This window comes from Lethenteron reissneri, chromosome 26, assembly GCF_015708825.2.
Source record: "Lethenteron reissneri isolate LAM-NWPU_2019-01 chromosome 26, ASM1570882v1, whole genome shotgun sequence".
NCBI lineage: Eukaryota > Metazoa > Chordata > Hyperoartia > Petromyzontiformes > Petromyzontidae > Lethenteron > Lethenteron reissneri.
Genome location: NC_083804.1, coordinates 16,647,675 through 16,719,763, shown reverse-complemented (window position 1 = coordinate 16,719,763; position 72,089 = coordinate 16,647,675). Strand labels below are relative to the sequence as shown.

Here is a 72,089-nt window from a genome sequence, read left to right as displayed (position 1 = left end):
ATCCTCGAGTCCCTGGGGGGCACCGGTGGTCCTAGTCAAGAAGTCAGACGGGTCACTGAGATTCTGCGTGGACTTCCGCCGCCTCAATGCCGTCACGCTTGCTGACGCATATCCCCTACCACGTATCGACGACTCGCTTGATGCACTGGCAGGAGCAAAACATTTTTGTATGCTGGAGTTATTGTTCAGTTTCTGGCAGGTCCCACTAGACACAGACTCCCGGCCTAAAACAGCATTCCGGACACCACAGGGCCTGTTCGAGTTCAATTGCCTGCCTATGGGCCTCCAAACTGCACTGGCGACGTTCCAACGCTTAATGGAGTTGGCCTTAGCAAGCCTCCAATGGGAAACGTGCCTCATCTACTTGGACGACGTCATTGTCTTCAGCCGATCATTCAATGAACACATTGGCCGATTACATCAGGTATTCCTGTGGTTCCAGAATGCGAACTTGAAACTCAAGCTGTCGAAGTGCCACCTTGTGCAGTCGTCGGTATGCTACTTGGGCCACGTCGTCAGTGAGTCTGGAGTGGCTACAGACCCGTAAAAGATGACCTGCGTGAGGGCCTGGGCTGTTCTCACGACGGTTCCAGAGGTATGCAGGTTTGTGGGCTTCGTGTCTTACTACTGCTGGTTCGTACCCAAATTTGCAACCATTGCAGAGCCCTTGCACGTGTTGACGGCAAAGAACCAGAGGTTTTATTGGGGCCCTCTGGAGGAGGAGGCATTCCAGCAGCTGCGCTCGTGTCTGACAGATGCACCACCATTGGCCTTTCTGGATTTTGGCCTCCCCTTTATCATGGACACAGACGCCTTCGATGTGGGCATCGGCAGCGTCTTGTCACAAATCCAGCAGGGTCGGGAGGTGGTTATCGCCTACGGTAGTCGTGTGCTTTCATCAGCAGAGCAGCGCTACTGCATCACACATAGGGAACTCTTAGTGGTCATCCACTTCGTGCAGCAATTTCGACCCTACCTGTATGGTAGCAAATTTACGGTCCGCACTGACCACGCGGCCTTGCAGTATTCGCTCCGCATCGACCAGCCTTCAGGCCAGCTGGCCAGGTGGATAGAGCGCCTGCAAGAGTACAGGTACCAAATGGTGCATCGCAAGGGGACCAGACATCAGACATGCCAACGCGGACGCATTGTCCCGGCTGGCGCCCCAGGGCCCTTGTGCATGCACCACAGGCATGGCACGCTGCAAGGAGGCGAGGCCGGAGGGAAAGGTCATCGCTCCCGTACACATGGCAGAGGGCGCACAGGGTGAGGTCCAGCTGACCAACCATGACCTGGTGCTGACCTTGTACGATTGGAGACGTCTACAGCTGGAGGAGGCCCCCTTGTGAGCGCTACGCGCCTCAGCGGAAGCAAGGGGTGAGGAGTACATCATATGGGAGGACCTCCTCATTCGATGGGACCTGGCAGGACGCCAGCGATGCCTGGTGGTTCCGGAGTCGCTGCGTCGACAATTGGTCATGGACGTGCACTGGCGCCAGCTGCTACACCTGGCGGGGCGGAAGACACTGTCCACATTACAGGGTCGGTACTTCTGGCCAGGCATGACCGCTGACGTGCACCGATGGGTCGCTACCTGCGTCGAATGCGCGCGGCGGAAGCCACCATCCCGGGTAACCCAGGCGCCCCTGCAGCCCATCACAGTGACCAGGGTCAACGAATTGGTTGTGTTGGACATCCTGGGACCACTGGCAGTCATGCCACGGGGAAATAAACATCTTTTGGTTGGAGTCGAGTACTGCACAAGGTGGCCGATGGCGTGGGTCCTCCCGGACCAAATGGCACAGACCATTGCCGATGCCTTCTTGGGGGGCTATGTTCTTGATAAGGGGGCACCTGAGCGGTTGCTCACGGATCAAGGCAGGAATTTTTTCTCCCAGCTATTGAAGGATATCTGCTCTATCCTAGGCACTAAGAAGGTCCGAACATCTCCGTATTATCTCCAGACCGATGGGATGGTGGAGCAGCTTAACCGCACCATAGCGGCCATGCTGTCCCAAGTGGTGGACGAAAACCACTCCGACTGAGACCTCCACATCCCATCGGTCTTAGCGACGTACAGGGTGGCCCCACATGCAGCAACAGGGTTCCTGTCGCTTTTCCTGATGTACGGACGAGATCCCGTTCCGCCTATTGAGGTGCAGCTGACGGACATTCCCGCGAGAGCCGACGCGTGGCCACAGGCACTAAAGGCCTCCCTCATTTATTTGAGGGAGGCCCACCAAGCAGCCGAGGCCGCATCGGCCACGAGCCAAGGGAGCAATGTACGGATGCGGGAGAGGACAGTGACAGCCAAGCCCTTTAAAGTCGGGGAACAGGCATGGCTACACTGTCCTCAGGTGCCGGTCGGCCTTCCACCAAAGCTGCACCAACCCTGGAAAGGGCCGGTCAAGGTCGTTAAAGCACTCCGACCGCAGTGCTTCCAGGTCCAACTGGGTAAGCGACGATGGTTTGTGCACCCCACCCGCCTTAAGCCATACATCTCTCCACCAGCATCTCCACCATCATCACCGCCATTGTCACCGCCATCATCACCGCCATCATCATCACGCCTACCCGGGCCAAGGTCGCCGACCACCACTCACCGACTGGCATGGGGTTCGGTGCCCTGTGTTTTCTTGTCACCTACAGCACCCCATGTGAGGCCTGATGGAGAGGCGGCACGACCGGGGGTCGCCGGGGCTGGAGAGACAGCGGCACCAGACAAGGCGACACCGGCGCCACCAAACCGGGGACTGCAACGAGAGGGCTTCTAACGGAGGGGGCCGCCACGGTCATCTGCAGCCTGTGGATGTCTGGGCTGTTACGGGGCTCTGGCTGGAGACCCGGGCAGACGGTTCAATTGATGTTGTTGAGTTATATTGAATTGTATGGTTGCAGGGGGGTTAAGGGCGGTCATCACTGTCAGTGGGGGGAGGCTCATGTGGAGACTTAAATGGTCCATGGGGTAGGCAGAACCGCGGACGTTTTTTTTTTCCCGGAGGGGGGGGGGGTGATGTAAGGGATGTCAAGGGAAGAATTCCCACCAAAAGAAGGGGGAGTGGGACGGTGACAGGGGAAGGGGGAGGAGCAAGAGAGGAGATATAAGACAGAGAACAGGCGGGAAGAGGGGGAGCTTAGCGGGAACGAGATTGAGACAGCTGGGGACAGGTGTGGACTGGAGAAAGGAATAAAAGACGAACCCCCTGCAACCTTGTGTCGGCTCTCCTTTACACAAGGATGAGAACTTAAAATATATTAACTGCTTCCAACATGTATTTATTAAAATGTTTTAATTGAAATAGAACAATCAAACATAGAACAATTGTTAAGTTAAATAAATAAAGTTATAATAATAAAAACAATTCCAATAAGAAAGTAATAGGACTTTTCAAATCGCAGTTTTGCGATTTGCTAATTGCATTTGTTTAAAATTGCAATTTCGATTTGAAATCGATTACCTGTACTCGTTCAGTCCTACTTCATATGTTCTAGATTTGAAGCTTTCGTGGCTGCAAGGATTCATATTCTTGTTTTTTTTCGGCAAAATCACGTGACTTTACCGAAAAAACCCAAAGAACTACTTCATAGGTGCTCGCTCGCAGGACTTGCCCCAAATCTGTTAAAGGCTACACGGGAGCTGTATTCCTTTGTCGATGCGTGTATGAATGTTCATGTAAGTGATCGCATCCGTGTGTCAATAACTCGATGTTTGTTCGTACGTACTTATCTTTATATGTGTGCGTGTGCGTGCGCGCGCGTGTGTGTGCGCGTGCGTGTTTGCTTGTGGAATTGGTGTGTCCAGGTGTCGCCGTATCTCGTTGCTCTGCGCTTTCCGAGTTGCGACTCCGGGCCGAAGTCGCCGTCGTGAGATCGTAATCTCTCCCTAGCCCATGCAGGGCAGCAAGAGTGCAAATACCTCCCTCGCTGTTAATCTCGAGTCTTTCCTTTATTTGTCGCTGGGTGGGATACCGGCGTTCCTATCCCTTTTTCATATCGAGTGATAACATTGAACCACGTCTCCACAAAACACACACACAGCCCGTTTGTCAATCCACACTGCCCGTTGAGGTTCCTCCCCTCAGCACTCCGTGTCTGCCGTTGGGGGCTATTTGACCATACTTCACCACTCTGGTCAGTGCTAGTTTGGAGTATTCTACACACATCACATTGGATTTGTTTCGCTTATGATGCACGACACTCTGCAACCCACAACGCCAACTGCACCTTGCCTTCCTGCAGGGTGGGCCACTCGTCCCAAGCAATATCCAGGCGCGAACCTGCTTAGATTTCGAGGCCAAAAGTCTAACAAAAGTTGCTTTGCCTTTCATTAGATAAAAAATATTTTGGGAAAAATGGAGACGGACGGAAAAACTAATTTGTATATACCTCCGTTATTTTTTATTTATTTACAAATCATTACCCAATATATATGTGTGGTGAATTTTATTGACAAATGTATGTACGGCGTAGTGGATTAGAATGCCGTTTACCTATTCTGTATATGTTTATGCATTTTTTTTATTGGGTGCAATTGTGAACGACAGCCATATCAGACATTACTATATCTAATCGACATACTCATTGGTTCACTGCAGCTCAAAGACTCAGTCCGGGCAAGGCGCGTGGTGAAGTTAGGAGATGTCTACGCGCTCGACATTTGAACTACCTGGAGACCAGAATCGGCGATTTCGCCGACAATGTGTTCAGGGAGGCAGTTCCATATCCGAGCAGCAGAGGGAGGAAGTTGGGAGCGTCTGTCCAGGGAGCGATGTTCTCGCAACTGGGGGGCAAGGGCGTGACTTGGCACCGAACGCATTGAGAAGCGCTGCCACGCTGGGTAATTCATTGTTCTATGAACTCGGCCACCAGAGTTCATTTCCCAGTCACGACCAACATCAGTGGCGATTGATATCTGAAGCGGTTCTGAAGGGACCCCGTCCCCCGCCCCCGTATCCCACCCCCGCGTCCCCTCTGCCAAAGTTAACCAACCTGCAATCACCCATGACCGACACGGATTGGTCAGGTCTTCATCCAGTAGTGTACTGTATTTACAAAGGACTCTGTTAATGAACCTATCCAGATTCTGATCTGGAATCACCATGATCGCCTCGACTCATCGCTGTATCCCTCTAAATCAGCGGCTCTTCACCTGGGGTTACCGCACTCCGTGAGTGCAACTCCAGGGGGTGCGAGACACCCTTTGTAGGGGTGCGAGACATGCCAGACTTTTTTCGAAGGTAAATCATTGAAACACAAATTAAGCACGGGCACGTAAGTACAACTACGTTGTCTCATCAAACCCTCTGTGTGTATTTATGAACACATTCCTGCGGAGGGAGCTGGTAGGAACGTTGGGTTGCTCGGTCAATGGCCAGGGTCAACGGCGGCGTGGTGTATTCCGCAAATATGGCCGACTGTGAGGGCGGACGGACACAATAATCCCCTGTGGGCTGGTGCAACCAGGAGGTTCCTACCAGTAACACTGTACATTGTTTACGATTGAGAACCAAAGGGGTCCAAGGCTGCAGTAAAGGTTAAGAACCGCTTCTCTAAATCTTCCTTTCTCGTCTCTCTCGCGTCCTCGAACTCTCCTTGGATTGCTCTCTGTGTTTTGTTCACTGTGATCTTTGTTTCTGTATTTGTTTGCATACGCCACCCTCTCTCTTGATCGCCATCGTATCTCTCCTGCGAAATTAACTGGGGTAACTTGGCAGGAGCCTCATGAAAATTAGTCTTGAGACTCAGTGAGGCTTTCTGAACAACAACAAAAACCTAAACCACCCTACTCGTTTTTCTCCATCCTCTCTCACCGACTCCCCCCCCCCCATCTCTCCACCCCTCTTTCTTTCAGTCGTTGCTCTCTCTCTCTCTCACTCGAGCTGTCACTTTACCAATTGTCTCATCACGCCATCTCCCATTTCAGTTCAACTCATCTCTCTCTCATTCTGTGATGTTTCTCTCCCTCCCTCTCTCACGCTCTGTTGTCGTTACTGAAATGCATTATTTATGACAGCATAATGTTATACCACAGACTGAAAACGCCCTAAATTAAACTATGTAGCCTTCCGGCGCATGCCCGTGGTGGAAGGTTTGCCAGGTCACACAGAGAATTGTGGGAAACTCCCGAAACCCTTGGCTTGCGGGAGGCAGCCAATCGAGGGTTGGTTCATGTCCCATCTGTGCGGACCTTTGAGCGCTATCCCCTTCCTTTGCGTGGTGGGTTTTACCCAGGTGCAATACACAAGGCAAAATGCTCCACGGGGAAATGTAATCGGCCAAACACACGATGTGCCAGTACAGGACCCGTGTGAAATTAGCGCCTTGAGACTCAGCCAGGAGGGGTTTGTCGGGGAGGTGAGCATGAGCGCCACAATGCGAACAGACCCGACCTTTTACCGGACCTCAGCCCCGGGATATCTTGCGTGCTGAAATTAGGCCCCGGTGATGAAGTAAGGCTCTTTTGAATGTGGAGGTTTTTTGTTTCTCAATACGAAACGTTTATTTGTTAGTCTTGAAGGCAACACACACACACACACATGTTGCGTATAAGCGGGCACAAACGACTGCAGGCGTGGAGTGAGTGTTTGTGCGCGTGTGCGTGAACGTCTGTGACTTTTTCACAGTGATGAATGAGCGTGTGTGAATATAATGCACCCGTCTGTTGTGTGTCTGCGTTCTGTATGTGTGTGGGAAGTGGTGGCGCAGCGGTTAGCATGCTTGCGCTGCAAACCCAGAGACACGAGTTGGATCCCCACTCACGACCATCCCTGCTGCGATGTGAGCATTGCCACTCGGGAGACAAAAGGCGGCCGGGCGTGGTGTTGGCCATCCCACCCCCTCGTGTGCCGTGCCAGCCTTCATAGGTGCTCGCTGACAGCACTTGCCCCAACAGTATGTTTAGGCTATACAGGGGCTCTTTGTCTTTGTGTACACGTAGATGTTAAAATAGCCGGGAAACTGGCTAAACGGGATCGTCCGTGTAAATAATAAAATACATTCACACTCAATGTACTCTCTCGTGTCCAGGTGCGTACGTGCGCGTCTCTGCAAGTGCGTGGGCCCTAAAGATGCTTACTACGTGACTTTACTGAAAGAACTAAGAGTATGAATCCTTGCAGTCACGAAAGCTTCAAATCTAGAACCTAAAGCTGCTTTCCACGTGTGCAAATATGTACACTGGCAATAAATTCGCGTGCAATTGTGCACGCGTATTATTGCTCTGGGCTTGTCTGTATCATCGGTCGATGTGTGTGTGTATATATAGTAGCGTCCATGCGAGAACTGCATATATTTGTGCGAATTAATGTGCGCCAGTGTGTATGTAGGATATATTACAGTGTGCGTGTGTGTATGTATGTGCTAGTGTCTCTATTTGTGTACGTGTGTATAATATCGTTAGTGCGCACGCGTGAAAGCATGCGTATTGCGTGAGCTTATGTATTTTGCGCGTGTCGGTGTTGCGTGTGTGTGCACGTGTGTACGAGTGCACGTGGTTGTGTGGGGAGTGGTAGTGTCGTGTAGTGGTTAGCGCGCTGCGCTACGAACCCGGCCACCCGAGTTCGATTCCCGCTCACGGTCAACACCAGTGACGATTTTCTGAACTGGTCCAGGGCCTCCCCTAGATCGACTTAGCCTTATATACGTACCTGGTGCGGTTGGTAAACATCGCCACTAGGGAGACAAAGGCGGCCGGGCGTGGTGCTGGCCAACTACCCCCTGATGTGCCGTGCCAGCCTTCATAGGTGCTCTCTTACAGCACTTTCCCCAGCAGTCTGTGAAGGCTATACGGGGGATCTTTGCTCTTCATGTGTGTGAACGTCTGCGTGTGTGATCACTTGTGTGTGTACACGTGTGTGTGTATGCGGTGCACGCGACGTCACTCCTCTCCACGTGTCCGCATTGTTCTGGTCTCCTGGGTTCACTTTCCAGTCATGTAAGCCACGAACTCTACAACAACAACAGCAGCAACATGAGCAACAATGCCGTATAAGCATAACGATTGATAGGGGGGCGTCCACGCATCATTCTCGTCTCGACGAATATGGCCAATACCGGCCAGTTTTCTGAAAAAATTGCTTGACAGCTCAGTCAGCCTTATCTGGTAAAATAAATAAATAAATATAATTTCCTTCCTAACACATATACAGAGAAGCAATTCAACATCTTAATGTCACAGTGTATCGTGACGAATACGTTGAGGGCGTTTTGTTAGTCTTGCATGTTGCCCCACTGCAACACTCAACACAACATTGGAGTCACCTGACTCCCCTGTTCTCCACAATTTCGCACGCCGATTATAGCCTCCCCCACCCACCACCCACTCTAATCCCCACACCCCTCACCAAATTCAAATCCTGCCCTAAAGGAACATGGCCACGCGAAACTAGAGTGTCGCCTGGAGCTGGTGAAGTCGTTCCCGCAGCATCTTCGGCTGAGTTAACGCCAAAGACAAGACAAAGATCTCCCGTATAGCCTTGCCAGACTGTTGGGGCAAGTGCTGTGAGCGACCAACCATGAAGGCCGGCGCGACACATGAGGGGGTGGGTGGCCATCAATAAACCCGGCCGCCTTCGTCTCCCTGGTGTGTGATGTTTGCACAGGTGGAGTCGACCTGGGAGAGGCTGAGGACCGGTCCAGACAATCGTCACTGGTGGTGTTGTCAGCAGGCTGATCCCAGCCACCGTGTACATGTCTACGAGACTGCGAGTGTGATCTTACCACAAGAGGTATTGGTGGATCACGCAGGTTCCCCTATATGCTGCACTACCACAATCACTACAGTTTTCCTTGCGCTCTCGATTGAGGCATTTTAATGTCCCTTCCTCATCCAGCAGTGGACTGACAAAACTCGCTGTACGTGTGCACTCGTTTCGAATGTTCGTGATTGTTCGATTAGGGTACGGCTGGTTGGGTGTGGTGTGGGTGGAGGAATGCGTGTGGATGGAGGCGTGGGTGCGGTCGATGGGTGTGGACGGGGGCTTGGCAACGTGGAGGGTGTCGTGCCGTGATTGGCAGGTGTGGTATGTGTGGTGTGCTGCGCGATTGGTAGGCTTGCAGGTAAAGAATGGTGTTGTGGTGAGCGTGGTACGAGCACTATATGTTATGTGGTATGGTAAGAGTGGTGGTGTGGTATGGGTAGAGGTGGTTGTGTGAGTGGCGGTGGTCTGGTGAGTCTGGTGGTGTGGTGTGCTGCATCGGTGGTAGAGGTGGCTGTGCGAGTGGTGGTGTGGTGGTGGTGGACTGGTGAGTGTGGTGGTGTGGTATGGGTAGAGGTGGTTGTGTGAGTGGTGGTGGTTTGGTGAGTGTGGTGGTGTGGTGTGCTGCATCGGTGGTAGAGGTGGCTGTGCGAGTGGTGGTGGTATGGTAAGAGTGGTGGTGGTCTGGTGAGTGTGGTGGTGTGGTGCGCTGCATGAGCGGTAGAGTTGGCCATGTGAGTGGTCGTGCGTTGAGAGTGGTTGTGGGGATGCGTGTACTTGGAGTGGCTTGGCTGTGAGCACTCCTCCACACGAACCCTTGATGTCGATTTTGCCATCAGCGGATTTGTCCGCCGAACGCATGAAGTCCTCGAGTTTGTCCTCGGCCACGCCAAGGGTCTTCGCTCCGGCCTGGAGTTCGTTCATCGTCAGATAACCCGAGCCATCCTGCACGATCGGGGGGGGGGGGGGGGGGGGGTTAGGGCGCGGGACGAGAGGGGTGGGTGAAGAGGGGTGCATGGGATACAGGAGGGATGGACAGAGGGAGACATCCATCATCATCAGTCATGGTAAATCCACTGCCGGATGAAGGCCTCCCCAAGATCGCATTCATTAAAACACGAAGCGCTTGCCACAAATGAACCGCAATACCTCGCTCATCTCGTCAAGGAGCTCAAACCATCACGTGAACTCCGGTCATCCTCGCAGCGGCTTTTTGGCGAACCATCGAACAAAGACGAGCACTGCATTGCTTGCTCTCATATGCATTTCTGCGGACGTCTGCAACGCCTTTTCCTCCGATATTAGAAAGCCACTAGAACTATGTACTTTCTAATCTACATTGAAAGTTACTCTCTTTAGGACTGCGCGGATGGCTACGTACGGTGCGAAATAAATTATCCAAACACACGTCTCCCACGATCATGTGATGTAGTAATCCACCTAGCACCTGCGCGCGAGCTGATTTCTTCACTCCATCCACTCGGTGGACGTCCTCTCGGACGCGTTCCATTCCTTGGCTGCCACTCCGTTATTATTCTTGACCATCGACAGACACAGCCGTATTTGGACACACATTTGAGCGCGCGCTGTGTGCATTTTGAGAGCGCAATTTGAGAACGGGGATGGGTGTGTGAGAGAGGCAGAGTTGGAACGTTTGAAGATTATTTTGTTTAACCAGGGGAGAATTTAAAAGATCAGCAAAGTCTAATTTGCAAGAGTGATCTGGGGCATTTTTCTTCCAGTAGGGGGCGATGGTTGCTGCGTGTACTCCCATTTGAGTAATTTGCGGTGCCATTTTAGAATATGGCAAAAAATGTTGACCCTGACGCCAGGCACCCATTGTCCTCTACTCTTGCCAATGACATCAGGGGATCTTTAACTTCTACTGTGAAGCCAATGGCGTGCAGGGTTAAGGTGGCTATTACACCCGCTGCGTTCCAGCCGTGAACCTCTGCAACAAGCGGCGTGTGTGTGTGTGTGTGAAATGGCCCCATGTAGTATGTATCCACGTGTGAGAGGACACTTGAGTGCGTGTGTGTGTGATAGAGGAGATACATAGACACGTGTGGGAGAGACTCAGAAAGTTTGTGTGTGAGCAAGAGAACTAAACACTCAATCTTAATTTTGGAGCTTTCGTGATTGCAGGAATTATTCTTTGGTTCTTTCGGTTAAGTCACGTCTAAAAATAAAATAATAAATTAAAATAATAGCATATTACGACGTTTCGATTGCAACACAAGTAATCGTCATCAGGCATAAAAGAAATAGCAACAAAAATTCTAACTAGAAAACTATAGACAGACATACAAGCATGTTTTCTAGTTAGATTTTTTGTTGCTATTTCTTTTATGCCTGATGATGATTGCTTGTGTTGCAATCGAAACGTCGTAATATGCTATTATTTTAATTTATTATTATATCTTTAGACGTGACTTAACCGAAAGAACCAAAGAACGAAACACTCGTTAGGCGAGTTGTGTGCGTGGGTGTGTGGGCGATCGTGGAGCGGTTAGCGCGCTGCGCTGCGAACCCGGCGACCCGAGTTCGACTTCCCGCTCACGGCCAACACCAGTGGTGATTACCTGAACCGGCCCTGCGCCTCCACTAGGTTGACTCAGCCTCAAAGGAGTACCTGGTGTAGCGTGTAAACATCGCCTCTCGGGAGACAAAGGCGGCCGGGCGTGGTGCTGACCACCAACCCTCTCGTGTTCCGTGCCGGCCTTCATAGGTGCTCGCTAACAGCACTTGCCCCTACAGACTGTGAAGGCGATACGGGGGATCTTTGTCTTTGTATGTAGGGTTGTACATACAAACAGTCTGTTAACTGTTGTTTGATACACGCAGTACATGCGGTTGTTGTAGTGGGACAAGTTCATTGTGACATCTATGGGTGTGAGAGGGTGTGTGAGAGAGACGGCGAGGTGCAGACAGCCGGGCTGGGTGTGTGTGAGAGCGAGGTAGGACCCTCCTCCCCCCCGTTCTGGCTATTAATTTCAAGGTTTTAGAAATCCTTTGGTTTCCTCGGCATGCCCCGGGGATATTACAGGGCGTGGTGGCTAATCATCGTGTGCAGGGTCATGTGAGTTGCGGTGCAGGGCGTGCTCTGATGTGCAGGGGGAAGGGCGAATGTGTTGCGGCAATGCCCCAACACAGTTGAGATAGATCAACGTCAATAGCTGATTGATGAGACGTAGCCACCCCCCCCCCGCCCCCCCCAGTTATTGCTGGGGTTATGGGTCCTCGAAATAACTCTAGATTTGAAGCTTTCGTGACTGCAAGGATTCATACTCTTAGTTCTTTCGGTAAAGTCACGTAGGTAAAAAATGAAATTAAAATTAATAAAAATAATAAAATCACGATGTTTCGGAGGCAACACAAGTGTCCGTCATCAGGTGGGACCGTCACAGCCAGATTAGCTGCATAAAGTGAGGCAAGGATTCAAGATGCAAGCCCTTAAATACAAGTTGAGGGGGGAGGAGAGGGGGGGGCTTATCAGAATGTGGTAGCCAATGAATGGAACGTATCGGGAGGGGGGGGGGCTAAAAGAAGGCACGAAGTGCTACGTAGGCGTCGGCGACGTGGACCTGGTTGTGTGCAAGTAACTATTGTTGCACATGCTAACGTATTGGACGAGGAGGGGGGGGGGCTAAAAGAGAGTACGGGGTGCAAGTGTACGTGGACATGTATATGTACAAGCACCTGTTGATACACATGATAGAAAAGAACAAAAATGCCCATGTTATTACCAGTGTTGGCTGACAATAGAGTACTGTTAAACACTGGGGATGTTACCACTCGGTAAAGTAAAGTAACATAGTGCCTGTCAGATAAGATGGTCCAAAAATGTGTAATTAAATCTTTTTTGCATGGTTGATAACATCTTTCCAATGATTACTAAGTTTGTACCCATCATCACGGTTGATATTATGTCTGTGTTTGTATATCTGAATGGCTTCGTGTACAAACCTTTGATGGTAGCCAGAGGGTTTGCAGAGCAGCTTAGTCTCGGAGAAAACAATATCATGAGAGCCCACCGCGTTGTAGCAATGATCGGCAACGGCGGAAGACTCAATTTTGCCGTGTTTCAAATCTGACTTGTGCTCGCGGACACGATCAGAGACACGACGTTTCGTTTCCCCAATGTAACAGTCACCACAGCTGCAACTCAGTTTATTGACTCCAGGGTATTGCAAGTCAGGGATGACATCCTTCACAGATGGAATTAGATCACGGATTTTATGTACTGTACTGAATCGGACTTGGATCTTATGTTTGTTTAGAATTTTGGAGATCTTTTTGGTCACGCCTGCTATGTATGGTAACGTGACAGTTTTGATCGGAGTTTCAAGTGGCTGTTTCTGTATGGTGGTAGAAACAGCTTGGCGGATGGTGCGTTCAGAGTATCTGTTCATCCTGAGGGCCCGATGTACATGTCTCAATTCACTGGCCAGGTGGTGTTGGTCAGAAATGCCATGAGCTCTGTGGTATAGGGTTTTGATGCGCACAAACACGTCCACGTCGCCGACGCCTCCGTAGCACTTCGTGCCTTCTTTTAGCCCCGCCCCCCCCTCCCGATACGTTCTATTCATTGGCTACCACATTCTGATAAGCCCCCCCTCTCCTCCCCCCTCAACTTGTATTTAAGGGCTTGCATCTTAAATTCCTGCCTCACTTGATGCAGCTAATCTGGCTGTGACGATCCCACCTGATGACGGAGACTTGTGTTGCCTCTGAAACATCGTGATTTTTATTATTTTTATTAATTTTAATTTCATTTTTTACCTACGTGGCTTTAACGAAAGAACTAAGAGTATGAATCCTCGAAATAACATTGCTACATAGGTTTAAGGGCAAGCAGTCATGGTTAGTATTGCCCGTCTCAAACTCACCCCGAATGCTGCTCGATATCGTTTACGTTGCCATCAGAGGGCAATGCAGTAACATCGACTGTTGCACGGTACTATGCCCCAGCGTCTATGCTCCCGAACTTCGCCAACCGGCACTGACCAGCATGGTGAAGCATCGACAAATAACCCCCATGACCCGCACTGCATGGCGAGGCCCTCATCCAGCAGTGGATTGACAACAAGGTTCCACGCGAATATGCAAAATATGTGCAAATTATTTGCTTATGCAGCGATAATGGTTAGGGGGTGTGTTGGCAAAGTTGTTAGCGCCCTCCGCTCCGAACTTGGATTCCCGAGTTCGATTCCCGCCCACAACCAATGTTTGAAGATCTGGTGGATCTCCCCCCCCCCCCCCCCCCCACAGGTCGATTCAGCCTTGAATGAGCACCACGTGCGGTGTGTAAGTATCATAAATAGGATGACAAAGACGGCCGGGAGTGGTGCTGTCTACCCACCTTCTTGCGGATATGCTCGCCTCGCTAACTGCACTTGCCCCGACAGCGTGTTAAAGGCTATATATGGGGATCTATGTATGAGTAGATGAGCATGTGTATGTCTACGCGCATGTATATATAGGGTCGTGTGTATGCGTGTGCGTAGATCTAACGTGGGTTGCATGTGTACTTGTCTTTGTCCACCTGGCAGTGTGTTCCTACGTGTGTGTGTGTGACACCTCTGCGCCTACACGCCTGTACGCACGTGCGTTGCGTACACGGGGCTCAGCGGTGGCGAGCACATCGTGCTATGAACCTGGTGCTGTGACGATGACCTAGGATTCTATTCCCCAACATCAGTGGCAAGCGGCAGCTGAACCGATCCACGTGCCCCCCCCCCCCCCAGGTCGACCCAACCATTCATGAGGACCTGGGGCGGTGAGATTCAGAATTGGGGAGACAAAAGGGAGTCGTGATGAACCGCTCCAGCCCGCTCGTGTACGCCTTGGCGAACTTGGGGTGTCCACTCGACACCGCGTGCGTGTCTAATGGGGGTCAGAGGGGAGGATGCGCGTGCTGCCATGGTACTCTGTGAACCCGTTCGGACAACACGCTGTCTTTCCTAAGGGTCTTGACCTGGAACGTTAGTCTATTGTATACGATTTGTCACGAGGCATTGTTGACGATGGCAGTCACGCCTCGCTGATTGTTTTGTTGTTGTCTGCGATGGTGACCGACGGGTTCAATTCCTGGCCACGGTGCGACAATGCCAGCGGAAATTGGTATCTGAGCGAGGGTTTTATTTTTTGCTTGCTTTTAGGTTCACTCAACCATAAATGAGTTGCGTGGCGCGCCACACGCAACGTCCGAAACCACTGGACAAAGGCGGCCTGGCCTGCGTGCTGTTGGCCGAACACTCCGCCGTGTGTCTATCCCAACCTTATTAGGCGCTCGCGAACGGAAATTTACCCCGGGTCTATGAGGCTGCACCGGGTATCTGTGTGTGCATGTACACGCGGGCACGTGTGTGTGTTGTGAGTGTGAGACGGTGTGTGGTGTGGGGAGCGGTAGTGTAGCGGTCAGCACGATGCGCTATGAACACGGCTACCCGATTCCCGCTCACGGCCAACACCAGTGACGATTATTTGAACCGGTCATGGGCCTCCCCTAGGTCGACTCAGCCTCAAATGAGTACCTGGTGCGGTGTGTAAACATCGCCACTGGGGAGACAAAGGCGATCGGGCGTGGTGCTGGCCGTCCACCTCCTCGTGTACCGTTCCGGCCTTCATAGGTGCTGGCTAACAGCACTTGCCACTACAGTCTGTTAGGCTATACGGGGGATCTTTGTCCTTGACGGTGTGTGGTGCAGCTGGTAGGGTAGTGGTCAGCGCGCTGCGCTACGAACCTGGCGACCCGAGTTCCATACCCGCTCACGGCCAACACCAATGACGATTATCTGAACCGGTCCTGGGCCTCCCCTTGGTCGACTCGGCCTCAAATGAGTACGTAGTGCCTTTGTCGTGGTGTTGGCCACCCATCCCCTCGTGTGCAACCGGAGTTTGACTCCCGGTCGCGCCTGGACATCAGTGAAGTGAGTAATATCTGAATCGGTCCCGAGTCTCCTGTAGGTCTACTTAGCCTTAAACGAACACCTGCTATAAACATTAGCCGAGCACTGGTGGAGACAAAGGCTGCCGGGCGTCGTGTTAATCACAAGGTGTGTCGTTCCCCCAACATTTATCAAAGGTGATATTTGTGTGCACCTAAACTTGAATATGCCGCCGTCACTGAGTGACGAATGGCAGCTCTTGTTGTTGTTGTATGTGTGTGTGTGCCTGTGTGGCCCTGGTTCATCCCTAGGTCGACTCAGCCTTAAATGAGTACTGTTCCTGCGGTGTGTTAAAACATCAGCACCATATGTGCTCGATAACAGCACTTGCCCCGACAGTCTGTTGAGGGATCTTTGTCTTTGCAGTATTAATGAATGCATACACACACGCGTGCGCACGCGTTATTTTTGATAGCAAGTATCCATTTCGCAGGTGACAACACCGATCAACCTGCCCTCTCGCCTGCCACTCAAGTCACTCACCATCGATGCAGAGGAGCGATCGCAGGCAATCAAAGTACGATGGTTTATTTCGCATCAAGGCATATATTCGCACGGTATACATATATTAAATCGCCGAAACTTTATTGCACACGTAAAAAACATTGTTCTATATCCGTTTGTCAATCCACTGCGGGGTGAGGAACTCCCCCACGCGCCTGCGGGTACCTGAGAGTTGAATGACCATACTTCACCATGCTGGTCAGTGCGGGTTGGTGAAGGTGAGGATGACACAGAACATCAGATCTCGCTGCACTGCTGCCCTCTTGCTGCCCACGTGTTTTATTCGCAGTGGTGGCCACCCATCCAAGCACTCTCGAGGCTGAATCCCTGCTTAAGCTTCTGACATCATTGGGGGGGGGGGTCGGGATCCATGTAATTATATTGCGTATGCTGCATGATGTTTTTTTTAACTATCACGGCGCTAATATGGAAATTGATTCGATAATTATTCGATAGTCACGCGCCCATCGTCGATTTTGACAGCCCTTGGGGGTGTTGCGGTGGTGCAGTGTTTGGCACGAAGTGCCGTGAACCCGGTTGCCTGAGTTCGATTCCCCATCTCTTAATTGTGATTCTGCAATCTATTATTGTTCGTGAAGGTTAGCAACACTTGGTCTGTGCTCTCCACTTGGCTGGGTGAAAAGTGGGGCTAGCTTTGCCCAATCCTGGCCCAGCTGGCTCAGAAACGTAATGAATGGAATTACAACAGCTACCATCAGTGTAGAGTGATCGCTTCCCCCCACACCCCCCTCCCCACCTCCCCCACCCCCTTCATCGAACCGCGCTCAACGGCGTGGTTGAAGTATGGTCAAACGACGCCCAAAACCAATGTTTTGTGGAGAGGCCTTCATCCAGCAATGGACTGACAAAGGAGTGTTCATTACAATACGATTTGAAACACCCGAGGCTCATAGAGGCAGGCCGAGATGCCGTGTTACAATTCTTAGAGGTGAGCGCTGTTGTCTGAGACTCATAGAGGCAGACAGAATATCGCATAGCGCATCCTTAGAATTCTGAGGTTTTAATATTGAGGCTCATGAAACCAGACTAAGGTAGTGTGGCTCTATTTTCGATATTAATGCATGAGACTCAGCCAGCCAGTCAAAGTCAACGTAGGAGTGCATGATTAATTAACGAGGCTCATATAGCCAGACAACGTTACCATTATTATTCATATTTAATGACTGAGAATCATAGATCCACACCAAGGTACCCCTTGAGTTAATTGTTAATGCGTTGGACTCATATTGTCAAATTAAGACACTTTCTGATTCATCGTTAACACCTGAAGCTCACAGTCTAAAGGACCACAAGCGTTAAAGTGGCAATTCCTAAGGCTCATAGAGCCAGTATAAGGGACTTAGAAGAATCATTAATCAGTTTAAACGACCTAACGAGGCACTTTAAGCAACCATTTTGAATCCCTCTTAAGTTGTGAAGATTGTAACTTTGATCATTATCCATGTTTCGATAGTTCAATGTTAACGTGACATTCTATCGAGGGACTGCGTGCTAACTAGGTGTGGTCTGGGACTGTTTTGTTAATGGTTTTTCCGCCTTGCCCAAGCTTGATATTTCGGACTCATAATTTCTGTTTAACTACTCGGTGACTTGCTTACCACGTTCTCTATTTTGCACTACTATTGTTTGTATTTATATTTGTTTGCAGTTGTCGCTTGCTGACCAGCCCCATACTGGGCATCTGTGAAAAAGAGTTTCCTAGCCCATCGGATTTCTCCTGCAGTCTAAATTATGATTTGGACTTTGATTCGCAGAGCTGGAATAAGGCACCATACAGAGTTGGGGGAGGTGAATGAGCGAAGGTTATGGAGCCAGGCTCAAGCATCATAGGGGGTTAATTGTTAAAGGCTGAGGCTTAATAGAGCTAGACTAAGGCACGGATGCAGGATGATTGCGTGGGGTCTACTGAAACTATAAGCTCAAACATGTTTTATTTGATCAGGTAAGGCCCCCTGATTTCTATCTATTTTTCAGGAGCGACCTGGTCACAATTGATAGTTCAACGTAGTGGCTTATCATGTGGAATGTATAGTAACCAGATACTCTAAATGCATGTTTATAACTGTGGAGGGAAACCGCGGAGGACCTTGGAGAAAACTCCACGCGACCACGGGGAGAACGTGCAAACTCCAAAAATACAGGCGTCAGGGTCAAAATCGAACCCACAGCCTCCTACATAGCAGGCGAGGGAGTTAACAAGCTATCATTTGTGGCCAGGTTGCTTCTGAACAAAAGAGCTATGTAGCTCAGCGGGCTTTACCCGGTATAATAAAATGATTTGAAGCTTTCGTGACTGCAAGGATTCATATTCTTAGGTTTTTTCGGTAAAGTCACGTAGGTAAAATGTTTTAAATTAATAAAAGTAAAATAAAACAAAATAAAAAATTCACGACGTTTCGGAAGCAACGCAAGCCTCCGTCTTCAGGTGGAACCGTCAGCTGTCGTGGCTGTGACGAAAGAAAGAACCAACAATATAAGTATAAATTGTTTTATTTTTATTTTATGACGACAAAGGTGAGTGATAACGCACCTGAACGCTACTTGATCTCAAATTGCTTTGTAAATGCATCGGTGTGTATGAATAGTTGAAACAAGGCTGTAAACAATGAAGTACATTTTTGTGTAATGTGTACCCTGCGACTTCATCTCCTAACACCACCGCTGTACCCTAGGATATCTCCTGGATAAATAAATAAACATACACCCAAGCGAATGTTGACCGAGAGTCGGTAATGGAGACGTATTAGCAGCGGTCTCCTATACACAGCTGATTCGCAAACATTCATCTTCGACACGACGGTTGTCAACGTCAAAAGCGAACCAAGCGAGAAGGCGGCGCAGGGCGCAGCGTGAGGGTTGGGTCTTGGGCTCGCGGCATGGCTCGGAAAAACTCGCGGCTCCAGAGCCGCGTGTGGCTCTTTAAGGACTGCTTATCGACACCATTTGCATGCATTACGGCCCCAGAAATATTGATAAGTTGTGTCATCTTGGTTGGCGACCCCCGGGGCTGGGGTTAGAGGCAGGGCGCTCCGGACAAACGAACGCTCAGGGACCCAAGCAACTCAAGAGACTCCAAATTCATCAGCAATCAGTTTCAAAGACAATGCATATATTATCAAAGTATGTTTTTGTTTGCATTCTGACCACAAGCATTGTGGTTAATGCAGACATGACTTCTTGTAAAAGGTTTCAGTTCGGTGTTTTAACATCTTAACACCTGTTTTGTTGCCAGAAAAAAGGGGGAAAACCTATTATCAAACTCAAACAAATCAGAGGAACACCAAATGAACTGAGTTCCTGGTCCAAAACGATCCAGTGACGCTGCTGTATACGCAGTGACGCACAATAAGAAACAACAAAAACGAAAGACATTCGTTAATGATAACCCTGCCCTGCTTCATAGCACGTAACTGATGCATATAAAGCTCATCATTCAAATGCCACGTCTAAAGCAGTCGCAATTGTCTTGATTTACTTTACGAAGCTGATTTAATTGGTGTCGCTTGTCCGTCATAATTTTGATCTTAACTCGAATGTTTAACACCGTAGGTGATGCTTGACGCGGTTGCAAGCGACACGACGCATATCTAATACGCTTGGCTGGGAGAACTCTTCGACTCAACTCTTCAACTCAACAGTTGCAAGCGACATGTCGCCTATCTAATTTGCTTGGCTGGGAGAACTCTTCGACTCAACTCTTCAACTCAACAGTTGCAAGCGACATGTCGCCTATCTAATTTTCTTGGTTGGGAGAACTCTTCGACTCAACTCTTCAACTCAACAGTTGCAAGCGACATGTCGCCTATCTAATTTGCTTGGCTGGGAGAACTCTTCGACTCAACTCTTCAACTCAACAGTTGCAAGCGACATGTCGCCTATCTAATTTTCTTGGTTGGGAGAACTCTTCGACTCAACTCTTCAACTCAACAGTTGCAAGCGACATGTCGCCTATCTAATTTGCTTGGCTGGGAGAACTCTTCGACTCAACTCTTCAACTCAACAGTTGCAAGCGACATGTCGCCTATCTAATTTGCTTGGCTGGGAGAACTCTTCGACTCAACTCTTCAACTCAACAGTTGCAAGCGACATGTCGCCTTTCTAATTTGCTTGGCTGGGAGAACTATTCAACTCAACTTGCGGGGTGGAGCTGACACAATGGCGTTTGGCGCGGTAAACGCGCGACAGATTGATTCGTGTGGCTCTGCCAGGGTGGTGAAGGAGTTAAACGCAACAATGTGGTCGGATCATGACGTGGGCAAACCCAAAAAACAATTTAAATTGTGATGTTTATAGTCGCGTGACGAGACATACACCAAGCCTCCACAGAAGCTACTGAACGGCTTCACCGACTGGTTCTCAACCTTGCTTGGCTTCTGTACCCTTTGTTGAGTTTTATTTCAGCCGAGTACCACTTGCGTGACCGAATGAACGTATTATTAATGAACATCGATATTTTAACCAATTGTCCATTTTGTGAGGTATCCTAACTAGCGAGTAACTTGCAAGCGAATAAACGCAAATTCAACTCTTGTAAACCACATTGTTTACGATCAATGGATTTTATATGGTTCTAGATCACCGTATGGATTTAATTTTATCGTAGTTATTTTATATTGGCAGATTCATACACGATTATTCACCAATGGACCTCATGTGCGATATAATTTAACACATTTAGAAATCACCTCACCTACCCCCCGGGACATTTGCCACGTACCCCCCGGGGTCCGCGTGTCCTCCGTTGAGAACCACTGGCTTAAACAACTTTGTAAGCCACGTGTGACGTTGCTAATGACTTCACCTCGCCATACGGCAGATGATGAAGAAGTCACGTGACTTTATTTTTATGGCTTTTTTATTTTTTACGGTTCCGAGGCAACCCAGAGACGTATTAACATAAAGGGCTTTAGCTCCTCGTATCGTGTAGCACAGTGTTCTTCTTCATTACAGGGCCCGCGGGGCCTTTACTGCGGCCCCTGACGTGTGGCCTAATACCCAAGTGTCAAAACACCCCCAATGTGCTGTCAAACCCAAAGTGGTATCAAATGTGTGGCGGTCCTCACACTGATGCTGTCTTATCGGCGAAAGTGTCCCCCCTCTGAAAATGAGTGAAGGACAGTGGTGTAGGCCCTCCCTTAGGCCATCCATTCCACGTTGAAGTAACAGCTGAGCGACGGTAGCGTGGCCATCGGAGGTTTTTTTGGTTTTTGAATTACGATGACATCATTCTAGACTTTGGCACAGCTAATGCTCGGATGACAAATATTTGAAGAAATTCGTGCAGTGAGTGAATTGTGTTTGGTGAATTTAACTTGAGTCGAATTAATCTGTTAATTTTACATATGCAAATAAGTGTTTTATAACTTTATTTATTTTGCAATATTTACCGTAATACATAGGTCCTTCCTACCTATTAGCCTGTAATCCGGTTCTGGGCCCACCGCAGTTTGTCTTCAGACAACATGCCTCACTGCTGCGGTCACAGCACGCATTTCTTTTGATGGTGATCTGAGCGCCACAATGCACTTCTTCAGGAAAATCTGCTGGATTCGTATTAGTATTGTATAATGCACAGGTGATGTGTGTGTGTGCTTTTTTTACACGTGTTTGCGTCTTGATTGAAAACGGGTGGATTTGTATTTTCATTAGGGTCCGGGCAGCAGATGGTGGCTGACTTTAAGCAAACACTCTAAAATACTCTTTCATCTTACCAACTCCAACTCCATTATGAATACAGTCCGTAGAGGAAAAGGGCGAGAGGAAAGAGAGAGAGAGAGAATGAAAGAAAGAAGGGACCTTTCATGAACTCCATAATGAAAGGAGTTCACAGTGGCCAAGTGTGTTTTTTCATATTGCTCTGAATTTTCTAAGGCTCGCATGTGTTTGCATTCGGTTATTGGATAGAGAACGCGCGCACACAGACGCGCGCCCTCGCACGTGTGCATAGCTGCCTCGCGACCCACACACCACCAACTCGCGCGTGTGCATAGCTGCCTCGCGACCCACACACCACCAACTCGCACGTGTGCATAGCTTCCCCGCGACCCACACACCACCAACTCGCACGTGTGCATAGCTGTCTCGCGACCCACACACCACCAACTCGCGCGTGTGCATAGCTGCCTCGCGACCCACACACCACCAACTCGCACGTGTGCATAGCTGCCTCGCGACCCACACACTACCAACGCGCACGTGTGCATAGCTTCCCCGTGACCCACACACCACCAACTCGACCGTGTCGTGCATAGCTGCCTCGCGACCCACACACCACCAACTCGCACGTGTGCAGAGCTGCCTCGCGACCCACACACCACCAACGCGCACGTGTGCATAGCTGCCTCGCGACCCACACACCACCAACTCGCACGTGTGCATAGCTGCCTCGCGACCCACACACCACCAACGCGCACGTGTGCATAGCTGCCTCGCGACCCACACACCACCAACTCGCACGTGTGCAGAGCTGCCTCGCGACCCGCACACCACCAACTCGCACGTGTGCATAGCTTCGCCGCGACCCACACACCACCAACTCGACCGTGTCGTGCATAGGTGCTCGTCGACGCACCAGAGAACCGTGGGTCGTGTCGTCGTCGCGACCGTGCGGCGACGCGCCCTTGTGCTGCCTATACTGAGCTAGCACTGCATGCATAGAAGGTAAAGGTGCAGGCCTGCAATGTCATGCTCACGACGCTGCTGGCTTCCACTCGGCAGAGAGCACCTCTCGAGGGTACTTTGGCCTTCTCTTCCCCGCTTGCGCAGTGTGCATCGTGCGTGTTTGCTGCGTGGGAGATGTTGCGAGTGTTGTTTTTTGGGGAAGGGTGGGGGGAGGACGGGGATGAGGAGCAGGGTTAGGAGGAGGGTGATGCACACCTGGGCGGGGGTGTCAGCAACCTGACCTAAGGAGCGATTGTGAAGGGGGAGTGGGGTAGCTGGCGGGGGGGGGGGGGGGTCAGGTATCAGGGTGTTCCTGCCACTGGCGTCAACATGAAACAATTATTCTCGAGTTTAACAGACTGGGCTCTCGTGAAAGTTTAATGGGGACGGGCGAAATTAATCCATCATTTATTAATCCTAAGAGCATTAATACTTTGACTTTGTTTGTGGAAAGAAGAACGGGACAACCAGTCACTAAAGGGTGCGTCTAACGTAACACAAGCTACCCGAGCACTGTGTTGTCGTAACCAGCAGCACGATGTGCTTGTGTGTATGTTGGACTTCTTTCGCACCGCACGTAGCCAACGATGCCACCCATCGACACCCAGCACCAGAGGAGGCGTGCAGTACATGTGACGTCACCGCAATGCCTCACGATTCTATGCGGCCCAACATGAAGGTCGCATGCAACCGTAAACAATAAACACAAATCATAGCCCTAATCCCAACACTGGCCTTAGGACTAACCCTAGCCAATCCACGATTATTATATAACTCGGACACTAGCCTTAACACCAGGCCTTAACCCCAACTTACAGCCCTAACCCTTGACATAAACTTAATTGAATGACCCCAATTCTACCACGATCTCAATGCATAGCTCCATGCTGGACATCAGTCCATATTGCAAACCTAGCACCAGCCCTAAACCAAATTCACAACTATAATCCTACCACAAGCCTTAGCCCTCAACTTTTCAGATCTGGCAAGAGATCGGGCACATTCCAGGTGATCTGCTCACAGGCAAAATCTCATGTTATCGATCTTTATTTAGCCAGTCAAAAATACAACGAGACCCAGAATTATCTTTAAAAAATAACCCCTGCAATAATGTAAATACACAAGCGTTGGGAACAAAAATATATCTTTACAAAAACTAAGTACTGTATACTAAAGCAACAAACTGAAAATAAGTGAAAAACAGGAATAAAAGCACAGCTCATCTGTTTCATGGGGATACTAGCCTCGGTATAGGAAGGTGGAATTTCCAGACCATTAGCATACGACCACCAAATAGAGATTACCAATGCTCAGCTTCAGTTTGAGTTGTGAACTTAAACCATATAAATTACGTAAATCCGAACAGAGTGAGACCCATCGACACCTTTATACCACCAGATGCGAATCTCTCTTGCACACAGGAAGCGTGGGTTTGAAAATAAGAACATTAATGCGGGGGGTTGAAAGGAAAGAGAGAAGGCAGGGGAAGCAACGCTACAAATACTTTGAGCTCCCTGGGTGTTGATGGGTGGTGCTGGGTGTTGATGGGTGGTGCTGGGTGTTGATGGGTGGTGCTGGGTGTTGATGGGTGGTGCTGAGTGTTGATGGGTGGTGCTGAGTGTTGATGGGTGTTGATGGGTGGTGCTGGGTGTTGATGTGTCGGAGAGCCACTGATATGAAAATTGCAGGAGCTGACTATATTTTGCACATGGTGATCAAACGACATATTTTGGTCGAGTATGGTGCCGAGGCTCTTGAGATGCGAGTCGAAAACTGAATCCTGGACTCTGCGATCGCCACTCCAGGAAGGATTGGATGCGTCGCGACTTCGCACCGCTCCATTCCGCCCCCTGCCGGCTGCGCGCTGCAGTGCGACGCTGCTCAAATCGCTTCCCCCGTCACTCCTCTCAATCCTGAACGAGTAGCCCCCCCCCCCCACGCCACCCCCAAACCCCACATGTCCCCCCACAGGTTACGAAGGTACCACTAAACAGAGAGATGACATGTCCGTGTCTCTGGTCGACGAAGGGTTAGTAAGGCATTGGTGTGTTTTGTCGCAGCGACGTGCTTGTGGCGTTTTGCGTGCACAATCAAAATTAATCCTGCACGGTATCCATGCCGCAGCCTGCGCCACCACCGCTGCTGCTGCTGGTACTGATGATGATGATGCTTGGTGGTGATGGTAGTAGCTGCTAGCTGACGATGGTGAGAATGTTGTCACCGCTCTCTACTGCCAGTGGTGTGTCGTGGTTGGCATGGGCTCTGGTGTAAAGAATTAATCAGAATCAGAATCTGTTTTTATACTGGAGGAGTCCAATGAGCTATAAAGTGATCTTTCACAGATGTCCCGTCGGGGCGGGTCAGAACGTTACAACAAACAATACAAAAACGCGATTGCAGTGCAAAGTATTAGACATGTAAACAAATAATTTAAAATATAAAAATAAAAGTTAAATGTTTTTTTTATCTCACCAGGTAAAGCCCATTACCGTATGTGTGGCCACCTGGCCACACATAATAGCCACTTGCTGCTGCCGTTTGCGGAGCAATGACCGCCAGAGGGCGACGTCCTCCAAATCTTTCTCGCAGCCGGGTTCGGGGCCATCCATCCAGTTCGTACACAAAAATCTGTCAAAACTTGACCCCTCCCCCCCCCCCATACGCACGCGTACTTTTTACACCCCCCCCCCCACATGCGTACGTACACTTGACCCCCCCCCCCCCCCCGAATCCTATAGAATGGACGATATTTAATCCACGTGTTTAAGCAAACAGATGATCCACCGCCGGACTATCTAACTAATTTGAAGGCCAATGTAGACGAATTATTATCGAGGCTTCACCCCCCCCCCCCCCCCGTTTCTTATGCGTACGTACATTATCAATAGACTCCCCATACGTAAGCGTACGCATTTGTGTTAACCCCCTCCATGCGTACGCACTAAATGGATGGCCCCTTACATCCAGGTCGCTCATTCTATTCATGCGCATGGTGGCAGCAGCAAGCAGCACGTTCAGGAAGCTCTATGCCCTCCCAGTCGAGGTCTGCTGCTCGTCACGACCAGATAAGGCTTCAGGAGAGAGAGAGAGAGACAGTCCCTGTCGTTTTACTCTCCCTCCTACGTTCAAGGAGCGCAGGCGAGAGTGGTTTACTATGCTATCCATAATACCTGTAAGGTCCATACTACAGTACGGTTCATGTTCTCTCAATTGAAGCTTGTGAGATGGCGCTCAGATTAGCGATCTCTTTTGCTGGGAAGATCTCAAGCACAACTTTCTTGGGGTAAAGTGTTCCAAATGTTTCATTCGCCCTCTTATAACGTTATGCAATAAAGAGGCGGACGAGAGCAGGTTTGGGGTGTTTCCGAAAAGCTCAGCCTGTCAATAAAAAGTGACGTACACCGATGTGCCTCATTTTTAAAGGTCCGCACAAGGTGGGTTCAGAAGCCCACTGTTTGTATTGCAAATTCTCGGCGACCTCACAACCCAGGCAGTTTTGGAGTGCCACAATTCTGGGATGAACAACCGTCATATAATTGACCCACCGTCATCTGCTTGACCCACGACCATCTGGTTGAACACCCATCGTCTGGTTGATGCACAATGATCTGGGTTGTCCGCCATCATGATCCGGGTGACCTACAATCATCGGGTTGACCCACAACCATCTGGTCGAATAACCATCATCTGGTTGACCCACAATTACCTGGGTGACCCCCTGTAATGGTTAGCACACTGGACGTGCAATATAGAGGTCGCAGGTTCGATTCGATCTCTCGGCGCGGCAGTTAAACCAATGATGCGTGTTATTTTTTCAATCACCCCCGCCTCTGTCCCCCAGCAGCATGGACAGTACGTGGGTATCTCCACATCTCTTCCAAGACGTCCGGGCCGCTTGGAGGAGTAGGTCAACTCGAGGTTCTTTATCAAGCTCCCTCAAGTGGCGGCCCGTCCGCCAGCAGTGTCGTCAGCCAAGCAATTGCAGGGCTGAACCCTTACCATTCCACCACCAACATTATGGAAGCAAAGCTGAACGTCATTGCAACATTGCAATTATCAAGCCTCATCGGGGCTTTCCTCCATACAGAGCCAATGGAGAATTATCAAAGCCTATCACGTGGTGTAAATACATCCCCACGCTGGGTTACGCGCGTCATTCCCGTAACGTGAGCGCGGCACCACGTGTCTCCGTGCGCGCGTGTGCATCTCTAAAATAGGAGGCGCTCCCAACCACCGTTCCCCTCCTCCCCCCTCCCCCGCAACCCCAAGACCTACCGTGACCCCCACATCCTCCACCACCACCAACAACAACAACATGCATTATCTATCCGCTGCTGGATGAAAGCCTCATCGTTATCATCACGATCCGGGCGCATGAATTCAGCCAGGAGCGGACGTTGATGGACATCTGTGATAAAAGAGCTTCATCGCTCATCGGATTCCTCCAGTCGAAAGATTCTGATTTTGTTTCAGCTGGTGAGGCCCCATTGAGCTCAGCAGCTTTGTGACACGGATGGCCACAGCCCAAGTGGCGGCAGTTGCTTTAGGACATCGCAAGGAGGGAGCGTACAAACTAAAGACCAAAAAACCCAACATTATATACACGAAACTCATGGCAGAACTTACTCCAAATGTTAGATCTTAGGCTGTATGGTGGAACCATATGACGCATGATCAAGGCACAATCACAACACTTGTTAAGGATGTTTACGAAGATCTCTGTCACGATAATCAAATCATGTACTGTACCCAGATGAGGATGATAACGATGTTACTACATTTGTCACGCAGGAAGACGTCCCTATCGTTTTAGCGGCCAGAATTTTTCAAAATGTTTGCATTGCTGAACAGACGCAACATCACCTTCAGGCACGCCGGTGTTACCGAGAATCTTATCGAGCTGGGACGGGCTAAACGGAAGTGTGGTGTAGACAGAAGCACGCACGGCAGCCTTTGATGTTCTCCAATGCTAATTTCAAAGCTGATTCGACCCTGAACTGGTTTAAATATCGCTCACCGCCACCCCCAGGTTTAATTTGACCTCGAAATGTGATTGGTGGAATAGGCCAACACTATTTGAACAAACTTCACTCCATAGGGAGTGTTTGCGTCAAACAGGGCACGGGAGTCTGCATCAGGTACATGGAACGCCGATTCTGAATTTGCGTTTATTGGATGAGGCCAGAGTTCTACGTCGAATGAGAGGAGGATTATGTTAGGAACGAGACATTAATTTCTGTGTTCGATGCGTCAAGGGTTCTCGATACATTCGCTTCATGTAATGAAACTATAACTTACACTTTGTACGATTTCGCGTATATGCGGCTAAACCTATTTATATCCATAATTCCCGAAATGTGTGGTGATGCATTCGGACGTGGGACCATGTTGGTGTGTAGTGTACTGCATGCGCTACTCGGCAGGCAGCTCTCTTGCGCGATTTCGCTTAGTGCGCCCTACCAGACAAAGCGAGGGAAGCCTGCATTGGATCAGACAAGAGCTCTTCGTATTGAATGGGGCCAAGGGTTCTATATGGGGTTATCTGTATTGAACAAGCATTCTGTTGGATATTCCGTATCACATTCATCTGAAGGTGTCAACATTGATCAAACTCACCTTGCTCTAATTTATATTTCTATCATTGGTGTAATTTATCTGATTTCTTATGCTTTTGTCATTTTGATAACCAATCTCACGCCAATTACACGTTCCCCATCTTTTGAGTTCTCGCCTTGTTATGAGAATAAAAGTGAAACTTTTGAATCTTGGAGGAAACTGTTCAACCAACCTCCAATCCCATCCAGGACTTAAACTCAACTTCTCCCAACTCCTGGTAGGGTTATTTTTAAGGTAGGAGAGTGATTTGATAGGGAAGGAGGGGCTGGGGGAAAGGAGGGGGGCAGGGAGCAGGTGGTCGGTGAATGGGTGAGGGGGGGAGGTGTCACATCTTCGTCTCCGATTGGTCCTCCCAGAATACCGTGGCCGCACGCCTCCGCCCAACACGGACGAGTATATATTTAGTGGCGGTCACTGACGTCAGCAGTGGGTATCACTGACGTCAGCAGATTATGAGCACGCGGCACCATCCGAGCAGTGGCACTCGTGCACAGAGCTGGCTCCTATCTTGGGGATTTAACATCGTCGTCATCACCACTATCAACAACAACAACGACATCGTCATCATTTCGTCAGGGAGCATAAACCAACACGTGAACTCCAGTCATCCTCGCACCGAGTTTTGGCTAACCATCGAACAAAGACGGTCACTGCATCGTGTGCTTTCAGATGCGCTTCTGTGGCCGTCTGGAACGCTCCTTCCGATATTAGGAATAGGGCTAAACGATTAATCGATTTCAAATCGAAATCGCAATTTGAAACAACGCGATTAGAACATCGCCAAGGCTGCGATTTTTTGCAATTTGAAAAGTCCTATTACTTTCTTATTGGAATTGTTTTCTTTTTTATTATTATAACTTTATTTATTTCACTTAACAATTGTTCTATGTTCGATTGTTCTATTTCAATTAAAATATTTTAATAAATACGCGTTGGAAGCAATTCATATATTTTAAGTTCTCCTCCTTGCATTAAAATATATAGATGGTATCATGTGGTAATGCTCCATCACATGTTTTAAATCTATTACACAGTGAATATTTAACTAAAGCTTGACATTAAAAAATGTAATCGCAAATGAAATCGCAATATCTGTCAGAAAAATCGCAATTAGATATTTTCCCCAAATCGTTCAGCCCTAGTTAGGAAGCCACTGGAGCGATGTACTTTAAAATCCAGATTTGAAAAGAATTTCGTTAAAACTGCTGTTTGTGTTTAGTTTGATGTCCTTCCCCCGCACCTTCGAATAGCACGGTTGGCTAAGTTCTACACAGATACATTCATCATTATAATAAACATCGAAATCATCAACATAAGGGGCCGTCCATAAATGACGTCACGCGATGTTGGACGACTTTGATCCCCCCCCCCCCCCTCTCGTCACACAGTGTCACAAAAAGTCAGACCCCCCCTCAAATATGACGTCACAAAGCTCTGCTTTAAATCGCTTTAAACTATTGTCATTGTAGTGCGTATTTAATGTGGCGCTGCACTCTGATGTTGTAGGAGAAAACAAATGTCTGACCCCCCCCCCTTCTAGGTGCGTGACGTCATTTATGGACGACCCCTAAGGATCAACACGAGTATCCATATGAGCATCACGATTCGCTTCGCTCTCCCCCACCGCCTCTGTCCACCAATCGGCTGGTGGATCGTCAGGTGGGGTAAAGTGTGAGTACCACAACAGTCTTCAAGACGCCTGGAAGAGTGGAAGAGTGGATCTACGTACCCTCTGGAGGTGTGCTCCACACTCGAGTCCTAACTGGTGGAGGCCCTGCTGCCAGCAGTTGCGTGAGAAAGCTATTGCAGGGCTGCGCATTTACCTCTATATTGTAAACAAGCAATGGGAAATGCATTACCAATGGCAATGAGCACTGTCCATACAATTCATTTTACGCGTATATTTGTTTTTATTCACGTATGTACACATCAAACTGGTGAACATTCTGTACAGCACCCAGTATGTATATATTTACACGCATATACACATTACACACAATTTACAACGGATATACAAAATTCCTCCGCTGACCGAAAACTGTTTGGCTAACCATTACAAGTTTCAGTCTTTTTATGGCCACATTTCTATCTTCGAAGAAACGGCCAAAACACGTGGTTTTGGCAACTTGGCACGCATCGGCACTTTTTTTCACAAGCAAAATATACTCATATAAACTTTCACTAAGATGATAATCTGGCCTTTAACGTGTTAAACGTAAGACAATCATAGCTGCTGGCATCAAACGCAGCGCAACCGCTTTTGGCTCCATCACAAATGTTGAGGGATTCGTTTAACATGATGGTGTAAGACACAATATTTCTCCTCTTTACTTTTAAACCAACTCCCGTCGCATCGTTTCCATAGCTACTATAACCTTCGCTCAATTCAAGAAACGCAATGGTTCTCATCGGCCGCATCATCGCGCAAAATAACAAAATAAACTTATCTTGCGTTGCGTACAATATTGACCAGCAGCGCATCACATTATTCTGATCTTAACAATTAAAAGCCAGATTGAAAATATAACACTTTAGAAGTTTAAAAAATATATATACGTTTTTAAGTGGCACGCAGTTTGCTGGGCAGCGAGTTCCAAGCCTTGGCCCCAGCGTATGAGAATGCGCCGCTCCCCAAATTTTATTTTGTACACGCGGGACGACGTAGTCAAGAGCTTGTCTGCAGAGCGAGGACCGGCCTGTGATACATGAGATTTTATATGGGTTGTGAGGGTTTTTTGGACAAGTAGACTGGACAGGTGTGTATATAGGCCATGTGCATTAATAGGCAGCAGAGTATATACTCGATGCAAAAGTGAACTGGGAGCCGGCGCAACTTTCGAAGAGCAGGTGTGACACGATTGTGGAAGGCGAGTCCCATAACGAGCCACACCGCTGTGCTCTGTTTGCAATGTAAGGGAGCGATTGTCGGATTTTGGTAAATGCTTGGTGACAGGTTTCAGTAACGGCGCACAAATTAAACTGTTCTTGGAGGGGGTGCGATCGTGCATTCACCGCAGGACTTATTTCATGCAGACTGCACACTGAGCAGCTCTTGGTTAAGATTGGCACAGAGCTGGTCTTGCAAAGTAGCCGCAAAACTCTGGGAAGAACGTATCGAGCACCGGACATGTTGCTAATGGTATTAGAAGTGCCGTTGGCATCCGTATGTGACATAACAAACAACATAACAGGTAGGCACGGGGTGATGAGATAGAGCTACAGCATCATGGCATACACTTGAATCAAGGCCGTAGCCATTGAGTCAACATTGGGGGGACCAAATCTTCCAGGGGGTCTAGGGGTCCCCCCCCCCCAGAAAAAAACGTCTCAATTTGAAACCTAAGTTCCTCTCTAAAATATAAAAAAAAACATTTACTAACACATTGGATGGACTTTTTATTTATTTTTTACCATAATGTCTAATAGTGTATTGTATTATATTGCTCTGTTTTTTTTATTTTTCACCTTTTCTTGTTTCATTGTATGTAACGGCAGAGATTAGGGATTAATAAAGTACAACTATAACCACAATAATATAGACAGAAATCAATTTTATAGCAATATATTGGGGGGACATTTTGAGTATATTTTTAATATTGGGGGGGATGTGTCCCCCCCAATATATATTATAATTACGGCCTTGACTTGAATAGTAAGGCTGTCTATTACCAGCTATTACAGTCTTCTTGCCACGAGCAGCCTTTGCACTGGATCTAACTGGTCGGCAATGTTCTCCCCTACAGCCACGTCTGTGGCAAAGACCACAAATATTGTGACTCGGAAGTCAGGAGGCTCCGAGGGCCTAAGAAACTTGACATCCGGCCGCGTGCGTTTCCACGAGCCACGTAACTCTGGAACGAACTCGAGTTGCTGCCGCTGTGTTTGTCCCTATTGTTGTCAACTCGAGTTAGCGTAAATATGCCACCAAACATGTCAATGAAAGATGTAGGCGGGTACATTTAATTGTACATCCGGTGCTAGTGAACGCCGCATTAGAATTCGTAGAAAACCTTTGCTCCTGCCGTTTGTGAATACCACGTGAGAAGTGACAGCCATAGAAGAAGAGACGGGACTGAATTTACCAGCAACTAACACAACAAGGAGAATCTTACCCTGACTTTACTTTCTCAAGGAAGACCTGCCAATCTCATGTGATAACTCGAGTAACTAGGAAAATCTTGAAAACGCCAATTTCAGTTTTATCTTTTTGTACCAACGAGGAGAAATCAGGCCAGCTCAGGCCAGCTCCAGTTTACTTGAGTTAACTGTGCCGTGGAAACAATGTATCAATCGCTGGCCGCTTTGCACTGTAGGCCCAAAATAGTCCTACAGCAGCCAACTGTGATAATAAAAAGAACACCAATGAAAGCCTGCTTGCTAGCCACCTCGGCTTCTCTGCACAGCATTTCCAACCAAATGTTTGTGTCAGCTGGATATGTATGGTATGCAGGCGGGGTTCTAAACGTGTCTGACGTCTTCCGTCTCCCTTCTCAGTCGTCCGTCTGTAGGGATGTAATAAGTCACACTCTCTACGATTCAAGGCGTTATCAAAATTCATAGATTCATTGTTTTCTCGAACCGATATTCTTTCTGCCATTCTGGTGAAACTAATTCCAAGATGGCATTCATCTGTGGAATCTTTAGTGGTATAAAAAGCATAAAATGACAATGATACTTGTATTTATATTGCACCTACAACGTAACAAAACCTCTCACTGCAGTTATATATATTTATTTCGCCTATTGAGCCCCCTATTGGCAGCTTGTCCCTGTGTGGCACAAGGTGAACAATCACCTGCCTGCAGGTGGGCATTAGTCTGCCAGCAAGGGGGCCATGTTCGCTATTAGTTGTTCCAGTTAGGTAATTTGCAAGTAATTTGGTTGCATTTGGCAGATTTGGACCATGACGCCGCCACACATGGCCTGTTTAGTTGCGACACTGAGCACCCACCAATAATTTTAAGTGCACGATGGAGGTTCGCGTGCAGTATCGTGAGAATACGAACCAATTTAAATTTGGGTCTCAGTGACTCGTTACATTTCTACCAATCTGCACTCACATAGTGGGCTTAGTTTTAAAATAGGAATACAAGGAGGCAACCAATACCTTTAAATACTCTCCGTTTAGTAAACATTCCGATGTGAGCAGCTGTTACATGCGGTGGCAACTACAAAAATATCTCCATAAACGATGATTTTGCATTCATAAGTTCTAGCAGTGCATGTTTCATGTGAGAGTTACGTGTCACATGGAGAGTGTTGCACCGCCAGGGTGTTGCAATGGATGCTTAATCAATTGTGTCATTTACGTCTGGTGGTGCCCTTGCACAAATGGATATTGGAAGGGGGTGTAAGGAGGAGTGAGATTCTTGGAAGCCGAGGCAGCAGTGCGGCGACGGCTGTACCAGTCGTGGCAAAATTCATAATATGCGTGGAACGACTACATTGAAACAAGAGGCCATTGCCTTCTCGTAGGCATCTGCTGAATCAGCGACAACAAAAGCAAATCCTATTTGTTTTCATTTTTGGCACCCAAAGGGTACATTATTGTCAGAAATAAAACCCGTCATGCATTATTGAATGCACTGTTCACACGATCCCCCTTTTAAAGTCCGATATGTTCCGCATTCCTCATTGCCTGACATCCGTAACAAACTCTCAACACGAGCTACATTGGCCGGAGTCGAGGCAACAACTGGGCTACACTTTCTGTCGTCATCGCAAAGACGTTTGTGTGCTTACTTCTGGGAATCCCACGGATGTCGTTTGCTCTGCACTTCCGCCAATTACAAGTTAATCCCACCGATATCATAAGATAGCATTTGTCTCAGGAGTCTTACACATCAATGTCTAAAATTACTGTGGATGTCAGGCGCAGGGGTAGGCTTACAAATGTCAGGAGTTTCCACAGGTGTTTCGTATTGTTGAGCGTCACTGAGCCTCCACAGACACTTGTTTTTCCATGAGAGCCCAGCTTTCAGATATTTGACCTTTTGAACATTGCATTACATCTGTGAGGAATCTGGGGTACTTGAAAAAAACCTAAGAAACATATGGGAAGATTGCATGCAAAAGTCCGCACATAACCCATTTGCTGAACCCACTTGTTGTACTGACCATCTCGAAGAAACCTCTCAGCATCAGTGCATTTGGGAGTCTCGAAAAAAAATCTGTTTATGATTCACCAGTCCTTACCCACTAAAGTGCTGAACTAAAGGCGTGGAATCGCCCTGCTATATATGCCTCAAACTTCAGTGGATGCCTGTCCGGGGGCTTCCACAGATGTCAAGAGCTTGCACAGAAGTTTGAAACGTTCACGAAAGTCTCTCCCGGTGCTTCCACAAGAAGTCTGGAACTTCCAATGAAGCCCATCTGGTGCCGCTACATGGACGCCTGTCTGGAACTTCCGTGGATATCGAGGCTAGATGCCATGGCGTACGGGCAGGGAATCGAGCATGGTGCTGCGTGCACGCTCCCCGCCGCGTAGGAGCTCCCTCAGGGCGCACGTGCGCAGGCTTGGTGGGGAGCGCCCCAGCGCACGCATCCACATCTCGGTGCCCAGCAGCGCGCACCACCGCTCGGGCGCGCGTTCCAGTAGGGCACGCGCAGACCCTGAGCTGGGGGGGCCGCGACCCCCGGACGGCGAGAAGAGGAGCAGCAGCTCCAGGCAGCGGGCACGTGCCAGGGCGTCGTGGGGGGCCCAGTCGTGGAGATCCTGGTGAGCCCGCTCGTTGAGGTTGCCACGGTTCCACTCGTGGAGGTCCTGGCAGGGCCGCTCATTGAGATTCCGGGCAACCCTCTCGTTAAGTTCACTGTGGGCCGTCTCGTGCCGGACCTGGGAGGCCCTCTGGTGGAGGTCCTGGTTGGTCAGTGAACTACGACGATGGGTGTGGATTTGGTGATGGTTATTATTAATTTGACAAGCCCTACACCCAGGGGGAACTGGTCCCCCATTTCCCTCTCGCTTGGACGACCCCAGGGGACCTTCCAGGGGCTCGAGCAGGGCGTCCAGCGGAAACTCACCCTGCATGTCCGCCACATCGGCCCGCGCCCCGTGCGCGAGAAGGATGCGCGTGCACTCGGACTTGGCGAGCTGGCACGCCAGGTGCAGCGGGGTCCTGCCGGCTCCAGGGCCCCACGTGGGCGTCACCTCGGCCGCGTTCACGTAGTCGGAGAGACGAAAGGAGTCGCAGTAGCGACGCGCCACTCGCAGCAGCAACAGCAGCAACTCCACGCGGTCGTAGCGTACAGCCGTGGCCAGGTGTGACGCGCCAAACGCGGGGCCCGGTGGGGCCAGGGCAGAAGGGGGGCTCAGCTTCTGCTGAAGCTTTTGGTGGGTTTGATAGTCCTGGTCTTGAGCCTCCTGTTGAATATTCGAAGCTACTTGCTGGTGTTCCATTGATCTCTCTTGGTTCTCGAGATCTCCCTGCCAGTTGAGCATCTGCTGACCCTGCGTCGCCGCGAGGCAGGGCCCGTCACCGAGGAGGTGTCGCGCGTAGGCGCGGTGGTCGTGAACGATGGCATAGAGCAGCGCCTCGCTGGGGGTGTAGGCGGCACGTGACGCATGCGGACCCCGCTCCCAGTGGAACACCCCCATCGTGCGCAGCTCCTCCAGGGCCCACGGCGGCCGGCGGTCGCGCACGGCGCGGTAGAAAATGAGCGACGAGTGGCGGCACTGGGCGTGGTAGCACTCGGCACGGCTCCACTCGCGCACACGGCTCGCGAAAGCCATCGCGTCGCCCTGCATGGCGCGGCCTTGCTCTGCGGGGTGCGGTGGAGGCGGAGTGCTGGGAGGGCTGGTGTGAGAAGTGGGGGGCCTGGGAGATGGAAGAGAGAGGAACGGACAGGTCCTGGGTGTGTGGTGGGTTTTGGGTGGGTGGGGAAGTTCGGTAGGTCTGTAAGTGAGCCTTAGATGGTGGCTCTCAGCAGGCTCTGTCTAGTGGAGGTGTGAGGGTCCTGCGTGGCAGGTGGAGGTTGGCAGGGTATTGGGCCAGCGGACTTTGGTTGGAAGAAGGATATCAATGGACAGTAGTTGGTGATCAGCGGACCTTGTAGAGCGACGGAGTTGATTGATCTCTCTGGAATTATCTGTGGTCTGGGGGACCTAGGTTTTCAGGCGGATGACGGCAGAATCTCTGGACCCCGGAACCTGCGGCACTTGGGGTGGAGTCTTCTCGCCCTGGGTCTCTGCATCAATTCGTTTTGCCAACTGCAGATGGAAAAATAATCATGGCAATAACATTAACACAGTATAAAGACGCCAGATGCGCAGACAGAAAATTATCATCGGGGCTTAATGTCTCATTCAATATTTTCCAGAACGTTACAAAGCTGGCTTGGAGCAGGGCTTATCGGTGTCAGCTGGCAATGCCACTAGAGTACAAGGTACATTTATCTATAAGAATCCTATACGTATTATTGTACCCTGCATTGCAATAATCCTATGACAAAAAATATGATGCAGTATCATGAGGACAAAAGACGGCGAGATGAATGTGGCACGCTGAAATAATTCCCGGAGCAGCATTCCCAGACCGTACCGGCCACAACTTTGCACTGATTATGAACATAACAATCAGTTAAACATCATACATGCGCCCAGACTGTATTGCAAAGCCTGTGGATGGGTCAGAGTTTAAAACGTTTGTTAAAATTGGTTTGTATTGGCCACTCAACTAAATTCAAACGTGTACTGCATTTGAAGAATGCCACGAGCTACATGACATGTGATTACACGTTATTTTAAAATACATATCATATATAATTGCTTGGACGCAATGTAACAAACATAATCATTCGGGTCATTACCTTCCAGGAAATTGAAAAACTTCCATCCAAACATTATAAATATTGTTTGTGTGCGTGTGTGTGTACTGGTTGTGGGAAGCGGTAGTGTAGCAGTTAGTGCGCTGCGCTTTGAACATCAGTGACGAATATCTGAACTGGTCCTGGGCCTCCCTAGGTCGACTTAGCCTGAAATTAGTACCTGGTACGGGGTGTAAACATCGCCACTGCGGAGACAAATGTGGTCGGGCGTGGTGCTGGCCACCCACCCCCTCGTGTGATGTGCTGGCCTTCATAGGTGCTCGCTCACACCACTTCCCTCAACATTCTGTTAAGGCTATACGGGGGATCTTAGCCTCTGTTTGGGGTTATGTGATTGACAGTACAAAGGTTCATACAAAGGTAAAAGTGCAGCGCTAAAAGTGCTTTCCGACGCAACTTTTGGCAGAAGGGTCTCTACTAGAGTGGGGCCCTAGAACGCGCCTCTATCCCGAGTAGTTTTGGCCGAATCTTCCTCGTTTGGCCAGAGACGTCTCGGAAGAAGTGGGATTCCCCAAACTTTACCGCAAACGACGCGCCCTGCCAATCGACGTAGTGTGGTGTAACTGTTTATATGCTGCAGCCGGTTCTCCTATAACGCGTGTGTTTTTATAAAGCGATCTGGATATAACGCGATTGAGTGGGCCGTAAGATCACACAACTCGGATTGTTGATCGATGCTTCCAGATGCTACCCACGTTCAGCCTGCATACGCATCTCACATGTTATCGGGGACTGCACTTTGCCTATATATATTAGAACGCGATTTTTCCATAACGCGGTGTTCTTCAGAAACGCAACTACTAACGCGTTATAGGAGAACAGACTTTATTGCTGAGTGACCAGGGGCGGGGAGATACAAAAAATGGGTCAATTATTTGCACCTCTCATTTGCAAGTCCAGTGTGCTAACAATTGCATCACGGAAACAACACCTTGCAAATACGTTACAGTATATACTGAACCTTGGTACGCCCGTGTCTACGTGCACTGAATGAATGTACACGTGTGAGTCACACGTTTCAGTATGACTCAGTTGGGACGACTATACACAGCAACCGTCGGCAACCCCCTACTTACTGGCAGCCAAGGTGCTGAATCACCTTGTGCTGCACAGGGCCAGTTTCCACTGGGGGTGCCCTGTCAAAACCACTCCGATCAACCCAGTTATCACGATTAAGCGTTGCACGTGCGAACGCGTGATCGTCAATGTATAGGGCATTACGTTCACAGAGGATTGGTATTATAATCATGTAATGTCGATGTGTATGTAACTTTTTTGCAAACATGTACTGAATGCATAGTAACTTAAAGTCCTGCATCTATATGTCGCTATACAGCAAACGTAATGTGGAGAGATATGTCACTGTGAATGTATATTAGGGTAATGGCAGAATGTGGGCATGTACTCTTGGAGTAGCGGTAGTGTGGCGGTCCACGAATGAAAGCAGCCACCACAGTTCGATTTCCACTCACAGCCACCAACAGCCACCAACACCAGTCGCGATTATTTGAACCGGCCCTGAGCATCCGCTAGGTTGACTCAGCCTCAAATAAGTACCTGGTGCGGTGCGTAAGCATCGCCACTCGGGAGACAAAGGCGGTCGGGCGTAGTGCTGGCCACCCCACCGCCTTGTGTGTCGTGCTGGCCTTTCAGAGGCGCTCGCTAACAGCACTTGCCCCAAAAGTATGTTAAAGCTATTCGGGGCTATCTTGTGTTCTATGCGTGCACTCTATAAATGTGTGTAGATGTTTATTGTAAATATACCAATGATTACCCCCCCCCCCCCCCGACATCTTAAGAAAGCCACACCAAGCCCAAAGGATACATTTCTCATTACAAAGCTGTGAGTCACACGTATTGCCACTGCCGCTGATGCCATACTATAATACATTCACGCCCCATACACATTTCCCGTCCTGTACATGGTCGTACACAACATGAACACGTTCCGTGTGCTGTACATTATGCCGTGAGCTATGCTGTGCGTGTGAGCCGACCGCAGTGTGAATATTAATTGCCAGTTACCTGTCCTTCTCTCTGTGGCCCTTGCCCAGTCGTTCGGTCGAAACAGCAACAATCAGATCAAGGGTCTCGGCACGTTTATAAAGGCTGGGCGGTGTGGGGGGTAAAGTGACCACCACCTCTTCCTCCTCCTCTTGCCACGCCCCTCCCCATGTGTCTCTCTCTGTCACATGGGGAGGGGGGTGGCAACAACCCCAGGATCGAGTTTCGCTTCCCTCGGAGTCATTATTAATGGGGTTTTTATTAATAGAGTCGCCTTTAGCCCGGGGGGGGGGGGGGTGTGCCCTGGTGGGTAAGGGTCTATTCCAAGGTTGCCACCACACTCTCTGTACGTGTTCTGTGAAGCTCCATCAACAGGAATGATTATGTTCGTGCTGTCCGTAAGTTGCGAAGCGTGTTTGTGTTTTTATTTATTTATGATCATTTGTTTTAGTTCAGGTTCAGCGAAGGCCCTCTAGAGAGGCCCTCTCCAGGGAGCGTTGGCCTACTCGTCCACGCTGGCCAAACGCATTGAAAGAGGCAGAAATAGCCCCACTTTACCCCAGCACACGCGATCTGCCGATCGACAAACTGTGCTGCGCCCATGTATTTTTACTGTGGGGTGGACAGTGGCGGAACGAAGAAACGTGCACTTTGTTTCAACTGCCGCGCTGGGAGATCGACCTCTGGCTTGGAAATGCAGTGTGCTGCCAACCACTTACACCACGGCAGATTCCGCCTATTATTAATATCGTACAGTACTGCATTAATTATATGCGAGAGGTATGTAATGACGACTGGCAAGCAAATTCCATTGCCTTCCACTCGGACTGAAACAATGATGATATTGAATAGGTTCCTATGGTATTTAACATTTCATCTCTTGATCCCATTAAATCCCCACAAAATAACGGGATTGCTTCGCTGATGGCATCACCACTGATTTGTGCGACATGGTACTGCGTTTATTGCTAAATACGAGGACAAACACATGTTGGAAAGCATGTCGGAACCCATGCATATGCATGATCTTCTTGATTTTCTTCCTCGTTTAAATGTAGCCTTAGGCGGTTTTACACGTTGGGAAAAAAGATAACGTAACAGTGTTTTTAGCATCCATGTTTCAGCAGTCATGCCTTGTTCTGTAATTATGTATCGGCGGTGTTCTTTGGCATGCATGCCAGAGGACGTATTCCGAGGAGATTGAGCGATAAAATCATGTCCTGTGCAGGTGCCAGGTGGATTATTACAACACATGATCGTGGAAGATAGATGGTGGCTTGGGGGGCCTTGATCCAGCAGTGGATTGACCATGGTTGATGATGGCTTTTGGCGACTTCTCACCACCATGGTCAGGTTAAAAACAGAATGATGGACGGACGTTTTTCAAAACATCAAGAGGTGTAGGATGATGATGATCATGAAAATCCACGTTTATTAAATTACAAAAAACTCAACATCCGTCAATAACCTAAAGGGAAAACAAATATGTAACGTTTCAGGCAATGGTCCTTCATAGCACATAAATGTATATATGTTGAACTTCTTTCGCACCGTACATAGACAACCATGCTAATCAGAGGTGCGGAATAATAAAAAGGGGCCAGAGAGACAGTACGTAAGGGTTGCACTTAAGAACAATTTTTTTTAGATTGTCCTGAATAGTTACCAAATTGTATCTGAGTAAAAGAAAAAAGCCTTCAATAACGCAGCATCACCAACATAATTAATTGTATTAATTATGACCGTATGAGTATAATGATTCCGTAGGAGTATGATATTTTAATTTAGATATCCGTCAATAGGAGTTTCTAGCGAGCAATCACAGGCAACAAATCACGCGATAAGACTTATTTTTCGCGCTCTGCAGATCAGGTCACGCCCTTTAAAAAAAACACTGGAATTTTTACAAAAGTACAGATTTTTCTCAGTGTTCATATTTTGCTCATTCTTATACTACCTTTGGTTCTCGACTTTTACGCAGAATGACAATGACACGTTTTAATGTAACTATAGTGGTTTGTTGATATCAGCACACCACAGGCAAGGTGGCTGTTGCTGGAATCGAACTGTGTCACTTGACTTAGTACTGACTCAGGAGCGAGCGAGCATAGCCACTGAGATTTCAATCTCCAATTGTTCCTCCAATAAGTACCGATTTCTGTTTTACACTACTGGATATCAGTACGAACGTTTAGGAATTCGATATGAATTATAAATATGTTGCAGTCATTAAAGATACATGCACTTAAATCCAGGATATATATGTACTACTAATTTACAGACCATTAATCCACCGCTGGATAACGACCTCCCCACACCGTCGCGGTAATGGGGGTCGCTGGACCGTACTTTGCCACGGGGCTGTGTGCAAACAAAAATCAGTGGCGAGTTATATTTCAACCGGCCCTGAGCCCACTCCACCCTCCCTTCACCAACCCACACTGACCAGCGTGAAATATATTTTTTTTAAATCTCCATGATCGACGTAACGTGGCGAGGTCTTCATGCAGCAGTGGATGAATAGAGGGGTTTACAATAGGCCTTACTTTATTCCCTACTTATATTTGAGAACCAAGTCAGACTCGCAGCATTGCATACAAAGTGTTTGCCACAAATGAACCACAATACCTTGCTGATCTCGTCAGGAGCATAAACCATCACGCAGACTCCAGTCATCCTCACACCGGGTTTTGGATAACCATCGAACAAAGACAGCCACTGCATCGCGTGCTTTCAGATGTGCTTCTACGGCCGTCTGGAACGCTCTTCCTTCCGATATTCGGAAGCCACTGGAGCTGTGCACTTTTACATCTAGATTTGAAAATCATTTCGTTAAAACTGCTGTTTTTTGTTTAGTTTTTGTCCTTCCCCCGCACCTCCGATTAGCACGTTTGGTTACGTACGGCGCAAAAGAAGTTCAACATACATACAATGGGGCCCGGCGCTAGGGGGGTTACTGGGATGGACACTACACCACCAAATGTCCTTTTGTCCCACCAAAGTTGACTCTCCTTCGTGATGAACCACCTTGTTATGGTGCCCCACATACAACAACAACAACAAACATCACTTACTGGCTCCACCATCCGAGAGGAGCTGGAGCCAGTATCTGGGTCCGAATGCTGGGGTGATAGAAGGGGCCGGTATGGGGGGCAGGGAAGGTGGGGGTGGATTGAGAGAGTGTTGAAGTGTGGCTGATGGGTGAGCTGTCATGACGTCACCGCGGTGCTTATTAAAGCGCAGGACAGGACAGTCTGAGCACGTGTGCGGATCAAGTTTCGCCGCTGACCTTCTGCGTGGGCGCTGGAGCGCAGCCCCGTTAGCAGCTCTCTGGGGTACCCGAGCCGGTGCCTCTGCTGGTCGAGTCGCTGCTGGCCTCGTCTCGGTGTCCCCGTCTCGTCTGAGCCAATCACATTTTATATTCGTCCGCGTGTTTTGGTCGTTGTGTTGTTTTGTGTCCCTGCCGGCGTGAGTCTCTCCTCTCTCTTTCTGCAGACGGGGTGTGAATGCGGTTGACACGTGAAGGGGGGGGGGCAGAAGGGTTTGCGAGTTCAAATCCAGGTCAGGTGGTTCAATGTGGCCCATCATCTCCACCGCGGTCAATTATAAAAGACTTCCACGTTGTGTGAAGCTGTCGATGGTTGTCTCGTAGGGTCAGACACGTCCCGGCCATATAAATGTGTAATTTCCACCTTACACTCTCTAGACCAGTGCAGGAGATGAGTACAGTATCGACCCGGCAGCCTGCGGCGATGTCCATCCACGGCTAACATCAGTGGCAAATGATAGCTGAAACGGCTTTGGCACCCACCATCAACGCGCACTGAACAGTATGGTGAAGTATGCTCAACCTCCATCACCGACACTGCGTGGGGAGTCCTTCATCCAGCAGTGAATTGACAAAACCTATAAATGATTTAATTATCAATACATTAATAAAGTTGATGTTGCAGTCAGAAACTACATGCGTGCTTCGAGTTTGAAGCATTCTAAAGGCATTCCAGACGGTCCATCACCATCATACTGCAAGAGGAACTTCCTTTTTTCACAGTAAATATGAACACTGCTTTGCGTTTGTTTAGTTATCTACGTGTGTTTAGGTGTATTTGTTACACGGATTATCCAGTTTAGCCAGTTTCCCGGGTATTTTACAAGGTAGATCTCATTGTGCGTGAGCACAGTAATAGCAACACAAATATGTCAATAATAGTTTTTTGGGTTAGATCGCGTAAATATATACATGTGTTGTTAAAACCCGCCACCACCCGACACAGCCAACTAGTAAGGGTTGTCACGTAAATAGAACATGCCAATTCGTCACCAGTACGGCACACCGGTGTGTTGGAGAGCCAAGCCACAACATTTGCAATGTGAGTACGAGTACCAATGGCGGAGCCAGGATTTTCAGGTAGGGGGGGGCAACCCCTCCAGCAATGAAAAATGATAGAGTAGTTCCTAAGTAAGGACTTGTCCCTTGCTTTTAATTCGATGCGTGTGCGGCGATGGTGCAGCCATCGATCGAGGGTCGAATTCGAACTGCGTTGTGTGATCGGCATACACGACGTCCCTGAATGTGTTTGCCTTCAGGGAAGTCGTGTGTACTGTATACGCAACTGCGACCGATTCTGTGAGTCACTTATAACTGCTTTGCCGTTACTTATTGCCAACAATTCCAATTATGGACTCAGACTATTGTCATATCATCTCATAGAGTCCCTGGCACATAATAACATGCTACACAGTGGCAGTGGGGGTCGCAAAATGGCGATTTATTACTAATAAACCCCAATGATTCCATCGAAATGAGGGATTTTGACCGAACCATTGAGGGGGGGGGGGGGCACGTGCCACCCCTACCCCCCACTGGCTCCGTCAGTGAGTACGCCGTTTCGCCAGGAATTACAACTAGCTTCATCAGGCGACAGCCAGATTCGTGAAGAAGTCTAACTGTTTCGTTCCTTATATAGAGGCGTAGATGTGGTGATCACGCAGCTGCGCTCTTGTGCCACATGGGGGGGGGGGGGGGGTTTACTGAGTCAACATGTGCATTATGCGAGCCCTTTAAACTTGTCCTTCCTGTCTATTGTGTGTATTAAAATAGCGTACCAACGATGATCCCTATTGAAGTAAGCTTCCATTTGTAAGCATGCATTTAAATAATGTATTATTTGATGATTCGCTTCCACGCAGCACTAAGGAGGTAGCTATCCGAACGGTTAAAGTTATTTTCATTTCTTTAAATTTCGATAGATTTTCTAATTGGTCTTGGCCAGTAGTAGCTAGTTTTGCACAGACCTTTAACATTATCAAAATCAATTGAGTTTCCTTGTTGGCACGCGTGTTCTGCAACTGTTGACAGTTGTATTTGCGAGAATTTAATATTTCTCTGATCTTTTAGTCTCGTGCTGATCATTCGTCCTGTTTGCCCAACATAACATTCACCACAACAAAAACACATATTCGGCAATAACACTGTGGCCTTAACAAGGATTAAAATATAAATAGCCGCAGTTTTTGGCAACTAAAAGTAACAGCGGGGTCGTCTCTTCCCTGTGACGAAACCATAGGTCAACTCATACGATTTACTCTTTGGTTCTTTCGGTAAAGTCACGTAGAAAATAAAATCAAATAATATGAGAATACGACGTTTCGGTTGCAACACAAGCAACCATCATCAGGTAAGAATGAATGATATAATACAGACACGGGGACAGCATAGACAGACACACATGCAGAGAGAGACACACAATACGATTTACCCTTATTCTTGTACAGGAAAATTGAGATTTCAGGTCCATACGGCATATAGCCGTTTTGATACGGGCAAAACAATTTTTTTGTCTATTTGTTTGTGTTTCTCCCTTGTGATGGGACTTTGTAGGATGAACGTTGAGATTTACAAGGGCACTGGGTGATCAAAAAGGTCTGAATTGGTCTGTAATAAGGTAGGGCACTGATAAGGGGTTGACAGGTATGTAGTGGTGAGTGTACTAGTGGTGAGTGTAGTAGTGGTGAATGTAGCAGTGGTGAGTGTATTAGTGGTGAGTGTACTGGTGGTGAGTGTAATAGTGGTGAGTATACTAGTGGTGAGTGTAGTGGTGAGTGTAGTGGTGAGTGTGTGTACTAGTGGTGAGTGTAATAGTGGTGAGTGTACTAGTGGTGAGTGTACTCGTGGTGAGTGTAGTGGTGAGTGTACTAGTGGTGAGTGTAGTAGTTGTGAGTGTAATAGTGGTGAGTGTACTAGTGGTGAGTGTAGTGGTGAGTGTAGTGGTGAGTGTGTGTACTAGTGGTGAGTGTGTGTAATAGTGGTGAGTGTACTAGTGGTGAGTGTAGTGGTGAGTGTAGTGGTGAGTGTACTAGTGGTGAGTGTAATAGTGGTGAGTGTACTAGTGGTGAGTGTAGTAGTGGTGAGTGTACTAGTGGTGAGTGTACTAGTGGTGAGTGTACTAGTGGTGAGTGTGTGTACTAATGGTGAGTGTGTGTAATAGTGGTGAGTGTACTAGTGGTGAGTGTAGTGGTGAGTGTACTAGTGGTGAGTGTGGTGGTGAGTGTACTAGTGGTGAGTGTAGTAGTGGTGAGTGTACTAGTGGTGAGTGTCGTGGTGAGTGTACTAGTGGTGAGTGTAGTGGTGAGTGTACTAGTGGTGAGTGTAGTGGTGGTGATTGTCAATTTGTTTGTGTTTCTCCCTTGTGATGGGAATTTGCAGGATGAACGTTGAGCTGTATAAGGGCACTGGGAGACATATAAGGGCACTGGGTGACCAATAAGGTCTGAATTGATCTGTAATAAGTAGGGCCACTGACAGCTTTGCGAAACGCAACGGTTGCTCTTACAATAACGGGGGGTTTATCTCAGAACGCGCCGGGTAAACGCGGTAGGTTTAAACTTTAAACGCACTGGGTTTAAACTTTAAACGCATTGGGTTTAAACTTTAAACGCGGTGGGCTTAAACTTTAAACGCGGTGGGGTTAAACTTTAAACGTGGTGGGTTTAAACTTTAAACGCGGTGGGGTTCAATTTTAAACGCACTGGGTTTAAACTTTAAACGCATTGGGTTTAAACTTTAAACGCGGTGGGCTTAAACTTTAAACGCGGTGGGGTTAAACTTTAAACGTGGTGGGTTTAAACTTTAAACGCGGTGGGGTTCAATTTTAAACGCACTGGGTTTAAACTTTAAACGCGGTGGGCTTAAACTTTAAACACGGTGGGGTTAAACTTTAAACGTGGTGGGTTTAAACTTTAAACGTGGTGGGCTTAAACTTTAAACACGGTGGGGTTTAAACTTTAAACGCGGTGGGCTTAAACTTTAAACGTGGTGGGCTTAAACTTTAAACACGGTGGGGTTTAAACTTTAAACGCACTGGGTTTAAACTTTAAACGTGGTGGGTTTAAACTTTAAACGCGGTGGGGTTCAATTTTAAACGCATTGGGTTTAAACTTCAAACGCGGTGGGTTTAAACTTCAAACGCATTGAGTTTAAACTTCAAACGCATTGGGTTTAAACTTCAAACGCATTGGGTTTAAACTTTAAACGTGGTGGGTTTAAACTTCAAACCCATTGGGTTTACACTTTAAACGTGGTGGGTTTAAACTTCAAACGCATTGCGTTTGAAGTTTAAACGTGGTGGGTTTAAACTTCAAACGCATTGGGTTTAAACTTTAAACGTGGAGGGTTTAAACTACAAACGCATTGCGTTTAAACTTTAAACGTGGTGGGTTTAAACTTCAAACGCATTGCGTTTAAACTTCAAACGTGGTGGGTTTAAACTTCAAACGCATTGGGTTTAAACTTTAAACGTGGTGGGTTTAAACTTCAAACGCATTGGGTTTAAACTTTAAACGTGGTGGGTTTAAACTTCAAACGCATTGGGTTTAAACTTTAAACGTGGTGGGTTTAAACTTTAAACGCATTGCGTTTGAAGTTTAAACGCGATGCGTTTAAACTTCAAACGCGGTGGGGTTTAACTTTAAACTTAAACCGCGCGCGCGACCAGCGCCTCCCCCTGGGTGGGACTCAGCCCCCCCACCCCCGACCCCGTCGAGTCGCACACAGAAGTGAATCTCTCGATTTCCTTCCAAGATAAAAAATATATATTAAAAAAAACCCATCAAATCTACCCTGCCTAAAGCTAGAGCGTGCGTGCATTTATTTATTTTAAAATGCACCTTTAATTTGTAATCAAGTTCAAAGTCATCTCTCTCTCGCTCGTCTCTTCTTCCCGCGGTGCGGGCCTCATCCTCGGCCTCTCCTGACCTCCGCCGCCGGGGTTCGCGCCGCTTTGCGGGCGGAAGAGCGACCACCTCGGCCCTCTACCCCGGGACTCCGTGGGAGTGAAACCCGCGGCCGCAGAGACCCGGCTCGGCGAGGGGGGGTCCACGGTCGCTCGGCGTTGTCAGACGCGGTCCAGGTGTGGTTGGTTGTAAACGTTCATCTGACGTTCATCTCACGTTCGTGCGTGAGATGAAGGTTGCATGCCGCCGGCTCCACGTGCAGTGGCGGGAAGTTGTTTGCTGTGCGCGGTTGATCGTCGTGTGCTTCGCCTGTTAATGTTCTTGTACACTTTAGATTGGTTGTGTTTGAGTGTATTGTCGTCTGGCTACATATATACACGCATGTATATCTCGTACGTGATCCGTGTGGTTAAATAATAGCATGGTGAGCGTGGTTATTAAGAGTAGTGGGTTTAACACGTCGGCTTTCGCGTCCAATATCCATAATGCAGAGTTGTGTTGGGTTAGATCGAACCCAAACAACCTGTATCATGAATAGAGGTTTTGTCGGTTCTTGGAGCCGTGCTTGATAGTGGACTGTAATATTTGTGGTGGCGAGTGTGTTTTATACTTCATCAGTGCATGGTGCGGCTGCTGTTGTTGTACTATATATATGCTGCTAGGTGTTGTACTGTAGATTGCATACCTGTCAAACCATATGGTTTACACCTATTCTTAAATAGAGTTTCAGGTCCATACGGCGTACAGCAGTTTCATGATGGCTATTTGAAGGATTAATGTTGAGATTTATAAGAGCACGGGGTTACCAATAAGGTCTGAATTGGGGTTGACAAGGTATTAGCTTGCCTGTATATATGTTTGATATGTCTGTTGGTCCAGTGGTGACACCGTACTTTGTGTGGTGGTTGTTGTGGGTGAAACTACAACTTGGCTGCGTGAGTTGGGACTGTGGTTCCTTGTGCTTGGTGGTAACCATTAGCACCGTTGCCCATTAGCTATTGTAGCGTGATGTGGTTGTACTGTAGATTGTGTTGTTGTGGTGTTTGGTGAGGTTGTTGTGTGGCGCCTATGATCAAATAACCCGGAATGCACCCTGCCTCATCAGATATCGGAAGCTAAGCAGGTTTTGAACCTGGAATGTTACCTTGTCAGCTCTTGCATCTCAGCTTCTAACCATCAACAAACCCGCACTGACCGGCATAGAGAATTAAGGTCAGATAACCGCAGCGTGACACACAAAAATGATTTGGTAAGGTTGGATTAATGTTATAGTTTGTGCTCGTGTCGGTAGTGGTCAGCATGGTGGTTGATGCGGTGGTTAGGGCCGTAGGTGTGTATTATTGGTGTGTGATTTCATAAAGGTTGTATCGTGGAGTAATGGATGGTGTGTAGTAGTGTGGTTCATTTAGTGGTGTCTAGTTGGTATGGTGTTGTTATTGCTGGTGTAGATACGAATATGGTTTACGTGGTTCGTGTGGCTATCTGTGCTCTGGTTAATTGGGTTAACGTGATAGCTTGTGGTTTGGTGGAGTGGTTATTTGGTGGTTGGTGTTCTAGTTGATTGGAAGTGGAGGTGTGTAGTAATTAAGAGAGTGGTTGCGAGTGATAGTTTATTTCGGGTGAGTGTATAATTAGCAGAGGTGTGGACTCGAGTCATGTGACTTGGACTCGAGTCAGACTCGAGTCATGAATTTGATGACTTCAGACTCGACTTGGACTTGCATAACAATGACTTTGTCCCACCTCTGAGATGTGGACTCGAGTCATGTGACTTGGACTCGAGTCAGACTCGAGTCATGAATTTGATGACTTCAGACTCGACTTGGACTTGCATAACAATGACTTTGTCCCACCTCTGATAATTAGTATGGTTAATGTAATATTGTGGTTGAGGTTAGTGCATTTGCTGTGTGTTTGGTCTTATAGTGTGGTTGAGGTTAGTGTAATAGGTGTTCAGTAATTACCGTGTGGTACTCATGGTTGATGTTGGGGGCAATGATGTAATTGTATTCACTTTGGTTGTGTGCGAAAAGAAAAGATGACAACGCTGCTGGGAGCGATGTTGGGGCCGGATGGGCCCAGTACGCGGGAGCTGGTGTTCCTGGGCGTTGGTGTGGCCGTGAGCTTCATCTCCTGGAGCGTCGCTCGCAGGAAGAGTGCAGCTCTGAGCAAGCTGCAGGTCCGCTGGCTTTGAGGCAACGAACTATAACAAAACAGTTACATTTACAGTTCATATACTTACAAATTTTGTTCTGGGAATGGATGTTGATCTCTATGCGGTGATGGTGTTGAGGAAGGGAAAGATACATCATTTCAAATACTCTTATGGTTCAAGACCTGTAGCATGGGGTGTGATGTTATGAGATAAAGAGAGTGGGATGGGATTAGAGGGAGATTGATACAACTGCCCTTGGGAAGAGAATTACCATTTGCTGCGCACTCTCGGAGTTTTGTTAAATATTAATACATTTTAGTAATTGGCCCACAATTAAAAAATAGAAAGATTTGAATTCACATTTTAATCCCATCCGATTCATCAGTGGCGGATATCGGGAGTCGGGGGGTGGGGATACAATGTGCCTTCTGCACTGCTCTCTACGGGCTGCTGTTTCGCTCTCATGCACTTGATTGCTTGCATGAGCCACCAACCCTGCTTTCAGAGTGCCAAGGCTATAGGTGCGTTTCTTTTCACAGAATCAGTTGTTGTTGAGGGGTAATTTCAGTTAATTTTCATCATGACTGAAAGTCTCTGGTGTTCTTCGTGTGATTCACAGGAAACTTCACAGATTCCCCTGGACGATGGTCTCATAGGCAGGCTGAAGGAGGCACCTGGGGGCTACTTACCATATGTGGTGTTGGAAGGTACAATTGTGCAAACACATTACAGAGATCCCCTCTACAGTCGTAGAGGCTGTTGGGACAATTGCTGTGTCAGTCCATGTTAAGGCCAGCACAGCTTACAAGGAGGTGTGGTCAGCATCATGCCCAGCCACATTTGTCTCCATAGTGCCAATGTTCACAAGCTTTACCTGATGCTAATATGAAGTTGAGTCGACTTAGAGAAGGTCCAATATAGGTTTTGATCACTGGGTTCATAGCTAAGTGTGCGAATCACTGCAACATTGTTTCCCATGACGGTTCATACAACAACAACAACCGCCATTCGCCACTAAGTGGCGGTGACGTCAGCCACGACGCTTGTGCCAGGGCCAAGTGCACCTTGAGACCACGTGAAGTGTCGAACGCCCGCTGGCAGGAGGTCACGGGGCAGACCCAGCAGGTGCCACGGGTCCACTGACCGAGATGACCGAGATGACTGGCTGATGCACCACCTGTGCCCCTTACTGTACCAACTTGCTGTGCTTTAGCCACCCGGCGCTCTGCTCGTTGTTGTGAGCGTCGCTCCTCCACCCTCCGTTGTTGTTGGAGGGCAACTGCCTCCAACTGCCCAGCAGCGTCCTTTACGAGCCTCCTCCACAGAGGCCGATCTTGACACCGCTGGTACCAGTCATCGGCAAGTCCACTCAGCTCCACGTCCTCCTGTACTACATCACTCCATCTCTTCTCTAGCCCGTGCCGCGCCCGTTTAGCCCCCTTCGATCCGGCCGAACAAAATCTGTTTAGGCATGCGGTGGCTGGGCATACGGGCTACATGACCCAGCAAACGCAGCCTTTGCCTGCCGGAGGAGCTCACCGATGGGACTTTGCCCAGATCTTTCAAGGATTTGTGAGCTTCTCACACAATCCAGCCTGGTTAAACCCAGGATGGATCGTAGGCAGGCCAGCCTAAATGTTTCCAACTGGCGAAGAAAAAAAAACGGTTCATACACACACATCACCACACACCCCTACCCATCCAGGATGCAAACCCCCAATCCCCTTCATAGATATATAGTCAGGATTGTGCTTAGGAGTAGTTATGTGTTGTTGAACTATGGGATTGTCAACATTAATGCAGAATACAGGGTGTTTCAAAAAATAGACTCGATTTGAAATCGCTATATCTCTGCAACCACGAACCGCCCATGAATGAAACTCTTACCACTTGAAAGGGCGGGGCATAGAGTTTCAAATGATTACAGCTAGATGCCTCTCCCAGCGCACAAACAGCCCCTAGCCTCAGTCATTCGCAAGATGGCGACCCCACAACACAAGGCGTTTTGTGTTCTGCAGTTCAGCAAGACTGAATTCGTTATTGCGTTGCGATGCAGCGTGCGTTTAAACTGTGTTTTGGCATTGTTCCGCCAATGTCAAAGAGCATGGTGGCACAAAAGACCGTGTTTTTATGCCACCATTAGTGACTAATCTGGATGACCTCAAAAACAGAATCACGGCAGTGGTGATTTCAGTGGAAGAAGACACTTTGAGAGGCGTTTGGGACTAATTAAACGATCGTCTCGATGTTGTCCATACAGCAGGTGGAGGGCACATAGAGCATTTATAAAATGGTTAGTAAAACTTAATAACTCATTTAACCGTTTGTAACTTTTTGTGTAATTGTAACATGTTGCCATCGTGAAATATACTGCTTTGAAATTGGGTCCATCTCTTTGAAACACCCTGTACATTACTGTATCGCGATTACCATTGCCCCCTAGTGGCTAGTTATAATCACTACCTCAACTGTTCCTTTGCCAGGTAACTTGGAGCTTTGGTTAATTGTAGTAATGCACAGATCGTCGTGGGTCCTTTATTATAGTCTTTTGTAAATCCAACACAGTCTCAATGTGTTTCAGGATTTTGGCAGCCAATTGATGCTTTAAGATGGTTGATTCCTTTCAGAATGGATATTTTGCATGCGAGAGGAAAATAAATATCCGAGAGAAACCCCCCCACCTCATGTAAGCGAATGCTTCTCAAACGCATACCCAGACAGGTCAGAAACCCACTTGCTGTACTGCCACATCCTTCGCACCAACGGTTTTAGCACGGTTGGCTACGTACGACGCGAAAGTAGTTCAACGTACATACATCCTGGTTAGCTTGTAGGCTAGCAGGTTTACAGTCGCATGCATGATGATGACTTTAATGCACAATTCAGCCGACATAAATAAAGGTGGGGTGGGGGATCGCTTCCCGGGGATGCCCGTTCCACTCCACAGGGACGGTGCGCCCCATTAAGGAGCACCTACAGAGCCAGCTGCGGCCCGACGTGCTGGGCGTCATGCAGCAGGTGGAGTTCAAGGAGCGGAAGCTCGTCTGGAGCAGCCTCACCCACCACTGGTAACTTTCCTGATGCAGGATAGTAAAAAAGGTGTCAGTTTTGATGCCAGATAAAAGGGTAAAAAAACAATTATCATATTTTTTCTGCTGGTAAATGAGGTTCCAATGGTATCCTGATGCACTCGGCAGGTCTCATCAGAGCATAAGAAGGGCAATGCAGTCCTTTGGATGTTTAAACAAAAATATATCGAGTGGTTTTCCATATCTGACATTTACTAAATCGATAAAAGCCACACAAGCAAATAAGGTGAAACAACAGAGTAGAGCCAGCAGATCCAAATTTATTGTCGTACAGCTGAACACATGTAACGGATTGATAGAAATGAAATATGACATGCAATGACACAATCGGTGCACGTGTGTAAAGCTTATATTCGAATTAACGTGAATTCTAATCAAATATGTATTACGTAGGTGTGACATGTAAAAGAAAATCACCACCCCGCTACACTACAAAGGAATGTGCTATGATGGCTAGGAATGAGATGGGAGAGGCAAACATACACTTCCAAGCAAATGACCAAGTGACTGGACCAATACAAGAGTGAGTTGCATCCAACTACCAAATTGTGCAACAGTTGATAGTACATCAAACTTTGGGAGAAAATTCTGAAATAAAAGCCCACACGTGTCCCAGGAGACACAGGTCCCTCCACACTTTCTGTAGATCCTGGGACGTCGTGTGAAGAATTGTGGAAGAACTCCCTCTGCCCCTCGAGGCACCTGACCCAAACTACACTCAGGGGCCCCCAAAACACTGAGGCATCAGTTGATGAATGTAATAATAATATTTTACAAATAATGCAATTTTACATTTACACCAACGGATCGAACTTGAAGAGCGTGACACATTGCAGCAAGCACGCCAGTCCGAGTGAAACAAAAAATACGTGATTCTTTAATCAAATTGCGACCCGGAATCATAAAAAGAACATTCAAATTGCCTGAGACGTGAATCGTTACATCCTTAATATTGCCAAATTTCTAGTTTATATCTTTTTTTATATATATATAGTTTTCTTTCTAATTAAGCATCGCTATTCCCATCTGTGTCCTCCATCACGCAATGCACACCCTGATGCAGGAACAACACGGAGCATGTGATCCACACGCGGACAGACATGGTGCCATTTGTCCTGGAGGGCACGGGACCACGGGCGGCCAGCGTGCGTGTGCGGAGTCCCCAGGAGGCGAGCGGCCTCTCGCTGGAGCCCGTGGCCGAGTCCTTTCAGCCGTCGACGGGAACGTGGGGCGAGCTGCTGGGGCTTCTCAGCGGGGAGCGGCCCCGCGGGGTGCTGCAGGTCGCTCGATCTCATCCCACAGCCATCGTCCTCACCGCCGCCTCCATCTATTGTTGACACTAATTTTATTACACATAGCCGAGCCTATCTCAGGGTTGTTTTCCGTTCGCGATTTGCCGAGCCTACCCAGAAACAAACCATGATACATTGCCCTCACAAGACATCCGAATCTAGCTTGTGGCCAAGCAGGGCCAGGGGCAGAGGTTCATTCTTTGTGATGTCAGTGTGCTGGAAGGTAACAGCATTTTTGTCTTGTTTGTCACTGTGTGAGTGCATGCAAATGTGCTTGTATGTATGCATGTTTGTGTGGGGTGACCCTAGCAATTAGCGTGCTGTGCTATGAACCAAGCAAACCGAGTTTGCTTCCTATTCACGCCCAACACCAGTGACGGTTATCTGAAACGGTCCTGGGCCTCTCCTAGGTCGACTAAGCCTCAAATGGGTACCTGGTGCTGTGTGTAAACATAGCGATTAGGGAGACAAAGGTAGCCATGCGTGGTACTGGTCACCCACCCCCTCGTGTACCGTGCCGGCCTTCATAGGTGGTCGCTAACATGACAAGTATGTTAAGGCGATACGGGGAATCGTTTTCTTTGTGTGTATGTTTGTGCGTGCGTGTGCGCGCGTGCGCCAGGTTGAGCGCCTGCTACGCGTGGGAGCAACTCTGACGGCTGTGGGGGAGGTGGCGCTGGGTGAGCATGGGGCCCCTGAGGTGCGCCCTCCGCGGGACGGTGCCGCCTACCTGCTGAGCACGGCGGCGGGCGGCCTGCGGGCCCTGGTGGAGCAGCGTCGCTGGAGCACGGGCATGTGGAGGTTCGGGGCGGTCACCTGCACGCTGCTCACCCTGGCACTCGCCCTCTGGGTCCTGCGCAGGATCTACCGCCGAGGTAGTGCCCGCACTGTGGCAATGCATAACCTTACAACCACAATGATACATTACCACGTGACTAAACACACTGAAACTAAAACTATTGTTTATTTTAGCAGGTAAGGCTCACTGAGCTATATAGCTATTTTTCAGAAGCGACCTGGCCACAAATTAGCTCAACGAAGTGGCTTATCACGTGGAAATTACTGTAGCCAAATTAGTCTAAACGCATGTTTCTAAATGTGGAGGGAAAAACAGGAGGACCCGGAAAAAAATCCACGCAACCATGCGGATAGCGACCCACAAACTCCAAATATACAGCACAGTCTTATCCCTACGACATCTACTTTACAATGCTACGATCGTGAAAAATGATACAGCTGCAAGCCTCAGAGGTCAACCTTAAAATCACTCTGCTGGCTCAACTGTGCTCATTGTATGAGAATCTTATGAGATTGGATGCATTCCAGGTGATGTGGTGGTCAGAGTGTTTGTTAACGATGGTCTTAATAATTCCAGATGGAAATGATCAGTCTTTGACATATTCTTGCACAAGCAATTACATGCATTAATGTGAGCATAACGATTTATGTAATCAATAATTACATGCCAACCTGCTGTCTAGCGTCCTCTTGTAAACTCGAGCATTAGGAAATTCTCACGCACAAACTTGCAACCAGTGAAAAATGAATCCAGCAGAGGGCATAAAATGTCCAAGCAAACAATGGCGGAAAAAACTCCGATGAGAAACTTGTGTTACCGGCGACAAGACGTGGGCCCACTAATGGACATCAAACGCCACTCTTCAACATGGTTCTTAATGATTCTCAGTGGCTGCCCATCCACCAACTGGCAAAGCCTTGCCTCGTTTAGCACAGGACATACCTGTCATGATCAGGGTGTAATTGGAGGCATTAAGATTGAACAACTGTGGTATTTATTAATTTACCATCAATTATGGAAAAATTAGAGATGTGGTGAGTCAGGATTTAGGTATAAGGGATTAATGCCAAACAAGGACAGTGGACTCGATGGGACAGTGTGGAGAAGAGGAAGATCAGCTGGAAGGATCTGTGGGCCACGGAAGCGAGGCGGTTGAGCTTCTCCATCAGAGCAACATATGACATCCTTCCAACACCAGTTAATCTTCACCAATGGTATGGTGAAGATCCGGACTGTGCCCTCTGTTCCATGCCAGCCAACCTCAGGCACATTCTCACAGGGTGTAAAACAAGCCTCACCCAAGGACGCTACACTTGGCGTCACAACCAAGTCCTTAAAAACCTTGCGTCCGCCCTGGAGGACAAGCGAGCTGCCACCAACTCCCTACCACCCCCAGCAGCATCACACCCCTTACGGACGACCTTTGTCCGCGAAGGGGCTAAACCACCGAAGAGCGGCTCTACACCAATAGAGCGAGACCAGCTGCGCTTGGCCCGCGACTGGAAAATGCTAGCTGACATTGGACGGCAACTTGTGTTTCCTCCGGAGATCGCAACCACCACCCTAAGACCTGACGTGGTGCTCTGGTCCCGTTCGCTCAAGAAGGTCTTCATCATTGAGCTCACAGTACCCTGGGAGGACTCAGTAGATGAGGCTTATGAGCGAAAACATCTGCGCTATGCCGATCTAGCTGCCGAAGCACGGCATCATGGTTGGAACACAGAAGTCCGACCAGTGGAGGTGGGCTGCAGAGGTTTTGTGGCAACATCTACAACCAGACTGCTTAGAGACCTGGGAATTAAGGGCCAGAGCCAGCGTTCGGCAATCAAAGCTGTATCGGAGGCGGCAGAAGGCAGCAGTCAGTGGCTCTGGATGAAGAGGAAAGACCCCAGCTGGGCCCCAAAGTGAGAGGGCCAGGAGGTATGCAGTCAACAATGCTTGACTCAGGGAGGAGGACGCCCCTGCCATGCATAGTCCCATGGGATGTTGGCTACCAACAACAAGGCAACTCCTATGACTAATTGGGAATGGGACGCAAGCGTAGGATTGATCACCCTGTCGCTGGCCGCCTTTGGGGAGGGTGTATAGTATGAAAGGCCGAAACACCCTAGGAACCAAAGGGTCACTACTGACGATGCGCTCCCCAAATTTCACCAGGCTCACTGTTCATGAACTCTTGGAAGTGCTTGCACAAAGGATAGTAACATCTCATCCTGTGTTCTTTGGAATCTGAAACATGCATTAATGTGAGCATAACGATTTATGTAATCAATAATTACATGCCAACCTGCTGTCTAGCGTCCTCTTGTAAACTCGAGCATTAGCAAATTCTCACGCACAAACTTGCAACCAGTGAAAAATGAATCCAGCAGAGGGCATAAAATGTCCAAGCAAACAATGGCGGAAAAAACTCCGATGAGAAACTTGTGTTACCGGCGACAAGACGTGGGCCCACTAATGGACATCAAACGCCACTCTTCAACATGGTTCTTAATGATTCTCAGTGGCTGCCCATCCACCAACTGGCAAAGCCTTGCCTCGTTTAGCACAGGACATACCTGTCATGATCACGGTGTAATTGGAGGCATTAAGATTGAACAACTGTGGTATTTATTAATTTACCATCAATTATGGAAAAATTAGAGATGTGGTGAGTAATGATTTAGGTATAAGGGATTAATATAATGGTAATTTTGATTAAGGGTATGAGGTGCGGGTTAAAGGTAGGGCTATACACAGGTTAATGTCTATATAGGCTGACTTGAGTGGCTTACAGTGCACCGTACACGCAAAGTGGATGCATCATCACCATGCCAGAGTTCTCCGTTGTTTCATCTCACATCGCTACCTCCTTGTGTTGCCGCCTCCCACAGCACGGGAAGAGAGGCGCTGGGACAAGCTGAGACGCGAGCAGGAGGCCGAGGCGGCCCAGTTGGCCCCCGAAGACGGGGCGGGTGGGACGGAAGAGGGCGGGCGGCTGCCGTGCGTGGTGTGCCTGAGCGCGCCGCGCGGCTGTGTGCTCCTGGACTGCGGCCACGTGTGCTGCTGCTTGCCGTGCTACCGCGTGCTGCCACGCCCCGTGTGCTGCCCCGTGTGCCGCTCGCCCGTGTCCCGCATCGTGCCTCTCTACCACTCGTAGCGGAGCCCGGTTTGCGGGCTGTGCTCGCACACCATATTTGTGGTACCACACCACAGTTACCAAACTGCACTAACGCGGCATACCATGGCACCACTGGGACATCACAGCAACTGTACATCGCCATTCTGTACCACACAATGCTATCACATCATACCACATCGCCTCACCACACGGTGCTACCACAGCAGACCACCACAATGCCCTGAAATCTCATTTGGGGTTTGACTAATTCCACTTTGCCTTCATAGGGTATAAATTATGATATTCTGGGAAGTCAACATTGGCTTATCTCTGGATAGAATTGCTTCGTCATAGGAACGTGGAATTGGCTCAGGAATACGGTTGCTCGTTTGAACACGTAATTGAATAAAACTGCTGCTGTCAAATAAGACCAAAACTTCACAGTTGAGTTTGACAATGGTCCTATGTGCACGCATATACGTGTAAAAAACATGGTTATGTTCATGGCGAGCGTGGGCTGTTTATTAACTCCTTCCAACTAAGGTGCAAGCATTTGTGCAGCAGCTGTCTGTTATTCCGTACCTTGGTCCATCCATGTGGGGGTGGGGGTGGCACATCAACTCTTGTAAAGATAATCCAATATTAAGGAAGTTTTAGTATAAACTTGTGTTGAAATTTGGGAATTATCCTTTTAAAAACCGGCCAAATTAGTGGAAGTGTTGCCCAAAACTTTGAGACACAACTCGTAGCAAGAGGGACTTTGCAAATACCCAAATGCATTTCGCATTTAGGGTTATGGCAAATGCATTTTGCCCTGACTGCTACCCGTCAGCTTCCATAACTGTTAATTAAATACTTTCAAAGACAAATGCATGTTGGAAAATATTATAGAATCCATGCCTATACTTTATTTTTCCTTTATTTTTACAATTGAGACGATTTTACGACAGCAAGGAGATCATACTCATGAGTACATTAAACCCTCTCTATCCGCGAGGGTTGCGTTCTTGAAAGCACTCTTGCGAATGCAGAATTCGCGAATACAGAAATCTTCCAATGGGAACAATGGGGTTTCCGTTCCTGGTACTAGTGAACATGGGGGGGGAGGGATAGTAAATGTTTAATAACAATGACTCCAATAAATAATACATTATCTAGAACAATGATTTTAATTGCCTTTGATGATGATTTGACTTAAATGGAGGTGGTGGTGAAGGTGTTGAATTGCGGAGGATGACTCCTGGGGAGATGCAGGTGTTTGAAAACATTGCACAGTTATCATTTAGCACTCTAAGGAGCATTAGCCGCAACACTTTGCCCGATTGTTTTCGCGTTATTTTTAATGGACCCGACAGTCGACTCATCCATACCAAAATGTGTAAACGAGTGGACTAAGTACGTATACAGAATAAAAATCACAATAGCGAGTTCAGAACGGGATTGCTGCGAGACGGAGGACTAAGTGGGCGGCCGAGGGAGCGTGACTAATCCTCGCAGTGTCAAATGTTTAATTCTGCACGCACCTCCCCGGTGTCGGTGGTCTGGCACGACGTCCACTCGCGAATACTGGAGTCCGGTGGGTCGCGAATAGGGAATTGATGTGCATTTAGTAACTCGCGAATATGCAAAAACTCGCGAATTCAGAACTCGCGCATAACGAGGGTTTATACTGGTCTGAAATTACCTCACTTTCGCGATGGACTTAGGTTTGCACCAATGAGAGGAAGTGGGGGTGCAGGAGACAAGGTGGACAATCATGTATGCAGCACAAATCGCAATCCCGCCCACGAACCCACTACATTTTAGACACCTGTCTGCAAGATAAGCATGCAAATTGGAGTTATAAAATCCTCATTGGACGTTTATGAATCTCCGTGGGTGTTTGTGCAAGTAGCAGTTAATGTGATGTGCTATGAACCTGGCAACCCGAGTTCGATTCCCCTTCACAGTCAACATCAGTGTCGAATATCTGAACCGGTCCTAGGCCTCCCCTAGGTCGACTCGGCTTCAAATGAGTACCTGGTGTGGTGGGTAAGCACCGCTACTCTGGGACAAAGGCGGTCAAAGGCGGGTTGCTGGACACCCAGTGGCGGAGCTAGGATTTTCAGGTAGGGGGGGGCAACCCCTCCAGCAATGAAAAATGATAGAGGAGTTGTTAGTAAGTAAGGACTTGTCCCTTGCTTTTTATGCGACACGTGTGGGGCGATGGCGTAGCCATCGATCGAGGGTCGAATTCGAACCATGTGATCGGCATCGCGCTCGCTGAAGGTGTTTGCCTTCAGGGAAGTCTTGTACTGTATACGCAACTGCGTACAATTCTGAGTCACTTATAACTGCTTTTCCATTACTTATTGCCAATTATGGACTCAGACTATTGTCATATCATCTCAGAGTCCCTGGCACATAATAATATGGTACACAGTGGCACTGGGGGTTGCAAAATGCCGATTTATTACTAATAAATCCCAATGATCCGATCGAAATCCCTAATTTAGATCGGATCATTGGGGGGGCATGTGCCACCCCACCTCCCACTGGCTCCGCCAGTGTGGACACCCACCCCCTCGTGTACCGTGCCGGACTTCATAGGTGCTCGCCAACCACTTTCCCCAAAAGATCTGCCTGTGGCTCGCCATGTATACATTTGGTCTTGCGGTTGTGGAAGAGGAGTGTGCCAGGCTTCCTTCCGTAGGGCATCGATGGCAGCACTGCATGTACACGTAAGCCCATATTGTATTAATCCACTGCTGGATGAGGCCACCCCGTGCCGTACAGGGAATTGTAGGGTGGAGGATTTTCCATGGCATCTGTCGGACGAGCAATCCTTTCATGCACATTTCTTACGAAGCAGCAGTGAAGGATCGCTGGAATGAGGTCACAGGGCAAACCAGGGTTTTATTTTTTTTTATTAATGCCCACTGGTCAGGACAAATCATCTCCTGTGACGATTTGGAAGGATCTTCCTCAAAAAAATGTCATGAAACTCAGTGAAGCCTCTCCTGGGTAAATTGGTATAATAATTAAAGGCATCTTCTTGGTTCTTTCAGTAAAGTCACGTAGAAGGGAAGTAATAAAATAATAAAAATAAAATATAATAAAATCATTCTCACGACGTTTCGGCCACAACGCAAGCAGCCGTCCTCAGGTGAAGAACAGGTCTGTCAGACAGCGTCTGAATGAACACCACCAGGCTTGGCAGTGTATATTTAAGCTGGGTTGGAAGGGGAAGCGTGCCCCGACAAAGGAATTCGCATATCAAGAGGAATCTAGCATATCCATGGGAAATGCAGGTATGCGACCAGTACCACTTATGCCCGTGCATTATGCAGGAATAGCAGCATCAAAGGGAGGGGATAGGGGTAGCTTTAATAAAGGGAAGGAGTGTTAATAGTGAAGTACCGGTGAGGACGCTTGACACCGAGGTGGAGGCACACGTGTATTTATTTTACAGTACAACAGTGGGCATATAACACTCGAGGGGGTATCGGCCCCCTCACCCGTATAACTGGGAATACACCCCTAGCTATCCCTGTCCTACCCCCGAGTCCTCCACTAACGGGCTAGGGGAGGCTATCTGGCCCGACACTGGTAAGTCGGGCCCGGTACCCGGAGTCCCAGACCAGCTCTTACAAGAGCACCGGCTCTGGCTTTCGGGACCACGCCGCTGGCTCAGTCCTGTTCGGCCCTGATAAGGACATCGAACTAGGGGAGTCCAGGGCTCTATCTAAGACGTCTTCAGTCTTCTCTGGTTAGCTTTTAACTCTACCCCCGAGCCCTTTGATACATCCCCTTTTATACCCAACCCCTCCCTGAGGGGTGGGGCCCCGGGGGATCCTAACGTTCGAACCAGCCCCCCCCAGGGTGCCTGGCTCGGACGTCGTAGAGGGCACCTCCCCGTGCACTTACGTAGCCCCGCCCACTGTGTTTGTTTGCCATAGGCTGCCATGCATAACGGCTCTCTCTCTAACACCCCTACATCACCCCGCCCCCCCCCCCCCCCCCCCCGCATAGCTTGCAGCCGTCCCGGCTGCCAACATACAAAAAAAAATGACAATAAAAGTGCATTTACCCCCTGACCGCGCGTGTACCTCACTATTTTTCAACAATAACAAGAACAGCAACAAGAACACAACAAAATGCAACAGCAAGAAGAGAAAACAACCCGACGCACCCCCCCTGAATAAATACGAATTCCGTAAAAAAAACAGCCTATATACAATTTGCAGGGAACCCACCACACACACAACACCAGGTGAACCCAACGTATGTACATTCAATGGGCAGGGAACACACCACCCACACAACACACAATGAACACAACCTATGTACACATCTTCCGGCCTCACAACAGTCTGCGCATTTTTGCGCGCGTCCTTGCAGCGGGCCCTTCACACGGGGTAACCCCGGGTGGCGGACCGTCAGGTGGCAATTGTCCGTCCCGGAGTGAGTCCTCATCCGACGCCGCGCGACCTTTGGTATCCCCAGGAGGGGTGGTCGGGCGTGAGCCCGTCAGTCCTGATGCACCTGGAGGTGGTACGGCCGGCAAGGCATTAGGTGAGGGCGACGGAGACGGACCCAGTGAGTCGGTCGACCCCCCACATGTTTGGCCACGCATATGTGAAGTGGGTTTGTGTACCGCAACGAAGGGTTTTAATCTAGAGGGGTGCACGAACCACCGCCGCTTCCCCCATTTGATGCGCACGCACTGTGGTCGCAAAACCTCGACCACCTCCACAGGTCCCCGCCACGGCCGCACCAGCTTAGAGGAGGTTGCCAGTGGCACCTGGAGACAGTGCAACCATGCCTTGTCCCCCGGCTTCCACTGTATCATGTGCGCCCGACCCAGTCTGAGGCGCTCATTCGCCTTTTGACGGAGGTCCGAGTTTAGCATTGCAGCATCCCGCGCCTCTGTTAATTTGGCCAGATTAAATTTTACATGGTCAGTCAATTTAGTTTTTCCTTGCGGTTCGGGGATCTGCAGCTGGGCGCGAACAGGCGGGTCGGGTTCGCGACCATACATGAGGTAAAAGGGAGAAAATCCCGTAGCTGCATGGGGTGCCATCCGGTATGCCGCCAAGACCCCTTGAATTTGCAGGTCCCAATCGGTCTGTGAGTCTGAGACCTGCTGTGACAACATTGACGTGATGGTGCGATGCAGGCGCTCGACCATCCCGTCAGTCTGCGGGTGATACGGGGAGGTACGAATTTTCTTCGTGCCCAGGAGCTCACAGACTTGTTTGAGTAGTTTACCAGAAAAATTTCTGCCCTGGTCGGTTAGCAGCCGCTCCGGAGCACCTTTGTCCAGGACGTATCCCTGAACAAAGGCCTCCACGATGGCTGCTGCCGACTGGTTGGCAAGGGGCCAGGCCATAGGCCAGCGTGTAAAATACTCCACACCAGTCAACAAATATCTATTGCCCCTGGGGGTGGCGGGAAATGGGCCCAAAATATCCAGCGCGACAAGCTCGTTTATTCTGGACACTTTGATCGATTGCAAGGGTGGGTTAGACTCCCGTGCCGGCGGTTTCCGTTGCGCACACCGAGGGCATGATCCCAATAAATCCCCAACATCCCTCGTCATGCCAGGCCAAAAAAAATCAAGTTGTAGCAAGGCGAGAGTCTTTTGGGTCCCCAGGTGTAGAAGGCGCTCATGCGCGGCCCACACCACCTTGCCTCGCAACCCAGAAGGGACCACCAGCCGATGTCGATGGGATTTCCCGTCCCAATGCATCAGCAGACCTTGCACCATTTCCCATGCATCAGAATCACCCTTCACCCGCCCAGCACCCCCGACGCGACGACGCCACCCGAGGAGGGAGGTATCCTCCATCTGGAGGCGCCCCCATTCAGTGACGGGCAACCCCAACAGGGAATCTCTTCCCTGTTGTTCGATCGAATTAGTAATTAATGTTTCGTCGTCGTCGGTGGCTGCCAAGACCGGAACCGATACGTCTCCTGAAGGCCTGCAACGTCCCGACCCCAGGAGGCATGCACATTCGGAGGTGGTTGGCATGCGCGACAGAGCGTCCGCATTTGTGTGGCGAACGCCCTTACGGTAGGTGGTTTCAAAATCAAAGTCCTGGAGAATCTCCAACCATCGAGACAATTGTCCCGATGGTTGTTGAACTCGCAGGGCATACTGTAGTGCCGCATGATCTGTGCGGACGGTGAAATGCCGACCGTACAGATATGGGCGATACTGTTGGATGAAATAGACAATTGCCAACAGTTCCCGACGGGTGACACAATATCTTTGCTCCGCAGGAGACAACACCCGACTACCGTACGCGACCACCCGTTCCACGCCGTCAACCACCTGGGAAAGCACACCCCCAATACCCGTGTTGCTCGCATCGGTGTCGAGCAAAAAGGGCTTAGAAAAATCGGGGTAAACCAAGGGAGGAGCTTTTACCAGGGCGTCCCGAAGGGAGCAGAAAGCAGCCTCCTCCTCTTGACCCCAGTGGAACCGAACCCCTTTTGATGTTAAAGCGTGCAGGGGTTTGGCAATTGTCGCAAAATCAGCGACGAACCGTCGGTAATACGACGCGAAGCCAATGAAACTCCTGACCTCTCCCACCGAGGTGGGAGTCGGCCAGGAGCTGACACACTGCGTTTTGGCGGGATCGGTAGCAATACCTGAGCGTCCCACGATGTGCCCCAAATAACGCACCGAATCGCGTAACAAATGGCATTTTTGGGGCTTGAATTTCAAATTAGCAGCCCGCATCTTTAGGAAAACCGCCCGCAACCTCTGGAGATGTTCGTCAAAAGTTTTACCAATAACGATAACATCATCCAAATAAATGAGGCACGACTCCCATTGCAATCCAGCCAAAACCAATTCCATCAAACGCTGGAAAGTTGCCGGCGCTGAGTGTAAGACCATCGGCAACCGGTTGAATTGGAACAGGCCGTGCAGTGTACGGAAAGCAGTTTTAGGCTTTGAGTCATCGTCCAGAGGAAGCTGCCAGAATCCCGAAAGTAAATCCAGTGTGGAAAAGAATCGCGCTCCCGCCAAGGCGTCCAGCGATTCATCCATCCGAGGGAGCGGGTATGCGTCGGCAACCGAAATTTTGTTAAGGCGCCGAAAATCAACGCAAAACCGCAACGAGCCGTCCTGCTTTTTAACCAGGACGATCGGCGCTCCCCAAGGGCTGGTGGAAGGAGAAATGATGTCGGCGGCCAACATGTCATCAATAGCAGATTTGACATGGTCCTTTTCGGCGGGACTCAACCGAAAGGGATTCTGGCGTATTGGCGCGCTGTCACCCGTATCAATATGGTGACGAAGCAGATGAGTGCAACCCAAATCGTATTTATCTCGACTGAAAACGTCGGAAAATTCCCGCAGTAGTGTTTTAAGTTGTTGACGCTCTGAATCCGACAGGTCCGTCGATCCCGCACAAAGCGCCTCGAGCCACCCTTCATCGCTGTCCGAATGCGGTCGCGGCGCAGGGACAACGCTGACGTGATTTGCGACGGGTTCCTCACATGGCACCGGCGTTGCGTGAGCAAGCACGGTCCCCTGTGGGACCACCACCGTCTGCGAGCCCACATTGAGGACCGCGATGAAGGGTTCACCGTCCCCTTTTACTATGGTCTGGGCCGGGAGTAAATGAGGTCCACTAACCCCGGCCCTAGACGGCCCCAGCAGAACCCCTTGGGCCCCAATACCCTTAGCGAAGGGCCGCCGAAGTTTCAAAGGAATCAACATTTGTGCCCCCGGAGGGACGCGCACCGTTCTATCTACGAATGCCGGCACCGTCGCGAACGCCGTCCGAGTCGTAACTGGCGATGGCAGAAACGCCATGCGTCGGCCCGACGGGAGCTCAATGCATCCCTGGTCGATTAATATCCTAATCGGCATTTTGGCCAGGAAGTCCGTCCCCAGCAGGCACGGAACCGCCAGCGAGGAGGAAACAAAAATCGGCCCAGACAATTTAATTTCCCCAATACAAATTTGGGCACGAATCTGTCCGATGATGCCAAGTGAGCCCCCGTTAGCAGCATAGAATGGCACGTTAACAGGCATCAAAGGACGGCTCTGGACAGGGAGAATATTGTAAATTAACTCCGAAATAATGGTCGCCGATGCTCCCGTATCGACCAGGATGCGCACCTCAACCCCGTCGATGTGCCCCACAACGGCAGACGACCCCGACGATGCGGCTACCACACGATCGGCCAACACGGACCACTGGCCGGGTTCGATATGAGTACCCAGAGTGGTGCGTGATGGTGCGATGGTGCGCGATATCGGCCCCCCATTCGTTGCGGTGTTTGAGTGCGTGACGGGCGTGTGCGTGGGCCAAACATGTTGGGTGCCGCGACTTGCCGGGTTATGATGGTGGAGCTTGTGACGAGGGCCGTCGTCCCGTTGAGGTGTCGTCCCGCGCTGTCGAGGAGAGCGGCACCCCGAGGCGACGTGGCCCCGGACGCCGCAGTTGAAACACCGTGGGAGTGCCGTCGGAGATGATGGACGGTCGAAGTGGCTCGACCCGTCCCGGCCCGACCGTGCTCCTGTCGCCTGTTGCCGTCAGTGGTCGATGGCGTAGAGCTCCTCCGTCGGAAGGGTGGCTGCAGCCACCGCACGCCCGGCCGATGCCCTGCTGGCTTTCCGCTGCAGTGACAGAAGGTTGGCGTGGAGGAGCCGCGCAGCCTGGAGCGATGTCATCTCCGCGTCCTCCTGTGCGACGACAGCGATGTCAAGGTCATCTGCCAGGAGGAGGATTTTCTCCGTGACCATCGCGTCCACGCCGTCGTCGTCCATACGAGGAAAGGCCGTCTTTGCCATCGCCAGGAGGCTCGTCCGGTATACCAGGGGCGACTCCTTTTCACCCCGCTTGCGATCGTAAAACTGCTGTCGGCATTCAGCTGATGGTCCATAGACCCCGGCCAGCAGTTGTAGCGCCATCGGCAGCGTAGAACGCTTTTCCCTCGGCGCCGATGTGAGGGCGGCGAGCGCGTCGCTGTCGAGGAGCGCCGGCAGCGCGCGGAGAGCCTCCTCGTCCGACCAGTTCGCCATTTCTTTGTGGGCGAGGAAGCGTCGCCGAAAGCCGCCCCAGTCTCCCTCCGCGCCGACGAACTCCTTAAGCGGGGGCAGTCTCTGGTGGAGCGCAGCGGCTGTTGTAGGACCCCGTAGGTTGTTGTCACCCCGACTCGGCTGTGGCTCGGCGCGAACGGCCGATGGGATCGCCTGTCGCGGTTGTAATGACGCACCCTCCGCCGGTGATGACGCTGCAGCTCCAGCGAGGCCGATGTCGGAGCGGATGTTCAAGCTGGCCACGCCCTGAGCAGCTGTAGCGTCGATGGCGGGAAATTCAAATTCCGACTGTTCTGAAATGGCGGGAAGGCGTCCCGGTCGTCGGCTCGCCTCGCCCCGTGGTGGATCACCAGCCCCCAATCGCGTGATGGTCTCCAGCGTGGCGGCAGCGGCATACAACAGCTCCGCCAGCCTTCCGTGAGCCAGCCGTAACGCGTCTGGCTGCGGCCCCTCTTCATCCCGATGCCCCGGTAAGAAGGCGCCAGGCCCCGGCTGCACCATGTCTTGTGGAGCCGTCTCGGGCCCGACGATCTCGGCAGTGTCTTCCTCCTGCGGTACTTTGGCCCGAGCTGTATTCCGCGTTTCCATGTTCGTATTACTTCTGACTCCAGTTGAAGTACCGGTGAGGACGCTTGACAACGAGGTGGAGGCACACGTGTATTTATTTTACAGTACAACAGTGGGCATATAACACTCGAGGGGGTATCGGCCCCCTCACCCGTATAACTGGGAATACACCCCTAGCTATCCCTGTCCTACCCCCGAGTCCTCCACTAACGGGCTAGGGGAGGCTATCTGGCCCGACACTGGTAAGTCGGGCCCGGTACCCGGAGTCCCAGACCAGCTCTTACAAGAGCACCGGCTCTGGCTTTCGGGACCACGCCGCTGGCTCAGTCCTGTTCGGCCCTGATAAGGACATCGAACTAGGGGAGTCCAGGGCTCTATCTAAGACGTCTTCAGTCTTCTCTGGTTAGCTTTTAACTCTACCCCCGAGCCCTTTGATACATCCCCTTTTATACCCAACCCCTCCCTGAGGGGTGGGGCCCCGGGGGATCCTAACGTTCGAACCAGCCCCCCCCCAGGGTGCCTGGCTCGGACGTCGTAGAGGGCACCTCCCCGTGCACTTACGTAGCCCCGCCCACTGTGTTTGTTTGCCATAGGCTGCCATGCATAACGGCTCTCTCTCTAACACCCCTACAATAGTATGTAGCTGCAGTAACTACAACCACCACGTAAACAACTAAAGTATAAACCACATAGTATCATCAGTATACTAAATATACTCTACAATAAGCTGAGTTACTAACAGTAAGTAATACATTACAATTCTACGTCGTAAAAAATATAATATGCTTCCATATAAACTTTATTCTCTTACATCACACGGGTCTACACCGTACTATATACTGCCATAGACAAACCCAACATTAAATTATATACTGTATTGCTATAAACCACATTATACATTGTAATATTACACTATGTATTATTCTACCCACCCTAATGTATATCACACTGATGTATATTCACTATACAATTACGATACTATATATTACTTTGTACATTGTATTAAGCATATTAATTTTATACTATTTGTTATTATACACTGTACCACTGACCGTCGTGTGAAAGATACTAAGAGGAAGCAACGAAACTTGTCAATGGGAGAGTAGTGAAATAAACTTGCAGCAGAGCAAAGAATCCATATCCTGCAAAGAATACAATGCCAGTGAGTGGAACGTGGTCTGAAAGTCACCGTAAACGTGAACACAATCAGTAACTAAAGAAAAGTACCTGTCAAATAAGATGGTCCAAATATGTGCAGTTAAATCTTTTTTGCATGGTTAATAACATATTTCCAATGATTACTCAGTTTGTACCCATCATCACGGTTGAAGTTATGTCTGTGTTTATATATCTGGATGGCTTCCCCCCCTTAAACTTGTATTTAAGAGCTTGACTCTTGGAATTTTGACTCACTAGCTGTGACGGTCCCACCTGATGACAGAGACTTGTGTTGTCTCCGAAACGTCGTGATTTATTATTTTATTTCTATTATTATTTCAATTATATTTAATATTATTTATTTTTTACCTACGTGACTTTACCGAAAAACCTAAGAGTATGAATACTTGCAGTCACGAAAGCTTCAAATCTAGAATCGATGTCAGTGGTTGAATGTAAATTGAGATGCGGCTAATTGAGTGGCTGCCAGCGCATCATTGTGCCTAGGCGGTCCATCTTACGGGTGGGTTGACATGATGTGCATCTGATCCACGTCAGATATTTGCCACTCACCAGACATCGACTCACCTGGCCATTACCGGTCAATAACGCAAATAGCTCTGGTTTATCAGCCACACTAAATGTAGCTAGTCTAATAGTATGGAGTTAAATATCACAAACCGTCCTGCACAGCTGCATTGTTGCCGTTTATGGCCTATAGCAATCAGACCCAAGTGTCAATGTGACCAAAGACGTTACATGTACAAGAAACACGTGTATAGTTCTCCAGGAAGGAATAATTTATTTTTTGTCGTCGGCTCCAGGACGATTCTTTATCGGGTCATAGCGTGGGTGACAGAGGCTTCGCTCTTATTCACAATATCACACAGACGTCAATGTCTAACTTTACAGTTTTGAAACAGAACTTCGACACCTAACACTGCACACCAGTCATAACAAGGCTCTACGCTAAATCTATAGCATAGTACTAAAATAGTATATATACAGTACGGTATATACAATTCCCACACATATATGACAGAGCCCACAACACGGTGTTAAAGTTTCAGTTTTATCTGCTCGTATAATAACATTTTAAATTCTAAAACATTAGCATGATTATCAGGTATAATTGGATATACATTTTGTGGTGAAAATACTTTGGATTAAAATTGTATCTACACAGTGAAAACTACTATTTTTTCTTACACAATAGTCCAGATATCTGCAGAGATACTTCCTTGGGAACATAATGCAATTTCTATGGTACAATGTATCAGCACATTGTCCAAAACTTAATTACTGAGCAGTCGATATTGGATTATCTGGCGTGCGCGATTATCCTGCTTTCAACATTATCTGCCAATCCCGGACCGATCCGGCGAAACCGGCATGTAATCCGGCACTGCACATTATACACTACATATAACAATTTCAACAATGAAAATATTGCTCGTAAATACATTTTTCATAGGAATAACTAATACAAACTGAAAATATACAGCACGATCCGGCGAAAAGTGCTGTATTTTTAGGTCTCAAGTAGAGGCCGACCAAAATTCGGTTTCGGTTTTGGCGCCGAAAGTTGGCAAATGCCCACTTTCGGCATACTTTCCGTTTCGGCCGAAGTAAATTTTTTACTCTCGGTCTGGTTTCAGTTTTGGCCGAAACTGATATCGACTTTCGGTCGTCAACCGAAGATCTATTTTTTCAATATAACGCTAGTGCTAAGTCTATCAGCCGGTCAGTCGGCGCTAGGCAATCCTATGCGATGGGCTGCATACACACACACGTCAGCAGCAGCAGCTTGCGAGCGAGGTTACAGCCGCAACCATAGTCTGGGGCCGTCAATAAATGACGTCACGCACCTAGGGGGGCGGGGCAGCGACTGCGTAGCGAATCTCGTGCTGCGCTACAAACCCAGCGACCCGAGTTAGATTCCCGCTCACGGCCGGTGACGATTATTTGAACCGGTCCTGGGCCTCCCCTAGGTTGACTGAGCCTCAAGCGAGTAAGTGGTGTGGTGTGTTAGCATCACCACTGGGGAGACAAAGGTGGCTGGCCGTGGTGAATCCAAGTCCCAGGCGAAGCCGGATAGTAAAGCTAGTATTTCATAAATCTTGTGTTCGGTAACTTCGGCTATATAACTTTATGTTTCGGTCGAAAGTGTAGTTAAACTTTCGGTTTCGGCCAAAAGTCATTATTTAACTTTTAGTCTGGTTTCGGTTTTGGCCGAAACCAGAAATTCAGTTTCGGTCGGCCTCTAGTCTCAAGGCTGCATCAGTCCGGCGATCGCCAAACACATAAAGTTGTTGAAACAGCGTATGTACCAGTCGGCTTCTCCCTAAAAGTGTCGTGTAGCACAAGTCGGAGACAAGGTAGTTGCAGGAGGCACCTTTTATATTGTAACACTCTTTGGGCAGTTCACACACATACACACAGCGCTCGCCTCCTGCCCTCCCTTTTGCCATACAACCCAGCCTGGACACAACCCTAACTGCGTTGCACCGACGGTGTTGACCGAGACAGCCAACAACAATCCGGCCACACAATTATCGAGTGAAGGCGGCAAGACAAGTCCACTCCCAGAACCGGCAGCCCAGAGCTCTGGCTCTCCGCTGCTTTTATCCTACTCGGCGCGGCCTGGCTCTGCCCTGGCCGCGCCTCCCTTCTCAAAACCTCTAGCGGGTTCCAGGGGCTTCCCGATGAAGTCTTCTGTGACCCTTGCCCCAGTTCCTCTGCCCGTGTATATGCTGGATGTGTGTGCACTGTCCACCGCATTTGCCGCTGCTGGACAGCAGTTTGTGCTATGTCACTACAAAAGCAATGTGGTTGATTGCGTTAGCGAGCAATTTTCAATCACAGTCGGATTCAGACTGAAAAAAACACCTCCAATTCCACACTCCTGTTGTATATGTTGGTTATCAAAATTTGTTATGTTGTATGCGTGCGTGGGTGAAATTATTATGTTGTATATGTGGGTTATGAATATTCAGTGAAAATAATAATAATTAAATGAAATTTGGCCAAATGTGTAATTATCCGGAAATATGTTAATTTATGTAATTACGCACATTTTAATTATGCCAATTCGAGAGGTAATCGTATTAATTATGCGAGTGGGTGTAATTATGATAATGCAAGTCGTTATGATAACCAGACCCCGCCTCGGTGATGAGGGTGGGTTATCGATCGGAATAAGGCAATTAATCGTATGCAGTTATGCAGGTGTGGTGTAAGTATGCAAGATTAACTTAGATTAACTTGGCATCGTTGTCTAGGTTCGTCTCATTCTCGCTTTAACATTCCCAGAGTGTGTATTCGTGGTTATATTTTAGGTCCCCGATTCACCCCGTTATCGCTTTAACCTTTACTGA

The 72,089-nt window shown here is 49.0% G+C and overlaps 2 protein-coding genes across 7 annotated transcripts; one reads left to right on the top strand and one right to left on the bottom strand.

Moving 5' to 3' along the window:
* Window positions 1-30,350: 30,350 nt before the first annotated feature.
* On the bottom strand, window positions 30,351-39,368 carry ANKRD9 (ankyrin repeat domain 9). Its single transcript, XM_061560831.1, has 2 exons — window positions 39,299-39,368; window positions 30,351-36,656 (listed from the first exon to the last, which is right to left on the bottom strand). Exon 2 carries the CDS (start codon window positions 36,192-36,194, stop codon window positions 34,869-34,871), a length of 1,326 nt encoding a protein of 441 aa, XP_061416815.1. The 5' UTR covers window positions 36,195-36,656; window positions 39,299-39,368; the 3' UTR covers window positions 30,351-34,868.
* A 241-nt stretch (window positions 39,369-39,609) lies between these two features.
* MUL1 (mitochondrial E3 ubiquitin protein ligase 1) lies at window positions 39,610-61,793 on the top strand. 6 transcript variants are annotated; one of them, XM_061560849.1, is made up of 7 exons: window positions 39,610-39,675; window positions 49,543-49,688; window positions 50,284-50,371; window positions 52,612-52,732; window positions 53,817-54,033; window positions 54,668-54,920; window positions 57,718-61,793. In XM_061560849.1, the coding sequence occupies exons 2-7, from the start codon at window positions 49,548-49,550 to the stop codon at window positions 57,981-57,983; spliced, it is 1,086 nt and encodes a 361-aa protein (XP_061416833.1). In that variant the 5' UTR covers window positions 39,610-39,675; window positions 49,543-49,547; the 3' UTR covers window positions 57,984-61,793. The 6 variants fall into 6 exon arrangements, with proteins under 6 accessions (XP_061416833.1, XP_061416830.1, XP_061416832.1 ...); XM_061560846.1 differs by having other exon boundaries at window positions 39,629-39,675; window positions 49,548-49,688; XM_061560848.1 differs by lacking the exon at window positions 39,610-39,675 and adding an exon at window positions 47,304-47,685 and having other exon boundaries at window positions 49,548-49,688.
* The last annotated feature ends 10,296 nt before the right edge of the window (window positions 61,794-72,089 follow it).

Bases quoted from the DNA above. Each gene is read 5' to 3' on its own strand.
- ANKRD9 (XM_061560831.1), bottom strand. From the start codon at position 36,194: ATGCAGGGCGACGCGATGGCTTTCGCGAGCCGTGTGCGCGAGTGGAGC.
- MUL1 (XM_061560846.1), top strand. From the start codon at position 39,655: ATGATTATGTTCGTGCTGTCC. The intron at 39,676-49,547 runs GTAAGTTGCGAA...CGAAAAGAAAAG, and splicing joins TGATTATGTTCGTGCTGTCC to ATGACAACGCTGCTGGGAGC. The intron at 54,034-54,667 runs GTCGCTCGATCT...CGCGTGCGCCAG, and splicing joins GGCCCCGCGGGGTGCTGCAG to GTTGAGCGCCTGCTACGCGT.